General features: G+C 38.1%; 3 protein-coding genes across 3 annotated transcripts; 2 read left to right on the plus strand and 1 right to left on the minus strand.

Annotated features, from left to right (window-relative positions):
* Window positions 1-32,411: 32,411 nt before the first annotated feature.
* On the minus strand, window positions 32,412-33,786 carry LOC117341275. Its single transcript, XM_033903132.1, has 2 exons — window positions 33,379-33,786; window positions 32,412-33,089 (listed from the first exon to the last, which is right to left on the minus strand). The coding sequence occupies exons 1-2, from the start codon at window positions 33,446-33,448 to the stop codon at window positions 32,761-32,763; spliced, it is 399 nt and encodes a 132-aa protein (XP_033759023.1). The 5' UTR covers window positions 33,449-33,786; the 3' UTR covers window positions 32,412-32,760.
* Window positions 33,787-41,364: 7,578 nt separating this feature from the next.
* LOC117341263 (collectin-10-like) lies at window positions 41,365-49,566 on the plus strand. Its single transcript, XM_033903113.1, has 3 exons — window positions 41,365-41,605; window positions 45,586-45,771; window positions 48,388-49,566. Exons 1-3 carry the CDS (start codon window positions 41,602-41,604, stop codon window positions 48,612-48,614), a joined length of 417 nt encoding a protein of 138 aa, XP_033759004.1. The 5' UTR covers window positions 41,365-41,601; the 3' UTR covers window positions 48,615-49,566.
* Window positions 49,567-60,482: 10,916 nt separating this feature from the next.
* On the plus strand, window positions 60,483-66,076 carry LOC117341333. Its single transcript, XM_033903193.1, has 5 exons — window positions 60,483-60,598; window positions 61,570-61,836; window positions 62,614-62,793; window positions 63,800-63,985; window positions 65,144-66,076. Exons 1-5 carry the CDS (start codon window positions 60,559-60,561, stop codon window positions 65,368-65,370), a joined length of 900 nt encoding a protein of 299 aa, XP_033759084.1. The 5' UTR covers window positions 60,483-60,558; the 3' UTR covers window positions 65,371-66,076.
* The last annotated feature ends 6,013 nt before the right edge of the window (window positions 66,077-72,089 follow it).

Genomic DNA, 72,089 nt, shown 5'->3' on the forward strand with positions numbered 1-72,089 from the left:
TATCCAGCGGCATCAACATGTTGAGCTACCTGTAGGATAGTATGCAGGTCAGTGCAATTGGAGACACGTATAAAAAGTGCGAGAGCTGGAGGAAGGCCTTCCATGAACTGAATTAACATGTCTCTCTCACCTTTCCCCAAACGCTTTCCTTGTTGTATGAGTAGACTGTGAAAATCCTCCAGAGGCTGACCTGGCAAAAGGTGTAGTTTCTGAAATGTCGATGAAGCAGCAATAATGGCAGGATTAAGACGGTTTTCGCTGACATAGCTTGTGACAAAGGCCTTTCTCAATCCGTCCCATGATAATTTTGTCTCAGCAGATTGTGTATCATACCAGGTTAATGCCGGTCGTGCCAAGTGCAAATGGAAGGCTGCTATTTTACGTGCTGGCGTTGGGTCCAAGTATAGGCCACTGAAGATGGTGTAACTGTCAAACTCGGATAAAAACTTGGAGGCATCTTCCTCTACATACCCGTGAAATTTACTGAGGTGCACTTTTTCTGTCGACATGGCAGGTATTACAAATACTGGGGAGGCACTTGCACCTAGTTGGTTGTCCCCGGATTGGTTCTCATAACCTGAGTTTGGAGGATGGGGTTCAGCAGTCTGTTCATGGCCATGGTCAACAATATGAAACAGCTTTGATGTTGAGGGGTCGAGATCGTGAGAGCTTTCATAATAATATGAATGTCCTGGTGTTAGGCAGGTGAATATACCTTGTAGATGGCGACTAGGCGTCGAGATGTCGTCACGATGCATAGTGAGGGATTTATCTGTTTATCGTTACAATGTAATCACTAATCAGCACTTGAGCAGGACAAACAACTTCTTATTAATCATCGAAAGGCAAGGAATGGACAAAAGCAATCGGGGTTACCATCACCATCGTGTACTAATCAGATCATCCACACTGACAGTTTGGTTTGGTTTGGTTTATTTTGTTTAACGTCCTATTAACATCTAAGGTCATTTAAGGGCACACTGACAGGCATGTCCGATAACGATTCGACACATCGGGTAAATTCAAACATCGAAATCGGCAAAAGTTTATGAAATTTGTGACCAAAAGATAGATAAAAGTTCTCCAGTGTCGTTTAGATTCTTCACCATCTTCTATGTCAGGGTTGACATGTGTGAGAGGTTACAAATTGAAAATAATAACGGACAAATCTTCACAGTTTCTTCTGTTTATCATTCTCAAATCAAAACCGGAAAACGTGGTTACAGAGTAAATTAATTACAACAAAGCCGGATCCGGACCGTATATCCGGAATTTAAATTATTTCGCCTATTCCCTCTACCTGACCAGTAATAAATGTGTGTATACATACCACTTGGACGTACATGTAGTAAATAAATATTTTTGAATCAATCTCGAAATGTAACAATGTTATGGGATCATTAAGAATATGTTAACATACAATGATCATGCAAGATGCATTATTAAAATATATTTACATCAAGATCTGTAAATTTATGGGTGGTTGCATTGCCAGCTGTTATCTTTATTTTGCAATCATTCTTCAAAACCTTTTGAAGGAAGAACAATTACCAGCTATATAGCTAGTTGACTAAAAATCAGTATGTATGATATAATGAAAAAATTACTTCAAATTAAAAGTTCAAACAATTCAACAGTATGTTGGTGATGCGTCTATTGATGAAGAGGTTGTGCACTTGGTTGCCACCGTACTATCTGGTGATGCAGCAGTATGGGGTACAGAGACCATCTTGTTAACTACAAAGTCGTTGGAATAATGGAATTTGAGGCCTTCAGCTCCAAGTAGAAAGTCCTCAAGTTCTTCAACATCTTGAAGCATCTGAAGTTCGTCTTCATTTGTCAAGAAAAGTGTTAAGAGATAGTTGAAAATGGTCAGTTTAAGCTGACTATTTTCAGTTTGCACATTCATTTTTCCGCGATAAGAAATCTTTTTGCATGCTGTTTCATACCACAATGGGTGCATCTGACAATGTAAAAAATGGGTGCATCTGACAATGGTACTGGTGGTTGCACCTTTGTCAGTGATTGGTTTTTTTTGAAATTACTGCATTGGGATGACTTTGTTACAACAACATTTGATATTGTCCCATGAATGATAGCATCTTGTCGTTCTTCTGGAATTGTTTCAATATTGATTTGTTCATCAGACTTTTCATTGGGCTACAAGCTTTTGAGAGATGATGTATGGGGGCGGTAAGATCAAAAATAGTGCAAAAACGTGTTTTTACAAAAAGTGCAGTTACGAGGTTTTGACTCCCGGACGACGATGTATTTATCTACATTACACACATATTACAACATCAACTTTTCTAATTTTCATTCTGTATGTAACTACCAGTTAGATGAATGTATGTGACAAATTTAATTACAAACTAAGTGAAAAATCTACTGTTATCCAGTGATTTTTAAGCTGAAGCAGGGGGCCGATTTATTTTGAAATTGCCACGTCCATTATGAAAATCTCGTGAGATCTCGAGCTATTTATAGGGCAGCTCCCCCTTTAAACAAAATGAACCAAACCAATCCATTCATTTTCTGCTGCTCTCGTTTACAATTTTTGAAAACATTTAGATAATGTTTGATAAGTCAGGTTTTTAATTTGGTAATTCATGGGTTAGAGTATTCATATTAGCGTTTAAACAATTTTAATATCTATAATATCCTACGGTAAAATAAAAATCGATATAGTGTCTGTTAAAAATAAAATTCTGTAAAACAAACCGTCATAATACAGTAATGGTAAACCCATAAAATTACACGCATCTCTTCAAGAAAATGACTAGAGTTCCCACCTATTTCCTGCCCGGCAGGTAGGGCGTAAAAATTGTACCTGTTGCATGATCGTAGGAGGCGACTAAATTTTGGATCTTATCTTTCTCTTCTTTCTTAACAGCTTTCTTCTTCCTAATGTCTCCCTTGATAATGCCTCACTTTTGGCCTTTAGTTGAACGTTCGCCCCTGTGAGGAAGGCTTTGGGGTCTGTCCCCTGGCCAAGACAAACCAGAGTCTTTAAAAATGGTAGTTGCTACTCCTGCTTAGCGCTCAGCATATTTGGAGTGGAACGACTGGTTCGCCCGTTGTCAGTATAATGTGACCGGGTGGGGTGTGCTGCTGGGTGTATTCGACAGTATGCTTCAGTGAGGTAGCACTATAAATCGGCAAAAGTTCCGGCCTATCACAAGGAGACTTAACACGAACATACCGCAGCCTCCAAAACACACATACGCGCTCGCCACACGCATGCATGTCGCACGCACGGCCGTCCTTAAATGACCTTAGCTGTTAATAGGACGTTAATCAAAATATACCAGACCAAACCAAACATATGTAGTAGGACGAGTCGGGGCTCCGGGCGAAACACACCGCTACGGTTATTAGTAGGCTTACTTTGATAAGCCAGCTTTCGGTGCGGAGGTACCACCTTTGATGGACGAAAGGAATGACACGATTCTTTTCGGTTTGGCATGTCGTTTCAAGTCAGGAAGGGTAGCGTCTAAGACCACCTCAACATCAGTTAGACCTTCCCAGCCTGACGAAACGGCAGTTATCAAGACCAATATGCAAGCACCTTCAGCACATACACCTGCACGCCATATAACACAAACATCGACGCCGAGGGTCACCCACCATAGACGGACTGTATCACAGCCATCAGACCTTAAAAAGATTGCTGGTAACACCAATAAACGACCAGCAACCACACCACCTCAAGACCAAAGAAAACCGAAGGTAAAACTACACAGATTACCTTCCTTAAACAACAGAAAGCCCAGCAAAGGCTCAAATGACCCTATCCATGGTCATAACAGGTACGACGTTCTTGCGGACGACAGCGAGTTTGGTGACAGCAATGCTGCTGTTACCAGACAACCTACTCCAAGTAGTCCTGTCAGTCCAAAGAGCGTCCATCACGAACCTGGATAGTGGTCATCAATACGAACAATTTTATCATACAATGGAACATACGCGGACTAAGGGCAACTTTTGAAGAGTTTAAAAATTTAGACCTGCCTTATTTTGCCTGCAGGAGGTCATGTTAAAAAAAACAATTACTTTCAGAAATTTCTCGCTCTACAATAGCATCGCAACGGTAGGAAACAGAGGTGGCGCAGCTATAGCTGTCCATAAAACTATTCCTCACAGAATTATCACGTTAAACACAAATTTACAGGCTGTTGCTGTCTGTGCAACTTTACACAGACAAGTAACTGTCTGTTCAATTAATCTTCCTCCGAGTATTGTTTTCACTTGTGAGCAACTTAATAACCTCGTCTCGCAACTGCCAGCTCCCTTCAAATTTTCCAGATCAAAAACTGTCTGCATGCACTTCTGCCAAAAACGAAAGCCACATAATGATCCCGATCTAACATTAAATGGAAGCAAAATTCCAGTTGTAGAGCAAACCAAATTCCTCGGACTAATTTTCGATTCAAAACTCTCCTTTGTTCCACATATTAAACACCTAAAGGATAAGTGCTCAAAGGCAATGAACATTTTACGAGTACTATCCCATACTGACTGGGGCGCAGACCGTGAAATGCTTCTGCGCCTTTATAGGGCACTTATTCGATCAAAACTCGACTATGGGTCCATCGTTTATGGATCGGCACGGAATTCTTACCTGCAAATGTTGGATCCTATCCATAATCAAGGATTACGTCTAGCACTTGGTGCTTTCCGAACAACACCAGTGCAGAGCCTTTATGTAGAGGCAAATGAACCATCTTTAAATGACCGAAGGAAAAAACGTACGCTTCAATATGCCGCCCAATTGAAATCCAACCCGAAAAACTCGGCTTTTGATCTTGTTGTCAATCCGCAATACCGAAACATATTCACTCAAAACCAAAAACTCTTACCAACATCTGGCATTAGAATTTCGAATTTTCTTCATGAACTTAACATAAGCTTAGACAACATAGGCGAATACACCGTATGGGATGTACCGCCATGGCTTGTCGAAACACCGGATATTAACCTTACTCTACACGAGAGGGCAAAATCGAGTGCATTACCCGAAGAACACAAATCATCCTTTCGGGAATACATTAAAGATCACGTTCAGATCTACACTGATGGCTCAAAAGATGGAGAAAATGTCTCCGCAGTATGCTACACCAATCGCCATTGCTCTTCGACCGCTTACCAGATGGCGACACTATTTTCTCTGCGGAAGCATGTGTCATCGATTTGGCCCTCGACCATATCGATGAACAACGCATTAGAAAGGCAATCATTTGTTCCGACTCTCTATCTGTCCTTCAGAATTTACAATTACGAGATCCAAAAAAATATACTCATACAAAACCTTGTTTTACGAATATCTCGTATCTTAAAAAAATGCAAAATAACATTACTTTGGATTCCGAGCCATGTCGGAATTAAAGGCAACGAACTTGTTGACCGCCAAGCAAAACATGCTCTAAATCTGCAACAAACAAATATCAAAATACCATACACTGATTTCAAACCTGTAATTAGTTCTGCCATCTAGAGTAAATGGCAGCAACGCTGGTCTCTCGAGACGAGCAACAAACGTTTTAAAGTACAACCGAATCTTAAAACATCAACACCAAGTCGGAAGGATCGTAGAGAGGAAATCGTCCTCTCTCGGCTCCGTACCGGGCACACATGCATGTGATGCTCAATTCACAGTGGAGCATTTTTAATAGAATGTTCCGATTTCAAGCACATTCGTGATAAGTACTTTCGAGTCCCGGATATGAAAACCCTTTTCAGTTCCGTGGATTCGAAAACAATATTTAGCTACTTGAAAGAAATCGATCTGTTCTATAGACTTCGATGTCTTTAACGTTACTCCCTTTGACGTTCTATTTATATCACAAGGTTCACATACTCTATTCGTACATATATATATTTTACCCTTTTATCATAATTATCTAAATATACAATACGAATGCTTTTAAAAATGACTAATTTTATCTGATTTTAACTTGAAAAATAAAAAATGATAATATAATGTTAGGCCTTAAATGACACTAGTTGTCGATGGGCCGTAAAACATAAACGAACAAAACAAGTATAAAAAAAGTCAAAATATAGCTTTTTCCAAAACAATCTAATTGAATTTTAAAATTTAAAAGAAAAATGAAATTGGTTGATAGCTTAATATAATGAAACTCGATCGCTCGAATCGCTTACAGATATACCTAAAACAATACCTAATTTAAAATGGGACATGAAACAAATAAAATCAAACCAAACGCACATGCCGTCCGAAAATGACCTCCGCTGTTAATAGGACGTTAAACAATACTAAACCAAAGAAATATCATTTTAGGTGATACACTGGAGAAAAAGTGTGATTAACTTAAATAGCCATCTGCGATAAACCAATACTGCAGCACAAAGACATGTAAACGGTATAGACTGATCCTGGACCTTTAAGACATCCGTCCACACGAGGGACACGATCTTCATTTTTATCTTTTAACAAATCCCTAAACTGGACTGCGTCAGCTAACTCTTCTGAACATTCTTTCCGTGCGAAATGAGAACTTGTATAATGAATGTGTCATCAGCCTGGGGAAACAAACATTCAGTATTGTTACTAGCGTCTGCTGATACTTCTGACCCAATGAGGGTCAGCAATACGAGATTCTCGGTCAGCAAAAGATGTTTCTTCATAATGTTTCCTTCAGCTCCTATACATTTAAAATAAAGTATATACTTGATGATGCCTTGAAAGTTATGCGCAAGCTCCTATACATTTAAAATAAAGTATATACTTGATGATACCTTGAAAGATATGCGCTCTAAGGTAAGGTCTCCATCTGGTGAAATATACAGCGAAAACACGCTTTTAATTTCTTCCCTTCTGAGTAAAATTGATTCCACCCTTCAATAATTCAGTACATTTTTTTTTTTTATTCTTTTGGGGAAAATTCAAAACTTGAATACATATTCTTTCAGACAAGGACAAACCATACATTCTATTTAGGTTGAGGCACCTAAAAGCGACAAAATTACGGATCTTACCTTTCTCTTCTTTTTAGCAACTTCCTTCTTTATATTGTCTTCATTGAAAGTGCTTCACTTTTCGGCCTTTAGTCGAGCGTTTGCCCCTGTGGAGAAAACTTTTGGTTCCGTTCCCTGGCCGAGTTTCTATGCCTGCTTAGCGCTCAGCATTCTGGGATTGAGTTTGGTTTGGTTTCATTTGTTTAACGTCCTATTAATAGGACAGGTTATTTAATGACTGCCTCTCGTGTTTCCGATTGATAGTGCTACCTCACTGAAACACTGCTACTGCCAGACACCCAGCAGGACACCCCAATAGGCCAACCAGCAATACAGGCCCATTGGACCTATTTTTTTCTTCTTTACAAACAAAAACGACAAGAAAAAATCCCACCTAGACTATAAAGTATATATAGAGTATATCATATAAATAACACATGTTGTCAACAAATACTACCAAAAATGTCGAGAGTACTCGGTAGCTGATGTGACAGGCTCTGTTAACAATCCGGGTAAAATATGACCCAATGTTGAAGCTTTTGAATCAAAACCTCCGTGTAAAATATGTACGGTTTGTGATCAGAATGATCAAACGTATATTTCTGTAACCTGTGGCCTCCGTCCGTAAAGTTGGCAATGGTACATTTAAGGGTAAGTAGCAAGAAACAGGACTTCCTTCTGTGCATTCTATAAAGATTGATATTCTGTTCCCATTGCAATACTTCATTCTTTTCTCATTGCTGTGCTTTGTTTACTTTCCTCGACACGAATCCTCATATGACCGTTGCTGTTGCGAGAACATTACAAGATTTTCTGACTAGATGGAGACCTTCATAGCGTGCACTGTTAATTGTCATGTCTGTATGCTCAGTTATGTCAACAATTCATAGTAAAATATGAAAAGAACGTGACAACAGACCTTGCTATTGCGTTGAGAACTGAGACTGGCCATGCTGGCCTTTCGTGGCCCCTTGTTGGACTGAGCCCCAAAAGCTACACGAGAAGTCATGACCTCCAGGTAAAATTCAGTATCAACATGTTCATATGGCAATTATGATATATAAGATAATATCCCAAATTTAGTTGCCTCTTACGATCATGCAATGGGGGCGGGGGAGCAGGTACAATTCTTACGCCCTACCTGCAGGGCAGTATACATCACGAGTCATTGAACTTAATTAATACAGTTAAAATATCCTCAAGCTATGGTTCACTCATGTGTTGTTTTGGGCTGTACAAATCGCGCTGATTCTGGTACGACGAAAAGACAGTATTTTGACATCCCTTAAGTTATTTCTCATCAAGGAGAGGTGACGGAAAAGCTTTCACTCGAGAGATGCAACCTGCGGCTGGCGAGAATAAATAGAGATGGCTTCGACTTTGACCCTAACAAAAGGCACTATAAAGTCTGCTCCGATCATTTTCTCACAGGTAAATTAACCAATATACCGTATATTCCCTGACCTTAGCTGTTAATAGGACGTAAAACAAAATAAACCAAACCTTTTTGAGGGCGCCCCCACAAAATTGGGACAAAATTTTAACATGGTGAATAAAAAATAGAGACAAAAGCTTACCATGTGTTGATTTTATTTTTAGTAGTCCTCCTCGTTGATAGATAATGTCCCGTTTTCTCTATGTAAACTAAGGGCCTCGGCCCGGAGAGCTTTTCCCGCAACACACAAATGTTGTTTACGACGTTCGGCAAACCATTCTAACAGTTTGTTTTCAATATCCATGTTCCCAACTTTTCGTCAACCACCGGGTAGTTTTTGGCGGTTTTTTTTTTTACATCCTTTCCCGATATTTCTGTTTAAATTTTTCGCCATCTCTCTACACATTTTCTTGTCAACTTTAAACTGTTTAGCAGCCTGTCTGTTACCTTTCTCCTTTGCACAATTCAGTACCCGTAACTTAAAGGAATTAGCATAGCTTTTCATGTTTCATCTGTACATATGCCCGTTACCCATGTGCTACACAGTAGTTTGCCATGGGAATGACGTAATCAGTGAGGTTTCTGCCAAAATTTCTTGTACTATAGCCTGTTTCAGAAAAATTTCCAAAAAATGGTCTTGTATAACGGCGCCCCCCTATGCCAAAATACCCTCGCCCGACTCCCTTATAAGGGATTATGCGGTGTGCGTTTTCCTTATGAAGTCTTCACACGTAAAACAAATATACACCTGTCAATATTACATAGACTGTTCAGGAGTTTTGCTCTTATATGGCATTATAATTAATATATCTACTTCATTACCTGGTACATATAGTGCCTTCAGAGCAACATAGTAGTAGCAAATTAATTTCACAACATACAGCAATATGATATTCAATTTCATATTGCAAATTTAAATCATCAAATACATACTTGTTATGACAAAGTCACATAATTCAATTGCCACAGAAATAAGTTGGTTTACAGTATGCAATATGTTAAAAACAATACCCAGATTATGCATGTCTATAGATCCTGTATATTATCAAATATGATACATGTATATATAACAACATAAAAAAAATAACTAACTCATCTGATCACTACCACCTCCATCTTAGATTTATAACCCCTCCTCAACACATATATGTTGACGGGTAATACTTAGACTAAATACCCTCGTTCATGTTCCATTTAAACTGCGTTATTCAAAAGAGTTTTCAACATAGCCAATTTAATGTTTGATTTAAAGATGGAGTGTCTGTCAAATGTGATTACCGTATTCATAATGAAACCTTGAAAGACTCGTTTAGCAGTTTAAAACAACATTAAAGTGGTCGTTAGCAAGATTTTGCAAGTATAGACCAGATTTGGTGTTGGACTGATGAGAGTGATGTGTATCTTAACCAGCTAAATTTCATATTTACTCTGTCAGTTCCATTGTGGCTGAACACGTGCACATCCATGTCAAATAATGATGCTGCTCTCAAAATTTCTGCATCTGTTGCTGAAATGCTATGTTTTTCTTTCTGCTTTCATGTAGATAGTTTCCCCATCAAAAAATGAACCTGCTGCCTCAATTGCATGATTAAGAGGCGACTAAATTTGGGATATTATCTTTTCTCTTTCTGAACAACTTCCTAATGTCTCCCTTGATAATGCCTCACTTTTGGTCTGGATCTTGCAACTGAAAGCATACTTCAGCACTAAAGGAATATGGAACTATCAAGAGCAACAATGAGAAATCGTGCTCTTCCAGTTTCATTGCAGGTGAGGATAGCTCTCAGGTACTTTGCCAGTGATAGTTACATGTCGGTCATTGTTGATGCACTTCAAAATCAACGATATATAAGGTTCCCATTGGATTTTCAACGTCAAGGTCAAATAAAAAGAGGGTTTTTTTTGTAATAAGATTTCCAAATGTCTTTGGGGCTGTTGATGGGTCACTTATACCGATATCTACGCCGACAGAGGATGAACATTTGTATGTGTGCAGATAGGGCTTTCATGCCTTGAACATTCAGGGAGTATGTGATGCAGACCATTTGTTTTAAACATTGTAGCTAAATAGCCTGGTGCAACACATGATGCTCACATATGGAACATTTGTGATATGAGTGCAGCTTTTGAAGCAGGGACCATAGCAGGAGGATGGTTACTTGGAGACGGTAGTTATGGGCTTAAACCATTGTTGCTTGTCCCTAAACAGAATCCTGAAACACATGGAGACAGGCGTTACAATGCATCTCGCCGTAGCACCCGCTGTGTCATTGCGCACATTTGGAATATGGAAGATGAGATTCAGATGTCTTCATAAAGGTCTTGTGTTGTCGCCCAAGAAAGCTCGCAATGTCATCCTTGCAACAGCAGTGCTGCATTACATAGGCATTAGAAAGCGTATCCCACTGCCCGAGGATGACGATGAAGAGGATGGTTACCCAGATGATGATGATCATGACAGAGTTGATATTTCTAGATTGAGAGATCAACTGATGGAGCAGGTGTTAACTAATGCCTAAACTTTGTGACAAAACTGCAAAATTTTTAAGACAAAAAGTTTATTTCAAAACCATCAGTTGTATTAAAGTAACATAATGAGCATTGTTGTGTGATACAATAATGTAATCAAAATTGGCACCGTTTTCAATAAAAATACTTTTCATGTTTAAGCAATCTAAAATAATATTGATAACTATTTACAAGTTGATGTTGTTATTATCACTATTCCCTGAAAGAGGATTCCATCACCAATTGAATGACATAATTTCAGCTAAAAGCATAATAAACAACTAAGTGGATTTCACTATGTATATATGCTGAAATCAAGTAATTAAGACTTTAAATATGATTAATAATTATTATACATAAAACATCAAGAAATAGTGCACTACCCATTCAAAATGAAATAAAATTCTTAAATGAATGATTGAAATTACATGTCCTTCATTTAATCAACTGATCTCAAAAGAACACATACTTCAAAAAACCCTACTTGAAAAGTATTTTGAGAAACCATTATTAGCTCAGTGTCACATCCAAGCATGTAGTAGGAATTGCGTGAGGATAGCAAGTCGGGTGAACAAGTCGACCATGGTGAAATAACTCCAGTTGAGCAGTTGGAATCAGTCTTTCTCATTGACCAACATATTCTTGTCCTCTAACATGTTGCTTTTGTTGCAGAGCATCTCGTAGTACTATCTGAGATTAAGTCCATAATACAAAGAATCATTTGCACATTTCTGCTGCAATCTGTAAACATACAATAAACACAACTCTCAGAAAAAGTCCATTTTTGTCCTATAGGTAGCAGTGACCTCGAGACATTCGCTATAGCCCTTTCCCAAAACATGAGTTATGTCCCTTGTCACACCGCTCTCTAAAGTCTATTGCGCATGTGCTGCAGTGGTGTCATTCATTTCCGGGAAGTGTCACTGTATTAACCAAACAACACGCAATCTATTAATTAAGGCAAATACTTACACACAGAGTCGACTGTAACTTGGGTTATAGCTTCATTGTCAGCGGAGCAACAATTTGAAGTTTAAGAAACAATTCGCACGTGCAAAATACATTACGTCATCACGTTTATCCGAATTGATAGGGTTTAGGTTACTAACCCTGTCAGTACTGGTGTACTGCATATTAATACATTGTAAAATGCATATATAATTATTAAAACTAAAATTATAACAGAATGATTTAGGCGCGTCATTTGATTTGTAATGTATAAATACCAATTAGAAAAGCTAAACCAAGATAAACAATAACATTGGATAAGCCTTTTTTATCCACATTCCTACATAAAAAAAAGTTTAACTTTAATGTTGTATGGCTTAGTCTGTACAAGTCGTTCCGGCCTCTACCAGTCCGGCCCCCTAGTCGTTCCGGCCCCTTAGTCATTCCGGCCCCTTAGTCGTTTCAACCCCCCATGTTGTGTTTTTAATCTTTTCATATAATAATTTTACAATTTAATTCAGTACAGGTTGTCGCCCCTTAATCGGAATATACAATTTTGTCTCCGTCATTGTTGTATAGCTTGAGTAATCGAAGCTAACAATATATCGTGTTGTTTTCGCGGTGTTGTGATTGGATCCGTGATATCATCTTTTGCCTCGTATTATTATTATAAAACGTCCCGGTGTATAACAAAGAAAAGAAAAGACAATAAAATTCAGTAGATGGGATATATATTATTTATTTATACCTCATTTAAGTGTTAATACATATAGTATCTAATCATATTTCCAACTTTCAACTTCTTTCTCTTCACAAATTTCAATGTACAAAAGCATATATATATATTTACAACAATGTACTAATGCATATACAAATCTGACTTTATTTGGTGAATATGATACATTTCTTAACTGCATTTATACTTTTATAGTTAGACTGATATTAATATAAAATACTTTAAACACTTATTTAACAATTATTTCACAGTTCTACCGGTATATACACTTTTCACTCTGAAAATAATATTACATATAAACGTAGATATTTACATACAATAAACAAAGAAGAGATAAAAGAAGGACATAAATCAGCACAAATATATAATTTCCTTAATATCATATAATACTTACTAGATGTTTATGCAAATGAATTTTATTTAATTAAGACACTAAAAAACAAGACTGAAACACATCTTTCTTCTTAGCAATGTCCACAACACTACAAAGTTCTATACACATTTACACTTCTACTCAGGAAATCCCGGAGCACAAAGCTTCGAGATACCCCTCAGGAATGCTGAAGTCCTCACTGTCTGACTCTTGTAGTCATTCCACAGCTGCTCCACCTTCGTCTCGCGGAGAGTTAGCTTCCTTCCTCAAAAGTGGTACCAGGAGGTAAAAATGCAGCATGGCCCGGCCTGCTTTTCCATTCAATCGTCGGTGCCAGCCTGTTAAAAAAATAAACAACACATTGTGAGATATAGAGTACGTATTTTTGGGTATAACATATTTCATTTCTTTTTTTGGTATGACATATTGCATTTCTTTTTTTGGTATGACATATTGCATTTCTTTGTTTGGTATGACATATTGCATTTCTTTGTTTGGTATGACATACTGCATTTCGCCGCTACATAATACGATTAAACAGGCCGATCCTGCTCTGTGTATTGTATACTTATTAAAACATCGGCTAAAACATGATACAAATTAAATCGGAAAAACCTTTTATGTAAAAAGAATAAGCCTTAATATTGTGTGGCTTTGTTAATTTAATAAGTTATGAATTATTCAGCATCAGCGATTACAAAAGAACAACGGGGAAAGGAAGCAATTAAGTACGCCTTGTTCTGGTTATTGACAATACACCCTTACCTTAAATAATGAAAGGTTTATCTGTCAATGAAACTGCTCGATGAATTCTTGTCCTTGCATGTGAAGGATTGTTCTGTGGCATAGGTAAATTACAAAGTAAAAGTTCATGTGCTCGTTGAGTCTTTTCTACTTTCTGCAACGTTTCGACAAAATTGCAGTGCCTTGGACATTCAAAAGCAGCATAAAGTCTATTAATTTCATGACTGTTTTCCTCAATCTTCTCTCGAAGAATTTCAACTTCTTTTTCCAAAGCTTTTGTCTTTTTTTTATAAGGTTGTTTGCTCAAACACTGACCCATGGTTGGTATGTGCTTTGTGTTCCAGATGAAATATGTTATCGCTTAATCCAAATATACCTCTAAATAAGTATTGAAGGTGAATAATCTAAACTACGATCTAAAAAATGCATATATATGTTATGTGTATTCATATGAACGTTGTGAATGTTTGGGTTACCCAACTGTTCGGATACTTTCTCGGGAATTAGGACCATAAATAAAAATAAAAACAAAAACAAAAAAAAAACATATTGACAGTTTCGTTTCAATTTCACTTAGATGTCGGCTAATGGATGTCGTTGACTGTGCATGCATTTAAGGAACAAGTTAGTAAAATAATATTAAATGCAAACAGAAAGGGAAAAGAAAGGCATAATTTGATAAAAACGATTGATCAGTTCAAATATTAAAGCAGCTCTGCATTGAATAAGCAATGCTATTCCCTTTCTTTTGATTGCGGTGATTTGAAGAACACCTTTTCCAAAACAATTTCCATACGCCAAATGCTGTAACACAACTGATATTGTAATGATATCCATCAATATCTGGCTATGTGATTAAACCAAGATGTTCCCTCTGTGTATTATCATATCATAGCAAGTACTAATTTCAAATAGAAAATTCGGGAAACTAAAACAGAGAATCAATATCAAAAAGTTCATCCGAAATGAGACTTTGCTTAGCTAAAGACTTACCTTAAATAACTTTTATCCATCCAGGGACATTCAAAGTGAAATTTGATGAGCTAGACCTAGATGATGGATATCATGTCTTATGCAGTAATGATGCGCCGATAAGTATTCGAAGCGTTCATAAAATATGATAGCACTATATCCAGCTATAATCGTTTCCGAAAATTCCATATGTCTTGTAAAGCAATAATCTCGTACTCTCGCATAGTTCTGAGAATCGGAAAAACATATCAGTGCCACTTCTCCATAATCGAATAAGAAATGACTCTGTTGATGGATACACTGCATACACTTAGGACACTACAAAGTCACGTGACCCTATCAGTTACCGCGAAATCTTAGTTTTTTGGCAATTAAGTATCATCACGAAATTAACACGAATCGATATATACAGTACGAGGAGGGTGATTTGGTACTCAAACGCTCACAGCGCGTTTGCGCCCGTCGAGCGATGGGGATTAAAACCCCGCTGCAATCCCGCCGTAATCCCGCGCAAGCGATGTCGCTGCGATCCCGCTCACGCAGCGATTCCGCTCTGACAAGCAGCAACCCCGCTCAGCCAGCGATCCCGCTCCGGCGGGCCAGCAAACCCGCTCAGCCAGCGATCCCGCTCCGGCGGGCCAGCAAACCCGCTCAGTCAGCGATCCCGCTCCCGTAACATGGACACAAGAAATCCTGCAATCTTTTTTTTTAAATATAACGATGAATAAGAAGGAACTCATATTTATTTCATCAGAAACGTTCGCAGAATGTAATGTAAGGTTTACAAAATATGTTTCGTATTCACTTGCTTGAATTGTTCTCTGCTTGTGTAAGTATGAAATCAAGAGTAATTTGGTCGCGTAAGTAATGAAGTTTAGTTTAACAAAAATACATTTTATGGATCTTAAAGTATAATCATAGAAAAAGGTTAAACACGAAGTTATTTTTTAAACAACATCTTGTATCTAAAAATGTTCATACGGAGAGTAGCGTAGTGCAAAATGCAAATGTACATCTGATTTTAATTAGATTGAGTATTCTGATATATTTCTAAGTTGTTTTGTCTTTTTGGTGTACATACAGTACATGTACATGTTAGCTGGATCGTATGAATGAGGAACATGACGCACGTTGGCCTGTTTCGACCTAAAGGTGACCTTTTTCTAATAAAAAGTAGTTCTCAGATTTGATATTCGCTGGTGTCAATAACATGGGGGAAGACGTAGTTGATGAAATATTTAAGTTTGGATGTCAATTATACTAACTACATGAATAATAGAAAACAAAACCATCAGTTTATGCAGCATACGGAAGATTAAGAGATCAAACCACCAACATTTATCTATTTTGCATACATATGTACATATCTACAAGTTGCGAAGCTCACAGCGATGACAACTGAACAAAATATGAGTGCAATATATATGTTTATATCTATTTTGGTATAAGGTGATGTAGATTCGCTATAAGTCACGTGATATTTCACATGTACTCTAGTTAAGCTCTCGCTAGCGCTGTGCGCGAACAATCATTTATCTTATATACACTTAAAGTATCGTAGTTATGTATGATATATTAAAATAAAGAAGGCAATTAGTTCTGTCTGTGAAACATTTTCTTTGATATAGGCAGGATTTGAAATGTGGTCGAATTGTACGATCGCCAGCCGTTATGTAGCCATGCCCGTCTGAGTTACCTACAAATGTATTCAATGCTCGGTAAACGTCGTAGTATGCACAATGCACGCGCAATGTACGGGGTACCGAGACAGTTTTTCGACGGCTGGCGATGGGCAGTATACACTGATACATTTAGGCTTAGTTTGTTGTTCAATCCATTCATATATATATATAATATTTATGTAATTCTCTGAATGAAATATTTGAAATGAATTGTGGTCATCCTTATCATTTACATAAGCTGAGACGGTAAAATGTACTGTATTGTAAACTTATTAATCTGTATATCAACCGTTTGATAGGTAACCAGTCTTGACATTTTTCCTAAAATGAAAACACATTTGTTTTGAACAACCGGACCCATAACGTATGTCTCATATATAAATTATACATGTACATGTACATTTGTATGTGCTTGTTGAAACAAATACATGTACATGATTTATTACGGATAATGTTGTTATTATGATTAGTATTATGTGTATATATATGTATATAGGCTATGTCTGATGTCCAATCCTATCTCATCAATAAGATGTGTTGAAATTAAAAATATGGATACTGAGTGTTCTATTTTCTTACAAAACCTGACATAAATAGTTACCCTGATTTTTTATTTAAACATATTTTTATTGTAACTTATATGTATATAAGAGATTGGGCAAAAACCACCTTTCCCGACACAAGTCTACATGAAAAAAATACAGCAAGATGGCATAATATAATATTTTAATATAATATTATTTTTTAACATGTTTACACATTGGTTTAGCGGGAGAGAGAGAGGAGGGGGGGGGGTTATATATAAAGATATAGTGAAAGAAGTAATTGCTCTTATTTCAATGCACGTGTATATCTTGATATGTTGCAACCATTAAACCAATACGTACAATGTACATATTATAAATGTATAACTTTCAACAATACAAATTACGTACCTAATTTAAATCCGAAATATATATATGATTTAAGAATGATTAATACAATTATCATCGCATACGGATTTAACGGGTTTTACTTCCGCTATTACAGCCTCAAAAGGAAAACGGCAGGTGCCTTATTCTAAAAGACCTAAATGTAAGAGGTGAGATACAGGTAGACTAGTAAACATGGAGCATAGGCTAAATCCTTATGTAACAACATTCCGCCCGCAGGTAAAAAAAAGCTGTAGGGGTCCGATGGGGTCACTGCGATACAGGTATACTCGCTATTGTAATCAAAATCTGTGATTGGCACATGTTAACAGCAGGTGAAAACATTTCTATAACGGTAACTACACTGTACACGACCGGTATTTGTCCTGTGTATAGAGGATTTATCTATATCACATTGATTAACTCCAATCATGATTTGTAAATGACGCGATTTTAACCAAATGGTCTCCATACACACAGTTTTATTTGGATACTATAACACATGGAAATGTGTTACATGAGGAACATTAACAGTGTATCACACGTACATATATATGAATAAACAATCCAGTTACAAAAACATAATATTCATAGGATTATATTACATACACGTAATCAAAGAAGAGATTTTTTTAGAAAAAAGACAAACCATTTAGAACTTCCGTTTATAATTATGACCTTAAACAGACTTTTAGTTTAGTTTTATTTGGATTTGAGCGGTAATAATTTAGAATATGTAATTTCTTTGCAAATTTTCAATGATTGCGTTTTTACAGGAAAACAGATAATGATACTCATCTCCTACATTCCCTGAAGACAAGGTTCATATCTTCTCCTGAAACTCTTTGTTACCTACCAGTTTCAATGGAAAATTTCAATTACATGTATGTACACTGGGTATCTAATACAATTAGAGTTAATCTAATATCAGGCTTCATCGGACATAAAATGGACTGGTCAATAGCTCGGTGAAGGAGGAAATACTTCACATTGTTTGGGTGTTAGGTCTTGATAATAATGGTGACTTTCGCATAGTCAGTACGTATTTTTTTTTTTTTTTTTTTTTACTACCGAAATAAAAAGGACAGGAAATATTCCCATGTTGTCGTTATAATTGATTAAAATTTGTTTAAAATGTGTTTTTGTTGACGTTTTTATCACATACACATGACAGATGACACAAATGTATTGTTTTTCTCACAATAAAGAAAGAATATTGGACTACACACACAATCATTCTGTGGTCTATATAGTTTAAACTGTATTTTATTTGACAATTTCCATTTAATAGCATATATACATCATAAGATATACATACATACGTATATACTATTATGCTCGGTCTTGTAATCAAAGACCGTACTACATGTATTTCTTTGCTGGCAAAAAGAGATCGGGAAGGCAATCGATTATCCTTTACAAAAGTGTTCGATATCTCACAAAATAATTTTGTACCAGGCTGCTAAAATGGTAACAAATTTTTCAATTCTTTATTAGTCTTGCGAGTATACATCTCATCATGCCCTGCAGGTAGGGCGTAAGAATTGTACCTGCTGCCCCCATTGCATGATCGTAAGAGGCGACTAAATTTGGGATCTTATCTTTTCTCTTCTTTCTTAACAACTTTCTTCTTCCTAACGTCTCCCTTGACACTGCCTCACTTTTGGCCTTTAGTTGAGCGTTCGCCCCTGTGAGGAAGGCTTTGGGTTCTGTCACCTGGCCGAGACATACCAGAGTCTTTAAAAATGGTAGTTGCTGCTTCTGCTTAGCGCTCAGCATACAAGGAGTGGGACGACTGGTTCGCCCGTTGTCAGTATAATGTGACCGGGTGGGGTGTGCTGCTGGGTGTCTTCGGCAGTATGCCTCAGTGAGGTAGCACTATAAATCGGCAAAAGTTCCGGCCTATCACAAGGAGACTTCACACGAACATACCGCAGCCTCCCACAACACACATACGCATTCACCACACGCATGCATGTCGCACGCACGGGAGGCCGTCCTTAAATGACCTTAGATGTTAATAGGACGTTAAACAAAATAAACCAAACCAAACCAATACATCTCATCAACATCATACGATCACAAAAAATATAATTCAAGTCAGCTCGAGTAGAGCAATGCACTTGTGACGATTTTTTTTCTGATAAGAAAGTAATTAAATGATTAGCTACTATAGTTGGGAAACTATTAGCACTGATTTCGATATCTACCGGTAATATACATGTAAGTGTATGTCCGTGATATTAGCCATGCAAGAGATGTCCCCGATGGACACATAAATAATGATAGTAATAAAAACACAATATCTTTAGGCCGTGGATTTAAAACTACGAATTGAAAAGTTTATGAAACTTACTACAGAAATTCAAAGATAATTTTCTCAAACGGACATGTTGCTAGCTAAATACTTCAAATGTCTACGTAAAAATAAGTCGAGATCAAAATAACGAGCCCCTTATGTGGCCTCTCCGAGGTCATGCACAAAACGTCATCTATACAAAGGTCAGCTAAATCAGAATTGTAATAATGCTGCCGTGGACACGTGGCTCATTGTCCACTATTAAAATGGTTACCGGATTGAGCACATTTCCGTGTTCCCCATATCCCACTCGAGGTGCACAAAAATTCTGACCAAGATCCGACCGTCCTACAATGTAAGTACTCTAGAAATGATGACAAAACCGCCTTTTGACCCGTCCCCATTCCGTAAGAATGAATTAAAGCTACTGTGGACACTTGGTTCATTGTCCACCATTAACCAGAATGATTACCTTTTGTTTTCCCAAAGAAGGCGGTCACCAGTTAGCAGTCACAGGATACATTTAAAATGTATTGACTCAGCTCCTAACACTAAATGACGACTATATCCAATATTACTGGATTTATGACTCGTGAGTGATCTTGCACATGCATGAAAATAGTCTATTTGAACTTTAATAACTACAATATTTCCCTACAAATAGTTTTTATCAAAATGGTCTGACATCAAGTACACTGTCATATTGTACAACATTGCAGATATTATTCAACTTATAATATAGATTTCATGAGCAATACATTACACGTATGAATTTGTATCTCATAGTTGAGGTACATCATCCAATAAATATTTACGATGGACGATACAACTGAAAACATATACATGGTCATTAAAGTATAATTAATCGACACCAGGCTGTTGAAAGTCTACAGTCATTACTGATTGAGCGGGTCCTATTCAATTCCGCTCGAGCGGGTCCGCTACAATTCGGCTCGAGCGGGCCCGCTACAAGCCCGCCCGGCGAGCGGGTCCGCTGCTACAAGTCCGCTCAAGCCCGCTGCGAACCCGCTCAAGCCCGCTCGAAGCCCGCTCAAATCCCGCGGCAATCCCGCTGCAAACCCGCGCAAATTATGAGCGGGGGGGCTGCGCGGGTCAACGCTCTGTGAGCGTTTGAGTACCAAATCACCCTCCTCGTACTGTAGTTCCGTCTGCAATCGATATCACAATATCTCATCCCGTTTCTAAGAATACATCTGATCTCAAAATGTATAATTGTCGTTTATGGATGGTATGTCTGTTGTTTAATATAGTAAATTCCTCATTCCATAAATAGTAAACACTTTTATATGAAGGAATCAAATATAACTGCGTAACGGACATCCAGTTTTATCTGTAATTGTTGCTGTCAATGAAGCAAGGATCACTATATCAATTTGATTTGAAACTGCACTTTTCAAAAACGTTTACGCATAATTTTCAACTTGTTTTTTGTCTGGTTTATGTCATATCATTAGTATCTATGTACATGTTTTGGATCTTTTCAGCATTTAAGCAATGAAATATTCCACTTCATAAGCACACAATTTATCTATTATTCGTTGCATGTATTTGACCCGGTCGCTGGTTTGTGTTTCAGTTTTGCCTTGTGACCCGTATGTTCATCGAGACATATTTCACCCATCTTGTTTACCGTCGTAGATTTTCTTTTGTGATTGTAATATAGAATCTACCTGATCAGAATACTATGCAATGCGATAATTAGATATTGGTAGCTATTTTCAGAGATGTGTGCTGTTGTGAAAATGCAAACGATGCGGTTAACGTGGGATTTTTCCCACGCCGTTAGGCGGCGGGCTTTTTTCAACACTTCGTGTACGGACTTAACTGTTTGAAATGGGCCACACTAAAATACGCCATAGGTACGCCATAGAAGTTTTTCGCACGCCATAGCAAAATGTAACCGATATATACACAAAATAACTTGGTTTTTAGCTCACCTGGCCCGAAGGGCCGGTGAGCTTATGCCATGGTGCAGCGTCCGTCGTCCGTCGTCCGTCAACTTTTTCTTTAAATTGCTACTAGTCCTAAAGTATTGAATGGATTTTCACAAAATTTGGTCAGGAACATCCTTGGGGGAAGGGGAACAGAGTTTGTATACATTTTTACTCTGAACCCCCAGGGGCCTGAGGGGCGGGGCCAAATAGGGGAAATAGGGTTAATCCTTTAAATCGCTACTAGTCATCAAGTTATGAATGAATTTGAACCAAATTTGGTCAGGAATATCCTTGGCAGAAGGGGAACAGAGTTTGTATAAATTTTTACTCTGAACCCCCAGGGGCCTGAGGGGCGGGGCCAAATAGGGGAAATAGGGTTAATCCTTTAAATCGCTACTAGTCATAAAGTTATGAATGAATTTGAACCAAATTTGGTCAGGAATATCCTTGGCAGAAGGGGAACAGAGTTTGTATAAATTTTTACTCTGAACCCCCAGGGGCCTGAGGGGCGGGGCCAAATAGGGGAAATAGGGTTATTCCTTTAAATCGCTACTAGTCATAAAGTTATGAATGGATTTGAACCAAATTTGGTCAGGAACATCCTTGGCAGAAGGTGAACAGAGTTTGTATAAATTTTTACTCTGAACCCCCAGGGGCCTGAGGAGTGGGGCCAAGTAGGGGAAATAGGGTTACTCCTTTAAATGGCAACTATAGTCATAAAGTTATGAATGAATTTGAACCAGATTTGGTCAGGAACATCGTTGGCAGAAGGGGAACAGAGTTTGTATAAATTTTTACTCTGAACCCCCAGGGGCCTGAGGGGCGGGGCCAAATAGGGAAATAGGGTTACTCCTTTAAATGGCAACTATAGTCATAAAGTTATGAATGAATTTGAACCAGATTTGGTCAGGAACATCGTTGGCAGAAGGGGAACAGAGTTTGTATAAATTTTTACTCTGAACCCCCAGGGGCCTGAGGGGCGGGGCCAAATAGGGAAATAGGGTTACTCCTTTAAATCGCTACCAGTCATAAAGTTATGAATGAATTTGAACCAAATTTGGTCAGGAACATCCTTGGCAGAAAGGGAACAGAGTTTGTATAAATTTTTACTCTGAACCCGCAGGGGCCTGAGGGGCAGGGCCAAATAGGGGAAATAGAGTTATTCCTTTAAATCGTTACTAGTCATAAAGTTATGAATGAATTTGAACCAAATTTGGTCAGTAACATCCTTGGCAGAAAGGAAACAGAGTTTGTATAAATTTTTACTTTGAACCCCCAGGGGCCTGAGGGGCAGGGCCAAATAGGGGAAATAGGGGTTACTCCTTTAAATCGTTACTAGTCATAAAGTTATGAATGGATTTGAACCAAATTTGGTCTGGAATATCCTTAGGGGAAGGGGGAAAGGGAGTTTATATAAATATTGACTCTGACCCCCAAGGGGCCTGAAGGGAGGGGCCAAATAGGGGAAATAGAGATTTGAGTTTTAAATGGATTTGAACCCAATTTGGTCAGAAACATCCCTGGTGATGGGGGAACAGATTTTGCATAAATGGTTACTGTGACCCTCAATCCCATAACTATGTATAGTATCGCTGGGCATTAAGGGATAAACACAATTTTTATGTAAAAATAGGCCAAAGGGTTTTCCCCACCCTAAGGGACTTAGTTTCTTTAAACACCATTATTGTGTAAAAATAATCCATATGGTCTTTCAGAGAGTACATTTTTGTATATGTATTGACAAATTGAACATGTACATTATTTTGACATTTGGTCAAATCCAACCAGGTGAGCGATACAGGCCCCATGGGCCTCTTGTTTTTCATTGATATACCTATTTTACAGGTTCTGATAAAGTTTCATTTCAAAACAATGTGTACTTTGTAAGAAAATCGGTCTTATTTGCGTTGTCAGTTTCAAGCACTTTACACTAGGCCTACTATATACGCCATACGTGTTTATGCACGCCATAGCAAAATCAAAGAATTTTTTTACATTGTATGTGTATTATACATGATTTAGTATATCAAAACATATGTACATTTTCAGTGTTAAGTAACGGACAATTAACTTTTTCACATATGTACCAGTTTCTATCGTATGAAAACTTAACATTATTTGACTAAACAACACTTATATTTACATCTGATGATAGTTGACTGAAATGATTATCTGAGAAACATGTATTTAACTCATAGTTCGGCAACACTTAACACAGATACAGAAGTAGATACAAAGGAATAGGTTATACATGTAAATGTTCTATTGATTTAATCCTAATAAAGCATAAGATGGAAAGGATTTTGATTGAGCTTGATTTTTCATGGGAGCTTGATTTTCAGTTAAAACGGCACTGTGACAGTAATCGATTCATTCTTTTCAAATTCAAAGATGGATAATATTGCATTTCTTAAACATATTGTATCATTCTTGCAATAATTGATAATGTCTTCTGAGATTCCTGGAAGGTTCTTGGCAATGTCATGATTATTTAAGTACAGGTTGACCCCGGCGCCCTTAGATAAAAAAAACCCACATGTTACAGATTTTTATTTCACACTCGATTCTCGTTGTAATTTGCTTTATTTAAACACCTGTAGGTATGTAAAATTGTGTTGATTCTTGAAAACATAGAGGATATCTAACAGTGTCTTCAGTAATACCAAATATATTTCACGAGTGGGGCTAATATTTTGATATTTTTCACGAGTGCGCAGCAAGAGTGAAAAATATCAAAATATTAGCCACACGAGTGAACTAACTAGGCCTACAGTTCCCTAAAAAGAGTAGTTCCCCCTGTCCATGTGCTGACATATATGTCGGGCTTTCTGATTGGTCAATTATTTTGGTATTTTCTAATCATTAATTTGATTGGTCAAATAAGCAAATATGATATTTTTCACTAGTGGAAAAATATAACTTTTATAGAATGAATAATTTTTGATATTTCACTGGTAAAAATGTAATAAAATTTCTTTGTTATACAATGTATATATGTGTGTGTGTTTGTTATATGTGTGAATATTAATATATATGTGTGTGTGTTTGTTATATGTGTGAATATTAATATCATTTAAGTAGAGAGATAATAAAGAATTCCTTGTTATTTCTGTCATGACAACATAGATGTACAACATGTTTCAGTATCAATTTAAAACTGAGATTTAATTATCATTTGTTTTACCTTTGTAGTTAAGCAATGGGGGAAAAGTACTGCTGTGTACCAGGTTGCCACAACACATCTGACACCATCAGTGAAAATGGGCAAAAGGTTACCCTCCATAGGTTTCCAATGTCAGAAAAGAGAGCCAACATAAGAAGACTTTGGATTCAGAGCATCCGAAATGTCCGGGCTACTCTCATCGTGAAAGATCACACAAGAGTTTGTAGTGTACTTGGTTTGGTTTGTTTTATTTTGTTCAAAGTCCTATTAACAGCTAAGGTCATTTAAGGACGGCCTCCCGTGCGTGCGACATGCATGCGTGTGGTGAATGCGTATGTGTGTGTTGGGAGGCTGCGGTATGTTCGTGTTAAGTCTCCTTGTGATAGGCCGGAACTTTTGCCGATTTATAGTGCTACCTCACTGAAGCATACTGCCGAAGACACCCAGCAGCACACCCCACCCGGTCACATTATACTGACAACGGGCTAACCAGTCGTCCTATAATGAAATTTAAAGTTTTGATAAACGTCCATTCTCAGCCATAACTATAAAGTGAAGCTGAAATATTAGGCATAAGTCGATCACACCCCACTTAGCCCTTCGCTTCGCCTACACACTGGTCATCAATATGTGCCTAACCGAAATTAAAGTAAATTGATCTTAACCTATGAACAGTGTTATGCAAACTGTTAGAAATTATTGAGACAATAAACAATAATTAATTTCGATCTTTATTGTCTCTCGCAAACAAGACAAAAATATAAGTGATGTTTCAATAGCTTGTCTTTCGTTGCAGTGTTAACCAGTACGATTACATTGAATTTTCTATATAATTTGAAGTCACTTTCGTGAACTTTTGAGTCTTTTTTAGTGAAACCTAGCAGCTTAAGTTCAAAATAAATTCAATTATATATACAGAACTAAGTAATTTACTGCGATGATTCATTATTAAAATTAAGACGTGTACAAGGCGGTGTTTTGAATCAACACTGTTTATTACTTTCTTATAACAGCTGTCCTGAGTAATCTTTCCTCTCCGTTTCTCCAGAATGTTTATAATCACACAGTTCAAGGCAATTCATAGTCCACATAGCTTTCCTTAACCGTAGTTAATCTGTTGTTGGTATCAGGCAATTAGTAATCCAATAGAATTCATAAAGCTCTTCTTGACAATTGTTAACCAGTTCTGAATAAAAATGTGTCTCTCCTGTTATTTATACTGATGCCAAATCTTTCAATTACATTCTCCAACCATCACTTTTCTAGATTTCTCTAACACTAATCTTGTAAACAAGCACTTGTCAATAAACACATGTAAACAAAATATTATGACACATCCCTCTTCAAGAAGATTCCAGAAAACTCTTATTTACATAATATAGGGATGCAAGAGTTTAATATTTCTCTTTAAGGGTTGTTTCCCTTTAACCACTGGTATATATAACTAACTTATTGCTGTATTTAGCTTTGTAAATGTCCCTTTTCAGTGTTGTTCGGTCATTGAAATGACTGGCGAAAATTGTCAGAAATATAATAATTCATTTTGCTGTGCTTAAAAGTTGAAAAAGACAGAAATTTTGGCCACGATAATCAAATTTACTTATTTCCATCTGGAGGAATAACTGGCAACAAACCAGCATATTCACTACCAGAGAACAGCAGCTGATTTCAAGGAGCCATTCAGCAGTGCTCTACCGCAAATCGGGGAACTTGGACTTGAACTGGTGTCTGTGAAATCATTTAAATACTATTTGAAGCACCTCACATTTAATATTGTCAACCAAGGTAATGTTTGCTATGGGTTTTTTTTTTTTTTTTTTTTAAATCCCATACACACAAAGCAAGATTTAAACAGAAATATCATGCCGTGTTACTCAAAACATGTTACCACGACTTTGCATTCCGTTCGACTTTGCGAACAAGTGTTAGAAGCACAAAAATATTAATTAACAACTAACGGTGTTACTCAAAAAGATGAAACCATACCAGAATTAAATATAAGACATGACTAGGCTAACATAGTATGTAGCTAGTAATTAAGTTGTGAACATATTCTTAAGAACTTGACACTGTCAATATGTATGGAGTTATTGAAAAACATTGGATACACTTTTTTCGACAAACAAACATTTATTCAGTGCGGAATTTATCCATTATGATCTTGCTCTAAATTCCCTATCTTTCAATTAATTTTCCTTGAGCTTGAAAACTGTTCATATAACTTTAAGTAATTAGTATATTTTGGAAAATATGATTTTTTTTATCATCTATTATACTATAATATACCAGCTACTGAATACTTGAGAAATAAATTATGTCCTCTGATAATTGAAAAGAACTTGAGAACAACATGAGAAGAACTGAGAAAAACTTCTTGTGAGAGACTGCAAGTACTGTGACGTTTCTGCTGAAGAAAAGACGAATTTGTGCGATTGACAGTGACTAGACTACAGTTTGAAAGTTTTATAAATATGCTAGGTGATTTGGCTTTGTTGATCGGCGTCATTTCCATCTTATCGGCTGTGAGCCGTAAAACACACCGAGTTGTACTGCTGCGCCCAAGAAATAGTCCGCTCAGATTTCTTTTCCTTTTTTAGCTCACCTGCCCGAAGGGCAAGTGAGCTTATGTCGTGGTGCGGCGTCCGTCGTCCGTCTGGCCGTCCGACGTCAACTTTTTCATTTAAACAACTTCGTCTCAATAACCAAGAGGCCTAGGGACTTGATATTGGACCTGTAGCATGCTGGGGTGAAGGGCTACAAAGTTTGTTCAAATAAATGACCTTGACCTTCATTCAAGGTCAAATAGGCTATAATCTTCAAACAACTTCTTCTCAATAACCAAGAGGCCCAGGGACTTGATATTGGGCGTGTAGCATGCTGGGGTGAAGGGCTACAAAGTTTGTTCACATAAATGACCTTGACTTTCATTCAAGGTCACATTGGTCAAATAGGCTATAATCTTCAAACAACTTCTTCTCAATAACCAAGAGGCCCAGGGACTTGATATTGGGCCTGTAGCATGCTGGGGTGAAGGGCTACAAAGTTTGTTCAAATAAATGACCTGACCTTCATTCAAGGTCACATTGGTCAAATAGGCTATAATCTTCAAACGACTTCTTCTCAATAACCAAGAGGCCCAGGGACTTGTTATTGGGCCTGTAGCATACTGGGGTGAAGGGCAACAAAGTTTATTCAAATAAATGACCTTGACCTTCAAGTTTTCAATTACCGTCGTGTTACCTAAACTGCCTTAAGTGTTTAAAAACTGGTGGATTAGCATTTCTTTTTTTTTTTTTTTTTTTACTTCTGGTTTTATTTTCCAGACACATAAATAACATTTGGAGGCTGCCAAGGTTGGAGCCTTGGAATCAGCCTCCTTTAGACAAAACATGTCCTCACGCAGGAGGGCTCTCACTCCACATAAACAATACATCTACTTTCATATCATACATTCCAGTTTTGAGTACATTATAGGCCTAAATAAATACATTTTACACACATTTTCATTCTGAATCTAACGCGCCACATTCGGAATACACTTTCTCACTCCTATCGTACGAATTGTTCAGACAGACATCGGTATCACACGTATTTCGACTTGCACAGCAGACACACAGGAATCATCCTTTCAGCCTCTCTCACAAGTAAGTAAGGATAATTTAATATATTTGTTTTATATTTTAACGATGCTTTTTCTTATTTCTATCCTTATTTTGTTTGGTATATTTGTTTAGACTACGTACGTAAACCAGTCTAGAGCCACGTGGCGTGGGTACGCGTAGGCATAGTGCGTATAAGAGAAACAGTCAGAAACAAATCTATAGGCCTTTATATATATATATGAATTGAGAAGTATTAGCAAGTTAGTAGTTAAACAATGCATTAATAAAAGGACATCATAGAAACTTAAACTGTAATGTATTGTATAACCATCAAAAGAATTGTGAATCTAGCCGGAGGTTGCTATTAATAACATATTGGGAAACCCCTTCGATATGTGTAAACACAACATATTGTTGTGCCTACGTTGTTTGTAGATTCTATATTTATTTATTTATTTTTCCTTGCGGGATATACTGAAGATATTGTGGATGATATATAAACCTTTAAAACCTGGACAACTATAACTCAGAGCAGAGATAATTAACATTGGCATTTCTTAACGTTTTAGTATGGCCGTATGTAATGACCAACACAGTTTTATATTGATAAGATCAGCGGTCACAAATCTCTGCATTAATTAAACGTATATATGGGACCAAAGGTTCATTTCTAAACTGGTTTATTCCTACTGATGTAATGGACGTGTTTTAATCAACGGTACAACTTCCGGTTGGTTTGATGTAACTTTTTTGGTTCCACAGGATTTTATTTGATTTTACTTATTATTAATGATCTGCTATCTGTTTTAAAATTTCTAATTCATTAAAGTGTGCTGATGGCGTTATTTTTGTTTAAGTCTGTTTGTAATAACAGATTGCGACCAACTACAAAGTGATATTGAAGGAATGTAGGAATGTTATTGTAACTTCGGGATGAATGTTAAAGTGCGGTAATGTGTTTAGTTTGGTTTGGTTTATTTTGTTTAATGTCCTATTAATAGCTAGTTCTTTAGAATCCTTCTTTAAGACATTCATAATTTGGTCAATGTTGAGAGGAGTAGCTGAAATGGTAAGAGAGTATTTGAAATATTCTCTAAATGAATAATTTCTGTCATGAGTTCCGAAAAATCCAAGAGAGCGATGCAGGCCTTTCGAACCTCAATTTTGTCGGAGTCGGACTTTCCAAACTGGCCAACATCGCTCACTTTCTATCCAATGAACAAACGTGTTCATTAACATATCCTAAAATAGCTATTCCACTCACCTGGTATCGGGACTCGGCACTCCTTACTTATCGAGAGCATATCTTACTGCTATGAACTTGGAGGGCCAATGTCTTGTCTTTGGTCGTATTGATAATCGTTTTAAGATTTTAATCCTGTGATATTGATTGATGATCAATATCATTCATTTGAATATAATTAGTAGCACGTCATCCCCGTATGCAACATACCCAATACCATGTATCTTGACATTAGGGTTATTGAGAAGTCTTTGAAGATATAAAAGTAACTTGAGCCTTGTGGCCTTGAGTTAGGGTAAAGGTCATTCATATGACCAAAGTTCGTAGTCCTTCTTCCAACACGAACATACCACAGCCTCCCAAAACACACATACGCACTCGCTACACGCATACATGTCGCACGCACGGGAGGCCGTCCTTAAATTACCTTAGCTGTTAATAGGACGTTAAACAAAATAAACCAAACCAAACCAAACATACGGCATACCAAATGCCAGGTCTGTGCGTTATGCTGAGAAGTTAAAAATGTAAGTTGTTTATGAAGGTTGACGGATGCTGCCGGAAAAAGGCGGTCGCATTAGGTTAACTGATAATCAAAGATTATGTTGACGAAATGTTGCACCGATACAGATATTGCGATGATGATGTAACACAAAGTATAAATTGTGAAGATTGGCGCAATATTATGTTAAATATTGCAAAAATGATAGAGCCGATGAGGATGAAAATGAGGGGAAATGTCCAAACTTGTAAATATACCTTCAATTAATTAACTTGAAAAAAACTATGAAGGAGGTCATGTAATTGTATATTATATGATTTAACTACTTTTCTATGGACATGTTTTTGTATTAGTCACGTGATGCATATATCATTTGTATATATTTTTTGTGTTGTATAGTGTTTGTATGAACAATTAATCTCCATGTAATTGGAGGAAATAAAGGTTATTCATTCATTCATTATTGCGACTCTGTACACTGTCCTTTAGTCAATGCAGCTAAATGATTTTTGGTATTTTCAAAATACATTCACATGAATGAGCAATAGGTCGTCTTTCAATTCCAGTTAGCGAGGTAAATTCCACATATGTGAGTTCGGTTGTCAGCAAGTCGGACGCAGTGCAAATCCCCGTATAACTGGAGACAGCACGATACTTGAAAAGATATATAAAGGCTATAGTTTGGTTTGGTTTGGAAAATAACTATAGCCTTTATATATCTTTTCAAGTATCGTGCTGTCTCCAGTTATACGGGGATTTCCTTTTCGTTTGAAATAACAAGGCAGCAACTTTCTTCTTTGGCACTATTCTTGTGTACAGTTCCTGTCCAGTCTTGCATTGATCACTATTCCTGACGAATTTTCATCATAATAGATTTCACGTTTTCTTCATTAGAGATAGTCTTGCAGTCATGTGCAATGCTCTCAAGAAGACCATTCAAGGTAACAGACTGAAAAACTGTATATGCTTGCTTAAAAACATCCTTGTCAGAGCTACAAAAAAAATATTTAGATCTGTGTCATATGGAAGGCTAGAAACATTAAAAAATTTCAAAACAAAACAACGTCTCCACAATCGGCTTATATAATACTGAAGAAATTATTGAAAGAAAACATATCACTTTACATTAAAATTACACCCGACGCTAAAAAGAGATGTTTGATATCAAAATATCGAACACTATTACAAGAAATTTGATCTGTTTACTTACAAACAACGTGCTACGACAAACCGGAAGTAAATATTGAGTATTGTATAAAGGCCAAAATAGTCGAATACCAAAATTTGGGCTAACCACTGGATAGTTTTTTTTATAATATACCGATTATAGTAGACCAAAGTAGTAGAAGAAAAAATGTGTGTTAGTATAGATTTTAAGTGATATTGTGTGTATATAATTTAGATTGAACGAAAATGTTCAGAGTGTACAGTACATGTATGTAAAATATGAAAAGAATGTGTGAGGATAGGATCTCTGATGAGTGAGAGATAGGATGTCTGATGAGTGAAAGCCCTCCTGCGTGAGGACATTTGTTTATATATATATATACATGCTTGTTGAAAAAGAATGCAATGTAACATTTTCACAAACAGTTACTTGCGATGTACCTTGAGAATTCGGAGGCATTTTGTACAAAGTGTCGTTAATAATGTACAAACTAACCCTCTTCCAAATCATATGTGTATTCATTATAATGTATGTTACAGTAACGGTAGCTGTTTAATCATTCTCTCCTTAAGATTTAAGATTTTATTGCAGTTTTTTCGTCTAAATGACCTATTTCGAGATGATTCATTTGTAAAGGCGACAAAACGTAAATCTGACAAGAAAAATATAACCTTGATGAGAGTGACCTTAGAAAAACCTTGGCAAACGTTGACAAACGACATGAATTTAAATATCTATAAAAACAATTGTTTAAATAACAATGGTACAAACCAAACTACATAACAACAGAAAATGTTTTCAAGAAAGAAAGAAATTGTGTGATATATGTAGAAAAAAAGTCGATTTCGGTCATTCAAAGATATGGGAAAATAATGTTGTCTAGTTGAATGAGATGTTTATTTCATGAAAAGGCGAGATTCTGATGACATCACGTTTAGATGATTGTTGATGCGCGCTATCTTATAGACAATCTGATCAAAAACAGATCATCGTTATACGTTTTGTCATATGTGAATGGGATACGATTTTGTATATACATGTATGTGCATTGAAAACATCATATTTGAAAGCCTGTGATATTTATTGATACAACTGAGAAAATATATAATATATACATGTTATTTTTCTTGATAAAAAAAAAAGATTTATTTTTGATCCTCAGAAAATGTACTGTAAACGTGATTATTTTCGCGGGGGTTAAATTCGCGATATCGATATGTACACTATACGCGTGTGATACACTGTAGTTTTTGCGATCGATACATCTTCACTATTTCCATTTGTAGCTCGAGATTACGCAAATTGATATCAAATAATACGGGTGGGGGAAATTTTCGCGATTAAAAGGACTCTGCGTATTTAGCGTAATTTTCACCCTCGCGTACAGTTCCACGTTTATAGTATTTGTTTCTTAGGCCATTTGGAAATCCCACATTTATTCGCCTCGTGCGATGGGGAGGTAAGCGCAATATTTACATCCTACTTGTAGGATATATATCTAAACAAAAGCAGGCTTTAGTAAAAAAAATCATTACACTGTATTATACCTTAGCTTTAATGCCAATTTTGTTGCTATGCAACCAGGATGCAAGTCGAGAAATGTCCATGGTCACAATGACAACTACGGGAAAACATAACATTATTACACCAACAACTCCGATATACTTCGAGGACGTGCGGTCATCAGGTGCAGATATCAACTTCCTTTTGTTTGCGCTTGTCTGTTTCTTATCGATGGTTAGCTCTCTCTTGAGAGTTTTAATCTGCTCCTCCAGTGCCTCTTTGGTTTTTGGGGTAGTGGCGTTCGCTCGGCAATTGTTTTCACACGGAGGACAACTTGATGGTATTCCGAAAGTAGAAGACTCTGTTTCTAATGTCAAAAGGAATGAAAAGCAACAATGATAAAGATGGCATCACGTTATTGTTATTGTAGATGTTACTTATAACGACCCATCAACACTGATATGGTCATTAAAGGCAATATATGGTAATAAAAATGGTATTAAACGGAACAATATCGAGAAAGCAAAATAAATAAAATAACAAATGCGGATATATGGTTTATCATATCTCATAGTGTATTTGATGACGTTGTGTTTCTTTAAACAAACATAAATCGCAATGTATAAATGTTATACAAAAACAGAAAGAGTTCTTACTTTGCGTTAATTCCGTGGATTCCATCGTTGTTGACGTGGAACAGACGTTAACTTTGAAGAATGAAACCATCTTATTAGTAACATATGAATGATTGTTTCACTTAGGCTAAAAAGTATTTTATCACATATTGCCATTGGAATAAAGACGATCATTACATGAAAAAAAAAAAAAAAGATCTGTGTACTGTCGACCTTTGCCTGCACAAATATTCAATTTTGTCAGCTTTACAGGCCAAATATCCCGTTGTACGGTACACATGCAACAATGTCCTCCCAATAGCTTCCACTCTGCATGTCCAATGCCATGTCTTAGCACAGAAATATTTGCATCTTGTCCCATGGTACATGTATCATAAAATATGGTCCAGAATTGAGTGTCCTCTCTTTGCTGTTGTGTGATAATGACAGAAAAATAAAACCCAGCAGCTAAGTCTGAAAAAACAACAATTTAATGATATATGCAAAACCAACCAAGTTACAGAGATAATTTACAATTAAAGTGATGCGCAAGGTTGCGTATTAAATCAACAATGTTAATTACTTATCGTATAACAGCTTTCCTTGAGTAATCCTTTAATTAATACCACAGTTCGAGAAAATTAGTAATCCAACAGAACTGGAGTTGTTAATATTTTATTTTCTTTTTTTAATTTATTTTTGTATTCATTTTGATTTACATGTATATTGCAAGACATGCATCTATAGACGAAAACAAAACCATACATACACAAGTTGTAACAACATCATATATATTTATATATCCTGATTCCACAGCGTCCGTCAACATTTGCTTCAAATCGCTACTAGTCAAAAAGTTCTTATTGGATTTTGACCAAATTTGGCCAGAAACATCCTTGGCAGAAGTGGAACATATTTTCCATAAATGGTGGCTCTGACCCCGGAGGGGCCAAAGGGATGGGGCCCAATAGGGGAAATAGAGGTAATTCCTTTAAATCGCTACTAGTCATAAAGTTATGAAGGGATTTGAACCAAGTTTAGTCAGAAACATTCTTGGGGAAGGTGAACAGATTTTGCATAAATGGTGGCTCTGACCCCAAAGGGGACAAAAGGACGGGGCCCATAAGGGGAAATAGAGTTAATTCCTTTAAATCGCTACTAGTCATAAAGTTATGAATGGATTTGAACCCAGTTTGGTCAGAAACATCCTTGGGGTAAGGGGGATCAGATTTTGCATAAATGGTTACTATGACCCCCAAAGTGGCGGGGCCCAATAGGGGAAATAGAGGTAACTCCTTTGAATCGCTACTAGTCATAAAGTTATGAATGGATTTGAACCCAATTTGGTCAGAAACATCCTTGGGGGAAGGGGAACATATTTTGCATAAATGGTGGCTCTGACCCCCGAGGGGCCAAAAGTGCGGGGCCCAATAGGGGAAATGGAGGTAATTCCTTTAAATCGCTACTAGTCATAAAGTTACGATTGGATTTAAACCCAGTTTGGTCAGAAAGATCCTTGGGGAAGGGGAACAGATTTTGCATTAATGGTGACTCTGACCCCCGAGGGGCCAAAAGGGGCGGGGCCCAATAGGGGAAATAGAGGTAATTCCTTTAAATCGCTACTTGTCATGAAGTTACGAATGGATTTGAACCCAATTTAGTCAGAAAGATCCTTGGGGGAAGGGGGAACAGATTTTGCATAAATGGTGACTCTGACCCCTGAGGGGCCAACGGGGCGGAGCCCAATAGGAGAAATAGAGGCAATTCCTTTGAATCGCTACTAGTCATAAAGTTATGAATGGATTTGAACCCAATTTGGTCAGAAAGATCCTTGGGGGAAGGGGAACAGATTTTGCATTAATGGTGACTATGACCCCGAAGGGGCCAAAGTGGCGGGGCCCAATAGGGGAAATAGAGGTAATTCCTTTAAATCGCTACTTGTCATAAAGTTATGAATGGATTTGAACCCAATTTGGTCAGAAACATCCTTGAGGAAAGGGAAACAGATTTTGCATAAATGGTTGCTCTGACCCCAAAGGGGCGGGCCCAATAGGGGAAATGGGGCCAAAGGGGCGGGGCCCAATAGGGGAAATAGAGGTAACTCCTTTGAATCGCTACTAGTCAAAGTTATGAATGGATTTGAACCCAATTTGGTCAGAAACATCCTTGGGGGAAGGGTAACAGATTTTGCATAAATGTTGGCTCTGACCCCGGAGGGGCCAAAGGGGCGGGGCCCAAAAGGGGAAATAGAGGTAATTCCTTTAAATCGCTACTAGTCATAACGTTATGAATGGATTTACACCCAATTTGGTCAGAAACATCCTTGGGGGAAGGGGAACAGATTTTGCACAAACGGTGACTCTGACCCCAAAGGGGCCAAAGGGGCGGGGCCCAGTAGGGGAAATAGAGGTAATTCCTTTAAATCGCTACTAGTCATAAGGTGATGAATGCATGTTCTTTCAGACATTAGAGAGTCTGGACTTCATTAATATTTAAAGCAGTTCGGATTCCCACACTATAACCATATAGAGCATTGTTAGAGATTTACAAATAAAACAAATTGAATATGAACATTATTTTGACATTTGGTCTAATCCAACCAGGTGAGCGGTACAGGCCCCATGGGTCTCTTGTTTATATTAAACAAACAAAAAATGTTTTACTTGATACATTACTTCCAGGCTTCAAGTCGCATTGATGAATAAAATATTATCTTAGGTGTTATTCAATGATACTGATAAAGAAAATAGAATATTGGTGTAAATGGGAGCATTTCAATTTATAGAAATTATAGAAATTACGTCGCAATTACCTTGGCATGACACATGTTCCGGTCCAATGCATCGTAGACACAAGGCTTCTAAAACATTAAAAATGTGAAAGCTGTTTAAAGTATTACGCCAATACATGCATGGGATTGGTTTTCTCCTCCATTACTTATTAAGCAGGTGGAACAAAACCTAGGTATTAAGGCTAGCATATATTTTGTTGGGAGTACCTTACGGATTGATCATGGTAACACAGGGATATTTAATTATTTTTCTCATCACTGGTAAGTTGTTTTATATACTATCTTTCTAAAGAACAAGTTTTTTTTTTTCTACCTAACACGTATTGGTTTTCATAATATTTCATTATTCAAGCCTAAAAAGGAAGACAAAAGGGGATTTGGTTTTGGTATTAGAAACACTATGACCGGCATTAGAATATTAGCACGTTTCAATACAAATATAGAGCGGGTCATGAACTATCAATACGTCTAACATTTTATAGCATGCTACAATTGGAAAATGAAGCTTTAACACAGAAATGGTGACTATGGAAACATGTCTTTGATTATAAAATAAATTGCAATTTGTGTGAGGAAAGTAGGGATATTATCAGTTAGCAATGAAATAGCAACCAGAAAATTGAGATCACCAGGCTTGTAAAGCTTACAATAAATAAGATAAAATAGGTAAAGATCGAAGTGGGCGAAGTTAGTGTTCTTCATTTAAGTTCTACAAGAAATATTCGATTGACACATGACCAAATGAAGACTTTTTTTTAAGGATTGGATAAAGTTATGTTGAGGTCTATGGTGGTATAAACACCAATAAGTCTTGAGACAAATTTATTATGAACTGTTCGCAGCATAACTTTATTCAATCCTTATATTTATATTTTTTTGATATTTTTGTATAATATTTTGTCCTTGACAAATAGGGACTTGTGTAAGTCTACCACGGAACTTACCGAAATGTACGTCATCACTCTTCGTCTACATATGGTTATAACTTTCAGGATTACTTTCGTGAACAAACTTAATATCGAATTAAAACAAATATTATTTTTAATGGAATTTAGTTAAGCATTGATGTCATTTTTTTTTAGTTTCATCGGGGTATGAAACAAATTTTGTTTACAAACTGTAGAAGTTTGCATACAAAATTTGTTTCATACCCCGATGAAACTAAAAAATAATTGACATCAACGCTTATGATTAATTTTTGAAAATTATTTTCTGATTTTAAACATGTCAACGCTTATGATTAATTTTTGAAAATTATTTTCTGATTTAAAACATGTTTTATGTACAATTTTACTGGTTTTAAATTGGATTTTTTTTCTCAAATCAATACGCAACGTCAATTGTCGTATTGTGACGTCACATTTTTTGCGCCATTCTCGGAATTTCTTTCATAGAAGAAAGAAAAGAATTTTTCGACCAATCACATTTGAGTATTTACCATGAAAACAAAGAAAAATGAATTATATAAATATGATCACTTTTTAAAAGGATTTAAAAAAAATATAGTCCAAGCTCGACAAAGGTATTCCTACGCCGGACTTGATATAGTTCATTGAAAAATGACTTGGAGTTAACTGGTAGGTTCATTTAGTCTGAATTAAGACAAATAAACATGATTTAGATATCTTTGTATTCATTAACTGGTTTATGTTTGAAATTTCCTTTTTGCAGTGATGATTGGCGTGATGGCCAGTGTCGTCATCAATATAGAGAATTTTGCACACGTGACGAAACTACAGGACCGAATAGAGACACTTCACGGAATTTCTGTCCACACAAACAACTCGCTGGCCGAGTGTGCTGCTCTATGTCTTGTCAGGGGAAACTGTTGGTCACTTTTTTACAATTTTGTGACCCAAGTCTGTCGCCTAAACAAAAGTCCTTTCCTTACTGTTAGTGAAACGACAAGTCAATCGGGATTTCGCCATTACAGTCGAGGTAAGATTGCTTACTCATAGATACGTCACCAAGTACTGCTTATAATGCTCTCTTATCATTACCTAGGGTATGACATCTATTACACCAGCTGAGGGTGTAACTTCCCTGAATCAGCAGAACTTGGTTATTAAAAAAATAGGACGTAACCAAATGATTGCCGTCAAGATCGAACAACGAGCATTCCCCTATTGTGTTATGAAATTTATTCATCTTGACACTACAAGTTGAAAACACAAGGGATGCTTTGGGTTCTGTCATACCAGTATCTTTGACTACTATGGGCTTAACAATATACACATGTCAAAATGAAATGCATTATTAAATAAATATGAATATTACATAGAGGATTCAACATTAAAATGCCACACAGAAAGTATATTGTCATGTCATAGGTAAGTCTGCAAAGTTCTAAACAAACTGTTGAAAACCGAGGAAGAGAATCTACACACAAGACCGACAAGAATACAATATTGATATGAACATAACAGGTTTGGATTTAATTGTTTAAAATCGACTAAAGGCCAAAGGTGAGGCATTGTCGAATGAGTCACTGGGAAGAAGAATGCTGTCTAAAGGGGAGATGCAAGGCGTTTGCATTCGTAAGCGGAGAGATTGATTGGATATTCGTCTATCCTATCACAATGAGACAAAACCGAACATGTCACAGCCTTCCAAAATCAGAATCACCACACACATGCATCTTACAAACAAGGGAGTGGACGATAAACAACAACACTGAGTTCTTAAACGAGCAAAATATACCTTAAAATACTAAACAATGTATATATTACCATACAGCATAGGACTTGTAAGTATGCTAGAGACCAAAAGTCTGGAAATCGAGATATCGGAAAACTAATGATGGGGCTGTAGTAATGTTATACCACCTAAGTGGGTCATAACTCATTTTATAGGATATGAAATAAATGTTTGTATTTTGAAAAGATGATGCATTATGTTTGTAAAAGAATAGGGCCTACGTTATAAATGTATCTCTGCTATATAAATAGTTAAGGACGGAACATTAGTTCGAAAGAATAATATCCCATACTCGGTTACCTCTAACGAACAAAACATCTAACAATCATGTAATGGGGCGAGGGGGCAGCAGTAACAAGTGTAACAACATGTAGGCACGCCGTACTCATTTGTATGCAATTATGTTGTGTTAGTAGATATTAAGTGTGTTGTTGAAAAGTCAAATTGTGTAGAATTAGCGTCCTGATGTAGACAGATAGAATATTCTGACTATGTATTGGTTTGTGATTACTTGCATCTGGAAAAAGTGTTTACTCGTTTAATATTCAATACATAATAATGCAAACGATGTCCGATTATTTATTTACTTATCTATTTTTGTAAGTTTGGTGTATTCATTTTTAACGTCAGGATGTTCGTCAGGATGCCTTTGGCACCTGCCGTTATAGTCGGTGGGTACATTTTGTTAGTCACACTTTTGTTTCCGGCTAACAACTTCTCTTTTCTGTAATATACAAATGATATACAACCGCAGCCTAATATACTTCCTATTTTGACCGCAGTTATTGACACGATTTAACTGATGGTTCCCGTGTTGACTGCAATTATTTAAAATGAAATATGAATGTTTGGTGTTCTAGACTATTTTAGATTATGAACATAAACAATTCCTCACCAGTATGTGCAATTTTGTTGGCGTAGGATTACGTCTCAATCCTGCCTTGAAAACGAAAGTAAACAGTTCAGTTTGATCGTCGTGGAAATTTACATGCATCCCGAGATAAACTATCCACATGTCTTAGAGTCATATGTTCATCCTGAGTTCATATGCATGAACATTTCATATAAGCCTAAAAGCAACCGTGTTTAAGTAGTGAAATGTTTACAATTCTATAAATAGCTTTTCAGCGGAACAGGGATAACTTCAGCTGGCACGTGACTAATCACGTGATCATCAGCCAAAATGGCGGTTATGTCTAATGTAACTAAACCAGCGCCCGTTCACAGTTTCATATTTATTTGTATGTCGCTAGAATACAGAAGAAATATCAACAGGATTTGAAGGCAAGTGAGGATTATATTAAATAAGATTTTTATTTGTTAATTTGAAAAGAATCTAATGGTCATGATCCGTGACTGATGTACTAGCGTTTTGTTTGTCAAATATAATATTGTCTCGTCGGACAGCGTGACCAACAACGCGACCGCAGTTTTCTATCGGAGGTAAAATATTTGCATTTTTTTATGTCACTAGGGGTCATAAAATAGATGTTTGCTGGGCCTAATTTACATCTTATAATATAAATAAAAAAACTTGTGCTGTCTAAATCTTGGATTTTATCTCTGATTGTACATGTTACTGTTAATAGACCGATTTGACCTTAGCTGTTAATAGGACGTTAAACCAATAAAAAACAAACAAACCTGATTTTTTTTCCAAAGTTTACAAATAGCTTTGCTGATTCAGATGTATATCAATAATCTTCCACAAACATTACATAATTACGTCAGGGAAAGAACTATACTCAGCTATTGGAAAGTTTTCAGCAGATACATACATGTTTTCTTGAATATATATATAGAATAGGAATAACCATATTAAGACATTTCATCTGATACAAATATAGCTGTCTGACTATAAAATCCTATTTTAAATCTTTTATTTCATGAACACAGACCCTGACGTTTCTCAGGGCCGCTTTTGGCCCTTTGATTTATGTCTTTTTGTGGCGTTCTTGATTCTACTCTGTCGACGAGCCGTAAACAATACTAAAAAAACAAAACAAAATATAATTGAAAACTAATTCAACCACATTTAATGCTTTATATTCGTTAAAACTTCAATTTCAAAATATTTGATTGTCAACACACCAAGTATGATAACGAGATATTTTTTACATAGAATATCATCAAGATTTGGTGTTGGCAAAAGGGATTGGATAACAGGCTCAGCCTATATTATTCCTTTCCTATATTCCATTAAAACTTCTTTACAACTTATTGGAATATAACCCGTTATGACTGGAAGCATATTAAGTACCTGGGATTCAAAAGGCTTCAAATTTTGGGACTAAGTTTCTTGGTTATATTTTTGAAACCGTTCGGTTATCTCCTTGAAACGGATCTCAACCCCATAACCATATATAGCATTGTTCAAACTCAACGAGTAAACATAAAGGAATTGAATTTGAACATTATTTTGACTTTTGTTCAAATCCAACACGATAAGCGATACAGACCATCTCGGCCTCTTGTTATAATTGTTTGATTTTAGCTTTGTGGACGGGTACAATGTTGATTGGCTATCGATTGGCCTTAAAACAAAATTAATCAATAATTAAACATTTCACCTATATTTTTTTTTTTTTTTATAATTTTCAGAGTTCTGTACAAGTGATGCTCCAGTGATTGTCCATACTTCACAAGCAGTATCTTTTATCAATGGAACTCCCGCTAAAATCTTCAAGTGTACCTCGAATGCCGTTCAAATCAGCGGGAATGGAGAGGTGACCTGTAACCTCGGAACTCTTCTATGGTCTACGCCAAATATAGTTTGCATGGGTAAGATATTTTAGCTTACCTGTTACGAGTAATCATAAGCTGCTGTCCTGGCGCCTACAAAAGGCTTCTAAGTCTATATGTATACAACAAACACCATTTCAATTATGTAAATATAATCATTAGAGGTTGAGTAGTCATGGCAAAGTAATTTTGAAATATTTTACAATTTTGTTCAAATCTTACCATGTTTTGGACATGTTTTGTGGCAAATGTTTGTAAAGTTTCTAAGACCGTAGGTATGCATCTTTCACTATTCCGATTCATTACAAGGTCGTAAAGTTATGTTGCAGCAAAATAAGTGCTTGTATTTATTATTAGCTCACCTGGTCCGAAGGACCAAGGTGAGCTTATGCCATACCGTTGCGTCCGTCGTCCGTCCGTCCGTCCGTCCGTCAACAATTGACTTCTTCTTCATAACCACACATCAGAATTTGACCAAATTTGGTCAGAAGCATCCCTATGGGTAGGGGACTCAAAATTGTACAAATGATGGGGCTGACCCCCTGGGGGCCTCTGGGGCGGGGCCAAAAGGGGTCATTTGTGCGCTATTGATATAAACGACTTCTTCTCTGAAACCAAGCAATGGCTATCACTCATATTTGCCTGGTAGCATCACTATGGGGTGGGGATTCAAAATTGTACAAATGATGGGGCTGACCCCCCAGGGGCCTGAGGGGCGGGGCCAAATGTGGTCAATCTGGCTATATTGATATAAACGACTTCTTCTCTGAAACCAAGCAATGCCTATTGCTCATATTTGCCTGGTAGCATCATTATGGGGTGGGGATTCAAAATTGTACAAATGATGGGGCTGACCCCCCAGGGGCCTGAGGGGTGGGGCTGAATGTGGTCAATTTGGCTATATTGATATAAACGACTTCTCTGAAACCGAGCAATGCCTGTCACTCATATTTGCCTGGTAGCATCACTATGGGGTTGGGATTCAAAATTGTACAAATGATGGGACTGACCCCCCCGGGGGCCTGAGGGGCGGGGCCAAATGTGTTCAATCGGGCTATATTCATATAATTGACTTCTTCTCTGGAACCAAACAATGGATATCTCTCATATTTTACTGGTAGCATCACCTTGGGGTAGGAATTTGAAATTGTACAAATGACGGGGCTGACCCCCTGGGGTCTGAGGGGCGGGGCCAAAAGGGGTCAGTTTTACAGAATTGATATAAACGACTTCTGCTCTGAAACTAAGCGATGGATATCACTCATATTTACCTGGTAGCATCACTATGGGGTGGGGATTCAAAATTGTACAAATGATGGAGCTGACCCCCCAGGGGCCTGAGGGGCGGGGCCAAATGTGGTCAATTGGGCTATATTGATATTAGCGACTTCTTCTCTGATACCAAGCAATGAATATTGCTGATATTTGCCTGGTAGCATCACTATTGGGTGGGCATTCAAAATTGTACAAATGGTGAGGCTGACCTCCTGGGGGCCTGAGGGGCGGGGCCAAGAGGGGTCAATTTGGCTGAATTGATATGAACAACTTCTTCTCTGAAACTAAGCAAGGGATATCGCTCATATTTGCCTGGTAGCATCCTTTTGGGTAGGGATTCAAAATTTTATAAAGGAAGGAACTGACCCCCACTCCCCCCGGGGTGCAGAGGGCGGGGTCAAAAGGGGTCAATTGGTTTAAACAACTTATTTTCTGAAACTAATTATATAAGTAATGGATATCACTCACATTTGTGTGGTAGCATCCCTATGGGTTTGTGCCAAAAGTTAATTTTATTTCATGGATTAATGCATTTTTTGACATAAAATCCTCAAGTACTCATATAAAATGCCTATGATATATTGACATAGCAATACCAGTGACAAATATACTTAATCATCATTCTTGTTTCATATCTCATGAAATCCAGGTGAGCGATACAGGCCCTCTGGGCCTCTTGTTTTTTTATAATTATTATTTTACCATGTTTTGTACCTTTTTTGCTTCAAAACACGATTCAAAGTTTTGGATTTTTAGGTCACCTGAGACGAAGTCTCAAGTGACCTATTCTAATCGCCTTTTGTCCGTCGTCCGTCGTGCGTCCGTAAACTATTTACATTTTTGTCTTCATCTCCAAAACCACTTAACCAAATTCAATGAAATTTGGCAGAAAGTTACTATGGCTGAAGGTCAACCAAAATTGTGAATTATATGGTCCCCATCCCCCAGGGGCCTGAGGGGTGGGGCCAAAATGGGTCAAATTGACTAAAACTTCAAAAATCTTCTTCTCTACTCTCAGATAGGGTGGAGTCAAACACGCTTCATAGATGGAAGGGTCTTGTGGTGCTTTACCAAAATTGTGAATTTCATGACCCTGGGGTCTCACATTTGCCCCTGGGGAGGGGGTAAACTTTAGTATAGTTTATATAGGGAAATCACATTTTTGACTATTATTTGTTGGATTTGTATTGGAACTCATTCTTATCTGGCCAACATTATCAGCATGGGATAACAGTTTGATGGTTTGCATATATTGGCCTCGACTGACCCCCAGGGGCTGAGGGGCGGGGCTAAAAAGGGTCAAATTGACTGAAATTTCAAAAATCTTCTCTACTCTCATATTTGGTAGAATCGAAAACTCTCCAAAGATGGAAGGGTCTTATGGTGCTTTACTAAAAGTGTGAATTTAATGACCCTTGGGTCTCACGTTTGCCCCTGGGGAGAGGGTAAACTTTAGTATAGTTTATATAGGGAAATCACATTTTTGACCATTATTTGTTGGATTTGTATTGGAACTCATTCTAACCTGATCAACATTATCCGCATTGGATAACAGTTTGATGGTATGTTTGATGGTATGCATATGTTGGCCCTGACTGACCCCCAGGGGCTGATGGGCGGGGCTAAAAAGGGTCAAATCGACTGAAATTTCAAAAATCTTCTTCTCAATACGTATATAAAATAGAATCAAATACTCTTCATAGATGGAAGGGTCTTGTGGTGCTTTACCAAAATTGTGAATTTCATGACCCTGTGGTCTCACGTTTGCCCCTAGGGAGAGGGTAAACTTTGCTATAGTTTATATAGGGAATTCATATTTTTGACTATTATTTGTTTGATTTGTATTGGAATTCATTCTAACTTTCTTAAAATTATCAGCATGGGATGACAGCTTAATGATATGCACATATTGGCCCTGACTGACCCCAAGGACTGATGGGTGGGGCCAAAAAGGGTCAATTAGATTAACTGAAATATTTCAAATCTCAGGTGACCGTTAAGGCCCTTTGGGCCTCTTGTTTTCTGTGCGTTCTATTATCGAAACATTGACGATATTGATATCAAAGATTTATCTTTTGCCCTGTTGCAACACTTTGGATCTTTAATCTATACTTTCTTTCCTCGCATCTGACTTTCGGTGTTTTCTTATTCTCTATGCATTTCCTTGACACTCGTCCCCACATAACCGTGGCTGTATTGACGACTTCAACCTCTTAGAACAAGCATCCCAGCCACCTTGTACATTGTGTTAACCATTATATGCATACAAATGGATCTTACAATTTTTTTTATTCTTTTCTGAATTTGGACATATTTTGAATTTATTTATTCATCAAATCTTAGATTGCAGAGATTACTTTTTAGAATTTGAATCAAGTTCACTAAAGTATGTTGATGTATCAGATGCATTCATATGGGATTGAGAATTCACATCCTTATAACTTACTGAAATCATTTTGTGATGGCTGCCAACGGTGAGCTACACTATTATTGATTAAACATGCTTATTTTAAAAGTGGTAAAGTTCGACTAACTTATTTTGAAAGTGTTAAAGTACGACTTGTGACATTGACCGATGACAAATAAAAATGCCAAGGTGTTGACCCTGATGGTATGATGTAAATATGACCTAATTTTGCCAGTGAGTTTATCGGATATCTTTATTACAAGGTTAAATCTTTTTAAGGCGTTTAATAAATGCGATACAGAATCGTAAACCTATCCATCAACTATTTATTTTTCAGACTTGACATTTTATAACTCAATGGGATATACACATTTGTGTGGAACGCAATCAGTCCTTAAGTTGGTTAAAACAATGACATTATATGATCAAGCAGACATGCTCTGTCGAAATGAGGGAGCCAACCTTGCTCGACCCAGAACATCTTCACGTTGGAAATGCATGGCAGATTATGTTGAACCAAGAGGTATGTATTATCACTTTTAGGTACTTGAGTGTTCATAGGACCAATCTAAAAATTCGATATCAGGAAAAACAAAATGACATAAGTGTAATAGAGTTATTTAAGACCCATAATTTCATCAGATTTAATTCTTTTTACTATTTGATTTCATGATTATATTCTAAACAATTTCATGATCCAAGTGAATGAGAATATGACGACAACAAACCATGCGGACATAATAACGAAATCATTATTACGCAGTGGGTTCTGTACCCTGCCCGAGACAAACTGAAAGTCATCCGGGACTACGAATAATCATGATATGTTGCCATACATAATTTAAGTATCGTTATATATGTCATCCTTGTATTTTTAGGTCATCTGACCCAAAGGGTCAGGATGACCTATAGTCATCATGTTTCGTCCGTCGTCGTGCGCCGTCCGCCGTTCGCCGTCCGCCGTGTGTAAACTTTTCACATTTCAAACTTCTTCTCAAGTTCCACCAGTGGAATTGAGCAGAAACTTGCCTGAAATGATGCTGGGATGGTCCCGACCAAGTGTTGTTATTTTTCGGGTCAGTCTGAAATCCAAGATGGCCGCCACAGCCGCCATTTTGAAAAAACATTTGAAACTTCTTCTCAAGTTCCACCAGTGCTATTGAGCTGAAACTTGCCTGAAATGATCCTGAGATGATCCCGACCAAGTGTTGTTATTTTTCAGGTCGGTCAGATATTCAAGATGGCCGCCATGGCAACCATCTTGAAAAACACATTTTAAACTTCTTCTCCAGTTCCACTGGTGCCATTGAGTTGGAAATTGTTGAGGATGTTAAGGAGGGAGAGCCAACAAAGTGTTGTTATTTTTCGGCTTTGTAAAAACTTTGACATGGCAGCCACGTCGGCCATTTTGTAACATGATTGCGCAATCACGGTTCTTCTGAACAACACCTATTTGAAACTTCTTCTCAAATTCCACCAGTGGGATTCAGTTCTTACTTACCAAAAATGATCCTGAGATGGTCCTGACCAAGTGTTGTTATTTTTCAGGTCAGTCAGAAATCCAAGATGGCCGCCATGGCAACCATCTTGAAAAACACATTTTAAACTTCTTCTCCAGTTCCACTGGTGCGATTGAGCTGGAAGTTGGTGAGGATGTTAAGGAGGGAGAGTCAACAAAGTGTTGTTATTTTTTGGCTTTGAAAAAACTTTGACATGGCAGCCACGTCGGCCATTTTGTAACATGATTGCGCAATCATGGTTCTTCTGAACTACACCTATTTGAAACTTCTTCTCAAATTCCGCCGATGGGATTCAGTTCTTACTTACCAAAAATGATCCTGAGATGGTCCTGACCAAGTGTTGTTATTTTTCAGGTCAGTCAGTAATCCAAGATGGCCGCCATGGCAACCATCTTGAAAAACACATTTTAAACTTTTTAGGTTATCTGACCCGAAGGGTCAGGATGACCTATAGTCATCAAGCTTCGTCCGTCGTCGTGCGCCGTCCGCCGTGCGCCGTGCGTTAACTTTTCACATTTCAATCTTCTTCTCAAGTTCCACCAGTGGGATTAAGCTGAAACTTGCCTGAAATGATCCTGAGATGGTCCTGACCAAGTGTTGTTATTTTTCGGGTCAGTCTGAAATCCAAGATGGCCGCCATAGCCGCCATTTTGAAAACACATTTTAAACTTCTTCTCAAGTTCCACCAGTGCTGCTGGGCTGAAACTTGCCAGAAATGATCCTGAGATGATCCCAACTAAGTGTTGTTATTTTTTGGGTCGGTCCGAAATCCACGATGGCGGCCATAGACGCCATCTTGAAAATCACATTTTAAACTTCTTCTCAAGTTCCACCAGTGCTATTGAGCTGAAACTTGCCTGAAATGATCCTGATATGATTGCGACCAAGTGTTGTTATTTTTCGGGTCGGTCCAAAATCCAAGATGGCCGCCATAGCCGCCATCTTGAAAAACACATTTTAAACTTCTTCTCAAGTTCCACCAGTGCTGTTGGGCTGAAACTTGCCAGAAATGATCCTGAGATGATCCTGACCAAGTGTTGTTATTTTTCAGGTCGGTCCAAAATCCAAGATGGCCGCCATAGCCGCCATCTTGAAAAATACATTTTAAACTTCTTCTCAAGTTCCAACATTGCTATTGAGCTGAAACTTGCCTGAAATGATCCTGATGATTGCGACCAAGTGTTGTTATTTTTCGGGTCGGTCCGAAATCCAAGATGGCCGCCATAGTCGCCATCTTGAAAAACACATTTTAAACTTCTTCTCAAGTTCCACCAGTGCTGTTGGGCTGAAACTTGCCTGAAATGTTCCTGAGATGATCCCGACCAAGTGTTGTTATTTTTTAGATTGGTCTGAAATCCAAGATGGCCGCCATATCCGCAATCTTAAAAAACACATTTTAAACTTATTCTCCAGTTCCACTGGTGTCATTGAGCTGGAAATTTGTGAGAATGTTAAGGAATATAAGGGTTTTAATTTAGAGTCAGATGACCGTTAAGGCCCCTGGGCCTCTTGTACTGTATAAGATTACACTTGTAAATATTGAACGTGTGAATTAACAAGGTATTGATGTAAGCATAATTCATATATATCAAAGTATAATTCTGATATTTGTTCACTAGCTACCGGTGTACACGTTTGGATGGATATCACAGACAAGAACGCGGAAGGGACATTCGTTTTCTCAGACAATACTCCTGTTCCACTTCCCCACTACTGGTTGCCAAATGAACCTTACCCGCCGTCAGCTCCAGGCGCGGACTGCGTCGGAATATGGCCAAGCTGGAAACAATGGGATGATCTACCTTGCAGCAATGGTGCATATTACCTATGTGAAATTGAGTTTTGATCGTGTCCTGATTTTACGAGAAACGTTCGTTTTAATGAAATTTGTGAAGTTTGGAAAAGAAAAATATCCCGAATGTCACAAGGATTCAAAATGTATATATCTAGGTAAATCATATATTTAATGTATAGTTATCTTATACGTATTTCTAAGTACATGTGCACGTGCTCCAAAGTCTACTGTCAGTATCCCGTTTGCTCATTATTCGTTACTGTCCGTACGTTGATGTGTATTCCCATACTATAAACTATGTTACTTGTTCGGTTGTGTCCGTGTTTATCCGTATTTAGCAGTGTTACCTTACTACTTACACATGCATCAGTCTATTGACCCGCGACATAGTTGGTTCAAGTGTCTAACGGCCCATCAACAAGGTTATTAGGGCCAAATAAGTGATTAACAAATATGAGCAAAATAGGCAGGTGACGAAATGACAAAAAAAAAACATGTAAATATGTATTTTGTACACCCACGATAATTTTAAAATAAACAACACTATCTTTTGTTACTCAAATCTTGTGATACAGACTAATTATTTTCAGATAGTTCAAGTTTTGTGTATACTTAGAGACTCAAACAGAATCTTCAGACTTACCATTCTGTTGTAAAAACTCTCTCTTGCATGTTGTAGATCAGTGTAATCCAATATAACGGTATATGGTTCATTGCACACGATGCACTGGGGTTGGTACTCACGCTTCAATAAGTAGGGATGCGTTATAAAGGTATGGCCAATCCTAAGACGGGCAAAACAACCTCGTCTCGTCAATTGTCTCTGTAGCAAGGCGACCATTTGCTATTTCCTTTGATTGACATATCCACACTACAACCAGTTTGTGAAGGTAAATGTTTTATACTATGTATAGAATATATGTGATTTTTGCGACATCTAATTCATGATTTAGGAACAATAGTACTTATTATATGTCGGTGGTAAATTTTATGTTTTGTCTATGTAGAGGTTAAAAATGAAAAAAAACTGTCAACTGCAATTGATGTGTCATTTATTATTTCATTGAATGTGACATGTGTTTAGATTTGATTACAATAAACACGGGTTCGATTCATGTTCGGCTTTCATACTTTTAATACGGCCCGTTTCCTTTTTGAGTGTCTGGAGACAGCGGGACACCCTACTCGGTTATATTTCGTGTTTCAGGTGCTGTTCAGGAAAAACATGATTGCGCAATCATCTTACGAACTGGCCGCCGTGACTGCCATGTCTAAAGTATTTCCAATTTTCAGCTCATAGCACCAGAGGAGCAGCTGCAGTTTAAAATGTGATTTTTCAAGATTGCTGCCATGGCGGCCAGCTTCGACTACTGTCACACTACTGAACTTGAGAAAAAGTTTTAAATACGTAATGTTCAGTAGAACCATGATTGTGCATTCATGTTACAAAATAGCCGCCATGTCAAAGTCTTTGCGAGGCTGAAAAATAACAACACTTAGTTGAGCCCTTCCTTAACATCCTCACAAATTTCCAGCTCAATGGTTGTAAATAAATGAAATATAAAAATGTTTAACGGTAAATGGGTTCATTGCACGCGATGCATTAAGTCATGTCCTCTCACTTCAACAAATAAGAATATAGGTATGGCCCATCCTATGACGGCCATGACCACCTCGTCTCGGCGATTGTCTCTATTGCAAGGAGACAATTCAGCGATATCTCCTTTGGTGGAGTGGAGATTATTGTCTACATACTGATTCTATTTGTTTTGTCACTGCGAAATTAAAAATTGAATACAGACGCCTTAAAATCGGTAAAATGGAGTTTAAAATCAGATAGTGGAAGTGATTATGCATTGCACTTATAATGATTATATGCGATTAGGAATAACGTCAGTTTACTGAATGTCAATTTATTGTAGAACTATACAATGACGTTTGTATTTACACGGGTTGTTTTCCCGGTCATTTATGTGGCGACACTACTATCCAGATAGAAACATTCACTATCACAATAATAACAAGAAGGTTTGCGATCGGGTTATTTATAATGGAAGCTCACGGCGGCCATCACACCTGTGACGTCGCAGCTCTATCAAGTGTTGATTGGCTATTAACATACAGGTACATAAAACCAGTTTTGATAGTTTCTTGGGAAAGCAAAGACGGTTTTAAATGAAATTTTCGATAAGTTTGAATACTAAAGCGAACAAATTCAGTAAAGATACCGAAAATCATTGCAAATCAAGGCACACTTCAAATGACCTTAGCTGTTGATAGGACGGGAAATAATACAAAACAAAACATATTACAAGGAGATTAAACGCGAACATCAAGCTCCCAAAATACTCCACGCATCACACGCGTGTAGCTCAACCATAGCTGTTGAAATGACGGCATGCAATTCAATACGATAATTTCGAGTCAAAAACAAACAGTACACCTGATGATTATTCTGAATCATGAATATATGAATTACGATACAGCTCTCATAGGACCCGTTTGTGATGCCAGAAGCCAAATGCGTGGAAATCCATCAGCAAGGAAATCCACAATGGACCTTTCCGAAAGTTTAAATATCTCGGTGGCCATCAAACCCCATCGGTTTAATGTTTTATTGATGTTCAGAACATTTTGAGAACATGATAAACGTTTCTATACGGTGCCACATTTTGTGTTGTTCACAAAGATAGGCCTACACTTTCAATGTGTATTGAATCTTATTTATTGATTATTATTGCAAAATATGTTGCATTCTCCTGCATACCTATGTACTACAGGTAGCGGGCGTATGTCTGGTTAAATAACTCTGTAATATAGGTGTTGGTTTGGTTTCAATTGTTTGGTGTCCTATCAACAGCTAAGATCATTTAAGGACGACCTGCCGTGCATGCGACGTGCATGCGACATGCATGCATGTGGTGTGTGATTGCGTGTGTGTGTTTTTGGGAGTCTGCGGTATGTTCGTGTAAGGTCTCCATGCGATAGTCCGGAACTTTTGCCGATTTATAGTGCTACCTCACTGACGCATACTGTCGAAGACACCCAGCAGGACACCCCACCCGGTCACATTATACTGACAACGGGTGAACCAGTCTCGTCTCACTCCTGATGATATGCTGCGCGCTAAGGAGTAGAAACTACCATTGGTACAGTTCAGTTCGGCATAAACTTTACATCACCGTACACCAACAAAGTTCTAGCAGGTTGATACGACCCGAAGGTGCTCTCCACAACGCCTGTCTATAGCGTTTGTATGCCTCGACGTTTGTCCGGAAGCTGTCCAGCGAGTCGTGTGCGATACGAGCTGGCGAAGAGGAATTCATATGTGTGGCTCTCCGGAACACCGCTGGTCACCGGACGGGAAAGTATCCACCCATATCCAGGCGTTGAGGCTACCACATCAGCCTGAGCCCACTACCACTTAATGATCATGTCATTGAACTATATAACAAAAATACCATTTCTCACTACTTTGCAAACCAAATATACTGAATGTCCACTACACTTTACACCTGGAGTACAGTTCGGCAAAAAACGCATTATATGCGGTAAACCCTTTTTAAACCATTTAAATAACAAATATAGCTTCTTACATACCTCGTCTATACCTATCAACAATTCCCTATTGATAAAATTACTCCTAATGGCTTTTAAATGCCGTTCCATTACTCCGACCTACAGTTCTTGCTATTTCAGAACACGGGATTTACACCGTTGTAATACACCAAGTAAAGTTTCGTAACAACACACAAAAATATTGACTGACAGCTTCAATAATTATCATCAATGATAAATAGAAGGTTTACAGTTTTCATGGCCCACAAATTTGTCCGTCTGGACCTCGCCATGTTCGTCCATGTGCTCGCCGTCCCATAGTAAGCTGGGGGTACGATTGGCTAACATTATGAGCACTGACCAATCAGATAGAAGTAAACAGCCCATGCTGTATTATCTAGAATCCCGTATATACCGTACTATATAGAGTAGTATTATGCACACAATCTAATTTCGTTGGTGAGTTACCGTAAATAACCTAACATTTTCCTTTTAATAGAAGATACCCCTATGTGGTTTTATAACAATATACAATCATAAGAAATAACACTTTCCCCCACAAACTATATACCACTGTCACTACTCCGTGTGTGCTATAGATACATGGGTATAACGGGGGTCGTCATTTGATGCCCCCTTGAAACGAGCATATTCCACTTATTTTGTCGAAATTAAAAAAAAATTGACAAATAACATACAAACAAGGCAGCTATGATACAGAGAAACAATTGTTCTAGTTACTTCTGTTAATTGAACCATAGATGTGATTTATAGGATTGTAAAATGTCATTGAAAACCACCAAATTTTCTATTTAGATGTCCCTTAAATCTTATACTGACCCCTATGCCTTCCATTGTTTTGGGGTTTTTTTTCAATCTACAGTCAAAATGCAGTTTAAATCATCCCACACTGATGGTTATGGTTATAAGGATGATCATAAGGTCAATAAGGAAAAAAATCTTTTTTAGAATATTCATTTTCTAGAAAGCCCAGATGCAGATATTTGTAGGACGTTTAACTCATATTGCCAGCACACTTTCAAATTGATAAAGTTTGAAGTAGTCACTGTATGATATTCTGATTTTTAGCTCACCTGCCCGAAGGGCAATTGAGCTTATGCCATGGTGCGGCGTCCGTCGTCCGTCCGTCCGGCCGCCCGGCCGTCGTCAACTTTTTCATTTACAACTTCTTCTCAATAACCAAGAGGCCCAGGAACTTCATATTGGGCCTGTAGCATACTGGGGTGAAGGGCTACCAAGTTTGTTCAAATAATTGACCTTGACCTTCATTCAAGGTCACATTGGTCAAATAGGCTATAATCTTCAAACGACTTCTTCTCAATAACCAAGAGGCCAAGGGACTTGATATTGGGCCTGTAGCATGCTGGGGTGAAGGTCTACCAAGTTTGTTAAAATAAATGACCTTGACCTTCATTCAAGGTCACATTGGTCAAATAGGATATAATCTTCAAACGACTTCTTCTCAATAGCCAAGAGGCCCAGGGACTTGATATTGGGCCTGTAGCATGCTGGGGTGAAAGGCTACTAAGTTTGTTTAAATAAATGACCTTGAACTTCATTCAAGGTCACATGGGTCAAATAGGCTATAATCTTCAAACGACTTCTTCTAAATAAGCAAGAGGCCCAGATACTTGATATTGGGCCTGTAGCATGCTGGGATGAAGGGCTACAAAGTTTGTTCAAATAAATGACCTTGACCTTCATTCAAGGTCACATTGGTCAAATAGGCTATAATATTCAAACAACTTCTTCTCAATAACCAAGAGGCCCAGGGACTTGATATTGGACCTGTAGCATGCTGGGGTGATGGGCTACAAAGTTTGTTCAAATAAATGACCTTGACCTTCATTCAAGGTCACATTTGTCAAATAGGCTATAATCTTCAAACGACTTCTTCTCAATAACCACGAGGCCCAGGGACTTGATATTGGGCCTGTAGCATGCTGGGGTGAAGAGCTACAAAGTTTGTTCAAATAGATGACCTTGACCTTCATTAAAGGTCGAATGGGTCAAATAGGCTATACTCTTCAAACGACTTCTTCTCAATAACCAAGAGGCACAGGGACTTGATATTGGGCCTGTAGCATGCTGGGGTGAATGGCTACAAAGTTTGTTCAAATAAATGACCTTGACCTTCATTCAAGGTCACATTTGTCAAATATGCTATAATCTTCAAACGACTTCTTCTCAATAACCAAGAGGCCCAGGGACTTGATATTGGGCCTGTAGCATGCTGGGGTGAAGGGCTACAACATTTGTTCGAATAAATGACCTTGACCTTCATTCAAGGTCACATTGGTCAAATAGGCTATAATCTTCAAACGACTTCTTCTCAATAACCAAGAGGCCCAGGGACTTGATATTGGGCATGTAGCATGCTGGGGTGAAGGGCTACAAAGTTTGTTCAAATAAATGACCTTGACCTTCATTCAAGGTCACATTGGTCAAATAGGTTATAATCTTCAGATGACTTCTTCTTAATAACCAAGAGGCCCAGGGACTTGATATTGGGCCTGAAGAGCTTCAAAATTTGTTCAAATGAATGACCCACAGGGGTGAAATCGGCTTAAATCTGTAAACAATCATTTTGCGATAGCCAAGAGCCTCCTAGACCAGATATTAGGCCAATAAAATGCTGGAATGAAGGACAAGAAAATTTATTAATATGAATAAACCTAGCTTACTATGATAATCAGCATAGTATCTGTGGAAATGACCTCAATCAACGTCAAAGTTGCTGTAGAGCCAGGTGAGCGATACAGGCCCATTGGGCCTCTTGTTTAATCTGTCTTAAATTTAAATATGAATAGTTTATTTTAGTTTTATTTGTTTAACGTCCTATTAACAGCTTAGGTCATTTAAGGACGGCCTCCCGTGTTTGCGATATGTATGCGCGTGGTGAGTGCGTATGTGTGTTTTGGGAGGCTGCGGGATGTTCGTAATATGAATAACTAGGGACCAGAGCATGTTCTAGTGAAATTTGAAAAAGATTCCAAAGAACTCTCTTAGAAAATGAAGTTCAAGTGTCAACATTCAAAACTGACTTTTTTGTTTCTTGTTTTTCGGTTAGTCCTAAAATTGAACATACACTTAGAGGGACGGAGAGTAACCTCAGAGGGACGTAGAGTAACCTACAAATGAAATTTGAGAAAGATACTGGAAAAATTTACTGAGAAATTAAGATAACAAACTTAAACTGTCAGCATTCAAAATGGCTGCTTGTCAGCCATCTTGTTTTCAGATCAACTTCAAAATGAACCGTGCATAACAAGGGACAACAGGGAACCTTCGGTTGACATTTGAGAGAGAGTCATGAAGATATTTGTAAAAAATAGAACTGTTTTTGGACGGACGGACGCCGGTCGAAAATGAAACCTGTTCCCATACGGCCTTGGAATTTGCAAGGACGCTAACCCCACAAAAACCAAAATAACCCAGCAGGTAGAATCAGATATTCATTCAGATATACATATTTGTAAAATTATCTTGATTTTCTAATGACTGACATGCAACGGATGGATTGAACAGAAAAAAACGTTTTTGTGTAAAGAAAAAAGGAATTCTATCAACATTAATCGATACTGCAAAAGAACCGTTTTAGTGAACTATCGTGAATAATACATAATTACTGTTGTTTATGTATAGTCCTGTTCAAAACCGACTGCGTAGCATTCTCTAGTGAGTGATTACAAAAATATTTTTACAGATAGCTGATAACCAGTAAACAAAAACAAATATAGATGTAAGTAACCTCTCATGATTAAATTATATTGATTGATCCGATGGGATAGCCCTAATGGTCTGAAATAATTATTCATTTATAAAGTGGTTTCAAATGAAGACATGGAAACAGATGGGACTGTAAAAGGTATCGATCGAACACAATTAATGTGCTTCTTTTGTGATATATTTAGGGCTGACGTCCTGTCATCGGCCTATCAAATGGATAGTTTCGTCTTCTGCTTTATTTTGGGAGGTGTCTGGTTTACATGTTACCGGTTTCCGGCATTTGGCAGTACGCTGTAGTAAAGTGGCAGTAGAAAATTGACACATTCTTGCTTCACCTAAATACCCTGCTGCAGGACACCCTACACGATCACAACATGCTGGATCTTGCTCTTGTGGACATCAGTATCGCGAAAGGAGACAAATACAAATACACCTACCACAGTCGCCATCAACGCAATTACACTATATGCATGCATCTCGCATACAGGGGAACTACGGGATTCCCTTCCATATCGTCGTTAACCAATATTGCAGAGAACCGCTGACTTGGATCATGTTTTTGAGACGCCTCGGTCGATGGTTTTACTCGTGAACTTATAAACATCGTAAGGAAAAATACATTTTAAACTACTCCAGTTCCACTAGCGCCATTGAACTTAAAATTGGTGAGAATGTTAAGGAAGGAGAGCCAATAAAGTGTTATTGTTTATTGTAAATACAATCATGGTTTCCCTGACACCTATTTCTAACTTCTTCTCAAGTTCAACAAGTGGGATTCCAGCTTACCAGAATGATCCCGAGATAGTTCTGATCAAGTGTTGTTTTTATTTGGGTTGATCCAAAATCCAAAATGGCTGCCATGACCAACAGTACCACTATACTCGCTCAAGAGAATGTATACTATAAGCGTCTTAAGAGTCAGATGACCGTTATGGCAAATGGGCCTCTTGGTTTTGTTTTTGCATCGTTTATTGTACTATCAACATGTTTTTATCGATTCATTATTGAACACCCTCTGCTTAGTCGGGATGGTTGTTCCATTGTCTTCTATTCAGAGGACATTGACGGCCCAGGAATAAGGCCCGCTGTCTCCGCATCCATGTTGATCTAGAAGACGAATTAAACTTAGTCCTCGTGCAACATTTAGGATCTCTTCTTACTCTGTCTTTCTGTTCTTTGTTTTCCTCTGTAGAGGTCTCCTTCATAACCGTCCTCATACAATTCTGGCTAAATCTCTAAAACAAGAACAAAAACAATATTGAATGTTTCTATAATGTTCTTAATCTGGATTGGTTACTCTACAACCAATCAATTACTCGCCATCACTATTTGTTGTTCTGCACGGGAAATTGATATGAGCAAGGTCAATGGAGGGGAGCTTATTATCTTTGTCTGAGTTTATTAAAAGCAAACAGAGTAGTTGTAACTACTAAGATCTTTTATTTAGTTCCCGAGGTTACAATTTTAGGTCCTCTGTTCTTTTTTATTTCCCTGTGGGTCAATATTAGGTCCTGTTTTTTTTTTTTTTTTACTTTTTTTAATAAATGATTGCTACAATGCAAATATATTTTCTGACGACATGTCTTTATACTCAGTCTCCAGTCTCTCCAACACGCATTCATTGACTACAGAAATGCATCTCTCGCACAAAAGAGGTCGACCTTAAAGGACATGGCTGTTGATAGGTTACTGCCGGGGCAACGCGAGTGGAAACATGTCCCTGTTGTTCCCTTGATCAATCGGGCTAGTTGACAGCACACGACTTCGGGTTCCTCCCTCTATCTATCATTTGATAACAAACACAAGCCCAAGCTGTCGGTTATATATGGTTCGTGCTTCATCTTCCTGATTGGCTGCTTTATGTTTGTATGCTACCCCAATGATTTACTTGGATTGTTGACGTGTGTGCACAAAGTAAACAATCGATACACAAATTACAATCGTTATTTTATAGAATGTAAATATTTTGAAAAAGTTTGTCTATGTTGATCTGAAAAATCTTCAATATATAATACTTGGTTACAAAATTAGTCGAAAGATGTACAATAAAGTCAACGTGATTTTATGCATGATCGGGTTTTCAGTATACAACATTTTCCACCTGAGCGATCAAAAAAGGAGATTTGTTAACCCATGTTTAGTATTGAAATATCAATTAAAAAATATGTACGAAAATAAAAAAAAATATTAATCATTTTATCAAGAACTTATAGATATAATAATACAAATAACAATTGTGGTGTCTGGTCTGTTGCAATCAGTGGAAGTGATAATAGTTGATATGACCAACACGGTACCTTAACGCTCCATATAATAGATCTGATGACCGGGATCATGTGTAAATCAAATATTTGAAATATTTTGAATGTATGATGAAAAATGAATAATACAAATGATGACACGGAAAAGGGAAAATCATCAGCAAATATGGAAAACATGGAATATTTATAGCATTTGGAAAGAAAACAAATTAAGCGCTTACAGGAAAAATACTTTTTTGTCACCCTCCCATCTATAGCCTCCTTTTTCTGAGTCTCTCGCTCGCTCTCTTGCCACCCCCACTATTTAGCTCCCTCTCTAAATCTCAATATTTCTAGGGTTTTTTCCTCTCCTCTCTTTTCCCCTCTCTCTCCCTCTCTCTGCCTTGCTATCTCCACTATACCCCCCCCCCCCTCTTTTTCCCCTCGCACTATCTCTCTCCCTCTCTCAATCTCACTTTATCTATGTTATTTCACTTTTTACTCTCTAAAAATTATTACCTGAAAGGTTACTATTTGTTTAACAAAGGAAATTATAAAAGAAATACATACCATATATTTTATGTTGCATTAAAACCATGCTGATAATAAACATTTTCATCCCTGGTATATCAGAAAAGCGCTCTTCCAGTTCCAACATTACATTACAGGCCATCGCCAGGACTCTGATGAATTTCATTATACATTGTATTAAACTCAAACTCTCTATTTTGATGATATGTTAACTTTCCAACAGCATCGTTACTGAAGCCAGTCATTTTATTCTAAATTCTTAATGATAAATATGAAGACATTTGCCTTTGCTATGTAAACCAATGTTCTTTGCACACGTGTTCGTGAATTGTCGCCTATCGTACACGAAATTCCACATTATTCTGTCGATTCTCTGGATTTCGAAGAAACATATCGTATTCGTGTATATTTTGGTTGAAATACAACATATCGTATGTGATGCCACATTTTACAATTTGGGATATTTTCGGAAGACGTCTGTAGTCGATTATATAGAATACATGGCTAGTATCTTACAATACAAGATTTATGTTTGGCTCGGAACTTGGTTTGGTTTGGTTTATTTTGTTTAACGTCCTATTAACAGCTAAGGTCATTTAAGGACGGCCTCCCGTGCGTGCGACATGCATGCGTGTGGTGAGTGCGTATGTGTGTTTAGGAAGGCTGCGGTATGTTCGTGTTAAGTCTCCTTGTGATAGGCCGGAACTTTTGCCGATTTATAGTGCTACCTCACTGAAGCATACTGCCGAAGACACCCGGCAGCACAACCCACCCGGTCACATTATACTGACAACAGGCGAACCAGTCGTCCCACTCCAAATATGCTGAGCGCTAAGCAGGAGTAGCAACTACCATTTTTAAAGACTCTGGTATGTCTTGGCTAGGGGACAGAACCCAAAGCCTTCTTCACAAGGGCGAACGCTCAACTAAAGGCCAAAATTGAGGCATTGTCAAGGAAGACATTAGGAAGAAGAAAGTTGTTCAGAAAGAAGAGAAAAGATAAGATCCCTAATTTAGCTGCCTCTTACGATCATGCAATGGGGGCAGCAGGTACAATTCTTACGCCCTACCTGCAGGGCAGTGGCTCGGAATGGAAGGACAGATGGATCGCCGAAGATAAACTTTCTGAGGTTACAGCTAATGACAGACCGTCCCAAATTTCTTTTGATCATTGGTGTAAATTCAAAATCATTTACCTGACCGAGGTAACTGTACGCTCAACATTGAGCATTGTTTGTTTAAAAACCTTCAACAATATATGTATATCTTAACACCAACAAATCAAAAAATACAAATAATAAGATCACGAACGTTAAACATAAAATATACAAAGCACTGTAGAACTTCTCTGGAATCCAATAAAATAACCATGTATCCATTACTTGTGGACGGTGAAGAAACGTAAAGTATGCAATATTTTCGCTTGTATACAAATTTAAAAAAAAAACAGCCTGTTCTTGATATTTTCAATCGATTGTATTTACTCTTTGTCGGACATGTCTCATCGTCCAGTGTTCACTTCTGTAAAGAGTACTGAGGCAGATCCAAAAAAGGATACTAATATGTGTTATAATTGATTTTTTAATGATCAATAAACTAGTCAAGCTAGAGATGTAGGCCTCTTGGGCCTCCGGTTTATTACTGTTGATTTGTTTTATTTATGCAAGTTACTGTTAATGCACTAGAGAGGTCATAAACGTAAATATTTCTATGAAATGACAAGTCACGGCCACCTCGACTCTATTTCTCCGGTCCAATGGGGGTATCCAATATTTCACATATTTACCAATGTAAATGTGAAAACCTTTGTGAGTGGTATTATGTTTAGAAAGGTTAGTGTGTCCAGGTAATTTGTAAGCAGGTGAAATAAAACATCGTAAGCTTATGACTTCTAGGGAGGAACTTTAGGATTGATCATGTCTACAAAAGAATACGTCGTGATTTTTCTCCTTATCGGTAAGTTTTTGTTTTTGTTTTGTTTTATTTTCGTTGGGGTTTTTTTATCGTTTAACAATGACTTGACTTCTTAATATTTTATTTATAACTATTAACAAATGTCCCCCTCTTTGCCTTCAGTTGTATGTTGCCCATTTGAGGAAAGCCTTATATCATGTTTTCTAATCTCTAAAATGGTAGTTGTCACTCCTGCTTAATGGTGAGCGTATGCCACTGCGTCGCGTCAGAATTGTTTTCTTTTAAATCGCTAATTGTCATGGTGTAGAAAATATACTTTTAGCAAATTTGGTCGGAAGCATTCTATGGAAAAGGGGGACAAGATTTTAAAAAAGAAATATGTAACCCTGGTCTTGCAGGGGCATGATTATCACATATACTTTTATAATTGAATCATGCATTTGCAGCGTGTTAATCAGTGTAAGTGCGTAAATATGTAAATGAGGAATATATCTATAGATTGGTATGAACGAAGTACGGCAAGTGATAGCCTCTTATGAGAGGACAACTGTGGATTTGTTTTTGATTAAAACAAAATTATTGAACCTTAGATAAAATATGGATTTTGACCAAATTTGTTGAGAAACATCTTTTGGGAAATAAATCTTAAAATAATGTCGACTATAGCTACCTTGGACCAGAGCCAAATAATATATTGACGAGTCCTCGCTTTTTGTCTTGAATAAAGGAAAGGATTTTGACCCTTCAGGCTAGGTGAGCTTAACGCTTTAAACTCCTTCTTCTTGAAGAACGTCATGTTGTCGTCCATATTGGGATGGAAACATTATTGAGAGAAAAGGTAGACAAATCATTGTTATATATTCGACAGGAAAAATCTTGTCGACATTGTCGAATATAATATGTTGTTATCAAACGATAGCACATCGATATGTCGATAGGTCAATCAAATGAATACCATCGGTGATAATTTTCAATAGAAAAATAATTATATACGTGGATTTCCTTTTTTACAGTGATGGTGGCCGTGTTAGCTAGTTCCACAATTAATATCGATAATTTCACACACGTGACGAGACTACATGACAGAATAGAGACACTTCACGGAATTTCTGTCCACACAAACAACTCACTGACTGGTTGTGCCGCTCTCTGTCTTGCCAAATGGAACTGTTGGTCACTGTTTTACGACTTCGTGACCAAAATATGCCGCCTAAACAAAAGTCCTTTCCTTGCTTTAAATGAAACGACAATACAATCGGGATTTCATCATTACAGTCGAGGTAAGTTCACTCACTCGATTCGCTACCAGGTATAATCTGAATAATAAATTGAAGACCTCCGGACAAAACATGCTTAAACCAATAGCCGTTTAACGTTCAGAGACACAACTGCACTGGATTATTACACCAACCAAATTTAAATCAGATCAGCTAGAAAGTATAGGGCATTTACGGACAAACACATTGTACACTAGACAGACGGACGGAGAACGTCATATCATAGTGCCCCAGTCAAGTTTTGTAGACGAATAAAAACACTTCTTAACGCTTGGAATTTTCAGAGTGGGACGACTGGCTCGCCACTTGCCAATATTATATGACAGGTCCGATCACATCGATATAAACATACTGCAGCCTACCAAAAACGCATAGCACTTCCCAGCTCACATAAGGCGTTAAACAATACAAACGTTTTGAGATTATACGGTATTTTACAGAGGTCTATACAAATGCTAATTAAAGATTATGAAATATGCATTTGTATTATGAACAGGTGCCATATTTGGTTTGTAAATAAATTACAATATCAATGCTCCTTAGCTAGAAATAGTTTTGCAAAAAATATGAGTTGCATTCTCTTGAACGGTGCTATCGATAAAAAATGAAAACTGACCATAACATTTGCTACAACTTTGTTAAGAATGTCATAATGTTAAGGCCTGATTTTGTCTTCTTGATACAGGAAAATCAATCTTATATTGGAAAATCAATCTTATATTGGAAAATCAATCTTATATTGGAAAATCAATCTTAATCTATATTTTCTGTAATTTTCAGAATTTTGTACAGGTGGTATTCCAGACATTGCACATACCTATCAGACTTTCTCCTATATAAATGGAACCCCCTCTATAATCTTCAACTGTACGCCATACGCCGTCCAAATAAGTGGGAACCAAGTGATGACCTGTGATCTTGGAACGATTCTTTGGTCCATGCCAACCATAGTCTGCAAGGGTAAGGCTAATCATTAGCTCCTATATTCCGTGGCGTCCGTCGACTGAAAATTAACATATTCTTACAATCAATGACTTCTTAGAAGGAATGATTGGAATTTAAACTTTAGATTTTGGGATTCAAACTTTCAAAAAGTGTGCGACTGCGGCGGGCCAAAAGGGGAAATAAAGATTTTTTTTCAAATCCTTCTTATGTAGGAACGAAAGGATTTTGTTCATATTTGGTCTGAAACATTGTTGGATAAAGGGAAATAAATTTTGTTTCAATGTTGAATGGGGCCTTCAAGGGAAAATACTCAATATCCCTTACTTTGTTTGACTGGTAGGATTCTGTTCAAATTCGGACAGGTTTAGTTTGGTTTGGTTTGGTTTCGTATTGTTTATCGTCCTATCAACGGCTAGAGTCATTTAAGGGCGGTCTACATGTATGAGAGATCATGTGCAAGTTATGCTGTTAAGAAAGAAGAGAAATGATAAGAACACAAATCCCCTTTCGAGCATGTCATTTGGGCAGCAGGTACAACTGTTCGCCCTACATACAGGTCAAATTCGGTCATGTTAATAAATTATAAATCGTCTGACCTCTAGAGATGTGTTGGCCGGGAAATCAAGTCATTTAAAATCCTTTTTTGATAAGATGTAGTTCTTTTTCTAAAAAATCATATCGACCCACCCCCTTATCAGTAACATAACTGACATGAATGGGGCCACTACCACTTTACACCCCGAAATACAGTTTTGTGAGGATCGCATCAGCAGTTCCAAAGATAATCTAGTGCTACAGTAGCTACATTGCATCGGGCTAGAACGAAACGGTCATCGGTAATATTATATGCTTACCCACCAACCCCCAAACCCCTCCTCGATTTCATGGCGTGTATAAAAATGGTGAAGTACAAAATGTTATATCTAACCTTGAATGAAATCTAATCAGATGCAGACACTGGTTGTATAATGTTATGTTATAAAAGTGAACTAAATCAAAGGTTCAACTCTTCTTTTTACAGACTTGACACCATATACCTCAATGGGGTATACACATCTGTTTGGGACGGAATCTGTCATAAAGTTTGTTGGCACATTGGCATTTTATGACAATGCAAAGATTTCCTGTGAGATTGAAGGAGCCCACCTTCCTCGACCGAGAACACTTCCACGCTGGACTGCCCTTGCAGAGTATGCTCATACACAAGGTTTGTATTTAATTTACAAAATGTAGGTTTTACCCTGCAGCAAACTGCGTAATAATAAACAATCGTGGACCTTAATAGTTCTGATTTATAAATACAGATACAGTCTCGATGATTCGAATTTTTCACGGTATCGAACTGTTTACTTGGTCCCGAGCTTCCTCACTATACAACGCTACTTACGAACCTATGTGTAATTCGAATTTCGAAATGAGGTTTTCGATGTATCGAACTTTTTTCATGTCCCGTTAGCTATGATATTATAGGTTATTGACATCTCATTCTTCGAACAAAAAGTTTACCTGTACTCACCACTGGACAGGTTTTTGTCGTGACCCCCGCGGCAACAGTTCACACCCCTCCCAAAAATGCCCTGAATGACAATAGGGATAACGATAGCGTGCGTTGTCTCTCTCGATCATAGGATTAATTAATAATTGATAGATAAATGGTATATTTAGAAGCCATGGCATTTAATCAATCCGGTAAACCGTACCGGTAGTCGTCTTTGATGATCTCCGCCGCCATTGCAATCAGCGGTTGGTGAGTAAATTTTACGGAACAGTAAAACAAAAACGGATCAATTTTAAACACAAACAATAAGCGATGTCTTCACTCATATTCAAAGTGTCACGTTTCAAACTTATACATAAATATCCATGTAAATCGGTTATTTGTCATTCAATCATGCATTCTCCAACTGATCGGCATTCCGTATTTTGTATGCACATTACGCAAACACGCGTGCCTTTAGCAGAAAAAACATTAACGTAAGTGTGCATAGTACTTTTGTTTTTACTACTTATGGACCATTTTATTTTCTGAATCTGTTTCAAAAACGTATGTACAAAACTCGTGACCAGGAAAAACCTATCTGTAGAGTGAGAAATATCAATCCAGTACTTTTAAGGAAACAGCTAGAACAAGAATTATTTAAAGACGAACCGACCACGGACGTAGGGCGATTTGAATAGCCCATCGTCTCATGGTCTAACAAATGTAAATGTACACAATTTTATCATAGCACAAATCTAAGCACTAAAATTTAATGTTGTATCATTTAAACATTCAGCTAGCATATTCGGGTAAATACATCGGTCACAGAAATCATATGAATGTAATCAAGTGATTGTATAATACATTTCCACGTTTGTCCAACAGGTTCGTCTATACATATATGGATGGATATCACAGACACGAGTGTAGAGGGAACACTAATGTTCTCGGACAACAGTCTTGTTCCACTTCCATACCATTGGTTACCAGGCAAACCAGATCCATCGACAGCAGAAGGTTTTGACTGCGTCGGGATATTACCAAGCTGGAAACGATGGGAAGATCTGCCTTGCAGTAGAGGTGCATATTACATTTGTGAAATAGAACTGTGATGCATTCCTGCTTTGACGAGGGCCTCGCATTTCACAAATAATTTACATATTTTACATTTCAACTTTTCAAGTAAATTTAAAAAGGTACATTGTTTACACCCAAATTCAATAAATTTATTGTAATCAAAATGTTTTTTTCTTTTGAATTCTTTAAAAAAAAAAAAGAGTCACCTGACTTATCAGCAGGACTCTACACCCTGTCATATTATCACAATATAACGACAACAGGCCAACAGTGATAGAATACTGTACTGAGTTTTTCTAAGCATATTCAGTTAAGCAAAAAAATCCCAACTTACAATTTTTCCTAAGTACAAAATTAAGTTACGACTTGCCTGTTTTACTAAAGCGTTCGTAAGTTTTCGTCGTAAACTTAAGTTGCGATTTCGGAACTCTCGTGTGCTAGGAGTAAGATTCTTCTTAGTAACGACGCCATGCAAGCGCAACGGGGAGTTTCACTTTAGCCTATGTCGATTTTTGGCAACGTCATTGACGTCTACTACCGACAGTCGAGCCATGGACGTGAAGCAGTAAACATCTAAGTGGTCAGAGCCAGAGCTCGTCGCCCTTACAGTGGCCGTAACCACCCAAAATAATATTTTGAGGGCCGAATTCCACTCATCTGTTAGTCGAAACGAAAGCAAGCACTTTGGACTGTCCAGTAAACCTACACTAATTTTCATCGTATGGTAGGACTATGGACAGTTACACTAGAACATGACTCTCTGTTCATACTTCTTTTTATGTACAATTTCAATATGAAATTAGACAGTACAGTGACAATGATATTTTTCCTCCAGCTATCAATTATAGGAAACAGTACAGTACTTATATTTCCCTTTTTTAGCTCACCTGGTCCGAAGGACCAAGGTGAGCTTATGCCATACCGTGGCGTCCGTCGTCCGTCGTCTGTCGTCCGTCCGTCCGTCCGTCCGTCCGTCCGTCCGTCCGTCAACAATTGACTTCTTCTTCATAACCGCTGATCAGAATTTAATCAAATTTGGTCAGAAGCATCCCTATGGGGTGGGGATTCAAAATTGTACAAATGATGGGGCTGGCCCCCCAGGGGCCTGAGGGGCGGGGCCAAGTGTGGTCAATTGAGCTATATTGATGTAAACGACTTCTTCTCTGAAAGGGAACAATGGATATTGCCCATATTTGCCTGGTAGCATCACTATGGAGTGAGGATTTAAAATTATACAAATGATGGGACTGTTCCCCCAGGGGCCTGAGGGGCAGGGCCAAAACGGGTAAATTGGTCTATATTGATATAAACAACTTCTTTTCTGAAACCGAGCAATGGATATCGCTCATATTTGCCTGGTAGCATCACTATGGGGTGAGGATTCAAAATTGTACAAATGATGGGGCTGCCCCCCCCCCCCCCCCCCCCCCCCCCCGGGGCCTGAGGGGCGGGGCCAAAAGGGGTCAATTGGGCTTTATTGATATAAACGACTTCCTCTCTGAAACTGAGCAATGGATATTGCTCATATTTGCCTGGTAGCATCACTATGGGGTGAGGATTCAAAATTCTACAAATGATGGGGCTGCCCCCCCCCCCCCCAGGGGCCTGAGGGGCGGGGCCAAAAGGGGTCAATTGGGCTTTATTGATATAAACGACTTCCTCTCTGAAACTGAGCAATGGATATTGCTCATATTTGCCTGGTAGCATCAATATGGGGTGAGGATTCAAAATTGTACAAATGATGGGGCTGCCCCCCCCCCCCCCCCCCCCCCCCCCCCCCCCCAGGGGCCTGAGGGGCGGGGCCAAAAGGGGTCAATTGGACTTTATTGATATAAACGACTTCCTCTCTGAAACTGAGCAATGGATATTGCTCATATTTGCCTGGTAGCATCACTATGGGGTGAGGATTCAAAATTGTACAAATGATGGGGCTGGCCCCCCAGGGGCCTGAGGGGCGGGGCCAAATGTGGTCAATTTGGCTATATTGATATAAACGACTTCTTCTCTGAAACCAAGCAATGGATATTGCTCATATTTTCCTGGTATCATCACTATGGGGTGGGGATTTAAAATTGTACAAATGATGGGGCTGTTCCCCCAGGGGCCTGATGGGCGGGGCCAAATATGGTCAAATTAGCTATATTTATATAAACGACTTCTTCTCTGAAACCGAGAAATGGATATCGCTCATATTTGCCTGGTGGCATCAATATGGGGTGGGGATTCAAAATTGTACAAATGATGGGGCTGGCCCCCCAGGGGCCTGAGGGGCGGGGCCAAGTGTGGTCAATTGAGCTATATTGATATAAACGACTTCTTCTCTGAAAGGGAACAATGGATATTGCTCATATTTGCCTGGTAGCATCACTATGGAGTGAGGATTTAAAATTGTACAAATGATGGGGCTGGCCCCCCAAGGGGCCTGATGGGCGGGGCCAAAAGGGGTCAATTGGGCTATATTGATATAAACGACTTCTCTGAAACTGAGCAATGGATATTGCTCATATTTGCCTGGTAGCATCACTATGGGGTGAGGATTCAAAATTATACAAATGATGGGGCTGGCCCCCCAGGGGCCTGAGGGGCGGGGCTAAATGTGGTCAATTTGGCTATATTGATATAAACGACTTCTTCTCTGAAACCAAGCAATGGATATCGCTCATATTTTCCTGGTATCATCACTACGGGGTGGGGATTCAAAATTGTACAAATGATTGGGCTGGCCCCCCAGGGGCCTGAGGGGCGGGGCCAAATATGGTCAAATTAGCTATATTGATATAAACGACTTCTTCTCTGAAACCGAGCAATGAATATCGCTCATATTTGCCTGGTAGCATCACTATGGGGTGGGGATTCAAAATTGTACAAATGATGGGGCTGGCCCCCCAGGGGCCTGAGGGGCGGGGCCAAATGTGGTCAATTGAGCTATATTGATATAAACGACTTCTTTTCTGAAACCGAGCAATGGATATCGCTCATATTTGCCTGGTAGCATCACTATGGGGTGAGGATTCAAAATTGTACAAATGATGGGGCTGGCCCCCCAGGGGCCTGAGGGGCGGGGCCAAAAGTGGTCAATTGGGCTATATTGATATAAACAACTTCTTCTTTGAAACTGAGCAATGGATATTGCTCATATTTGCCTGGTAGCATCACTATGGAGTGAGGATTTAAAATTGTACAAATGATGGGACTGTTCCCCCAGGGGCCTGAGGGGCAGGGCCAAAACGGGTAAATTGGTCTATATTGATATAAACGACTTTTTTTCTGAAACCAAGCAATGAATATTGCTCATATTTTCCTGGTATCATCACTACGGGGTGGGGATTTAAAATTGTACAAATGATGGGGCTGTTCCCCCAGGGGCCTGAGGGGCGGGGCCAAATATGGTCAAATTAGCTATATTGATATAAACGACTTCTCTGAAACCGAGCAATGGATATCGCTCATATTTGCCTGGTAGCATCACTATGGGGTGGGGATTCAATATTGTACAAATGATGGGGCTGGCCCCCCAGGGGCCTGAGGGGCGGGGCAAAATGTGGTCGATTGAGCTATATTGATATAAACGACTTCTCTGAAAGGGACCAATGGATATCGCTCATATTTGCCTGGTAGCATCACTATGGGGTGGGGATTCAAAATTGTACAAATGATGGGGCTGGCCCCCCAGGGGCCTGATGGGCGGGGCCAAAACGGGTAAATTGGTCTATATTGATATAAACGACTTCTTTTCTGAAACCGACCAATGGATATCGCTCATATTTGCCTGGTAGCATCACTATGGGGTGAGGATTCAAAATTGTACAAATGATGGGGCTGGCCCCCCAGGGGCCTGAGGGGCGGGGCAAAAAGGGGTCAATTTGGCTTTATTGATATAAACGACTTCTTCTCTGAAACTGAGCAATGGATATTGCTCATATTTGCCTGGTAGCATCACTATGGGGTGAGGATTCAAAATTGTACAAATGATGGGGCTGGCCCCCCAGGGGCCTGAGGGGCGGGGCTAAATGGGGTCAATTTGGCTATATTGATATAAACGACTTCTCTGAAACCAAGCAATGGATATCGCTCATATTTTCCTGGTATCATCACTACGGGGTGGGGATTCAAAATTGTACAAATGATGGGGCTGGCCCCCCAGGGGCCTGATGGGCGGGGCCAAAACGGGTAAATTGGTCTATATTGATATAAACGACTTCTTTTCTGAAACCGACCAATGGATATCGCTCATATTTGCCTGGTAGCATCACTATGGGGTGAGGATTCAAAATTGTACAAATGATGGGGCTGGCCCCCCAGGGGCCTGAGGGGCGGGGCAAAAAGGGGTCAATTGGCTATATTGATATAAACGACTTCTTCTCTGAAACTGAGCAATGGATATTGCTCATATTTGCCTGGTAGCATCACTATGGGGTGAGGATTCAAAATTGTACAAATGATGGGGCTGGCCCCCCCAGGGGCCTGAGGGGCGGGGCCAAATGGGGTCAATTTGGCTATATTGATATAAACGACTTCTCTGAAACCAAGCAATGGATATCGCTCATATTTTCCTGGTATCATCACTACGGGGTGGGGATTCAAAATTGTACAAATGATGGGGCTGTTCCCCCAGGGGCCTGAGGGGCGGGGCCAAATATGGTCAAATTAGCTATATTGATATAAACGACTTCTTCTCTGAAACCGAGTCAATGGATATCGCTCATATTTGCCTGGTAGCATCACTATGGGGTAGGGATTCAAAATTGTACAAATGATGGGGCTGGCCCCCCAGGGGCCTGATGGGCGGGGCCAAAACGGGTAAATTGGTCTATATTGATATAAACGACTTCTTTTCTGAAACCGAGCAATGGATATCGCTCATATTTGCCTGGTAGCATCACTATGGGGTGAGGATTCAAAATTGTACAAATGATGGGGCTGGCCCCCCAGGGGCCTGAGGGGCGGGGCCAAAAGTGGTCAATTAGGCTATATTGATATAAACAACTTCTTCTTTGAAACTGAGCAATGGATATTGCTCATATTTGCCTGGTAGCATCACTATGGAGTGAGGATTTAAAATTGTACAAATGATGGGGCTGTTCCCCCAGGGGCCTGAGGGGCAGGGCCAAAACGGGTAAATTGGTCTATATTGATATAAACGACTTTTTTTCTGAAACCAAGCAATGGATATCGCTCATATTTTCCTGGTATCATCACTACGGGGTGGGGATTCAAAATTGTACAAATGATTGGGCTGGCCCCCCAGGGGCCTGAGGGGCGAGGCCAAATGTGGTCAATTTGGCTATATTGATATAAACGACTTCTTCTCTGAAACCAAGCAATGGATATCACTCATATTTGCCTGGTAGCATCCCTATGGGGTGGGGATTCAAAATTGTACAAATGGTGGGGCTGACCCCCAAGGGGCCTGAGAGGCGGGGCCAAAATTGGTCAATTTGTTTAAACAACTTCTTCTCTGAAACTAAGCAATGGATATTACTCACATTTGTATGGTAGCATGGTTATTGGGTGGGGATTCAAAATTGTACAAATGTTGGGGTTGACCCAGGCCGCCAGGGGGCTGAGGGGTGGGGCCAAGTGGGGTCTATTTGGCTAAATTGATTTAAACAAATTATTCTCTGAAACTTAGCATTGGTTTGACTGGTAGCATCCTATAGGGGTAGGGATTCAAAATTGTATAAAGGAAGGAGCTGACCCCCAGGGGGCAGAGGGCAGGGTCAAAAGGGGTCAATTAGTCTTAACAAGATCTTCTCTGAAACTAAGTAATATGGATATCACTCACATTTGTGTGGTAGCATCCCTATGGGGTCGCGCCAAAAGTCAATTTCATTTCATGGATTAATGCACTTTTTGGCATTTTTAGCATTAAAATAAAACCAATGTACATGTACCCATATAAAATGCTTATGATATATATTGACATAGCAATACCAGCGACAAATATACTGAAGCATCATTCTTGTTTCATATCTCATGAAACCAGGTGAGCGATACAGGCCCTCTGGGCCTCTTGTTCAGTTATTGAAATTCTTTTGATAGTTTATAAAACTGATGGATGGATCTGTATCTTCTTTTCTAATAAAAACAAATATTGAAAATAAGTAATACTTCATATCAAAAATTCATTTTCGTATTTTTAAGATGAAAAAACTACACGTTGAATATCAAAATTAATTTCCTGAAAGGCAAAGGTTTGAATTCTTAATGATTTTTTCAATACATAGAAAATAGTGAGTAAACACCTAGCAATGCTGAAGGCAGACACGTTTAAAAGGAAAATACATGTAGTAATATTTCTTTTTAAATCATCTTAAATGGAGAGGGTGTCAAGTTATATGCTGAGATATGTTGCGATTTTATACATGTAACTTGTATTTCTATAACAACAAAGATTACTGCAGTTGTTATAGAAATATATTATAGGAAATGGACAGACATGCAATCATTGACAAAAAAGAAAAAATGACCCGTCAATGATACTCAATACCGCTGTATTAGTTCAGGGTCGGTCATTGTGCCGCTCGCGTCTTTAGTTTTCTCTCTCGTTCTTACTGTGTTAAAAATATACACGTGAACGTGAATATTTTTCTATTTTTGTGTTAGTTAAGATGCATTAATTAAGAAAATTCGTAACTTAAGAGTGGCCCTAAGCTGTCGTAAGTTACGACGGCATTTTATGCGTAACTTTAGATACGAACTTTAGTAGGACGGAGATTTAACGTAACTTAAGGTTACGATACAAATCGTAACT

Source organism: Pecten maximus, chromosome 13, assembly GCF_902652985.1.
Source record: "Pecten maximus chromosome 13, xPecMax1.1, whole genome shotgun sequence".
Taxonomy (NCBI): Eukaryota; Metazoa; Mollusca; class Bivalvia; order Pectinida; family Pectinidae; genus Pecten; species Pecten maximus.

Bases quoted from the DNA above. Each gene is read 5' to 3' on its own strand.
- LOC117341263 (XM_033903113.1), top strand. The intron at 45,772-48,387 runs GTATGTATTATC...TTTGTTCACTAG, and splicing joins AGATTATGTTGAACCAAGAG to CTACCGGTGTACACGTTTGG.
- LOC117341275 (XM_033903132.1), bottom strand. From the start codon at position 33,448: ATGGTTTCATTCTTCAAAGTTAACGTCTGTTCCACGTCAACAACGATG. The intron at 33,090-33,378 runs GTAAGAACTCTT...TTTTGACATTAG, and splicing joins ATCCACGGAATTAACGCAAA to AAACAGAGTCTTCTACTTTC.
- LOC117341333 (XM_033903193.1), top strand. From the start codon at position 60,559: ATGTCTACAAAAGAATACGTCGTGATTTTTCTCCTTATCG. The intron at 60,599-61,569 runs GTAAGTTTTTGT...CCTTTTTTACAG, and splicing joins CGTGATTTTTCTCCTTATCG to TGATGGTGGCCGTGTTAGCT. The intron at 63,986-65,143 runs GTTTGTATTTAA...TTTGTCCAACAG, and splicing joins AGAGTATGCTCATACACAAG to GTTCGTCTATACATATATGG.